The sequence below is a fragment of the Cryptomeria japonica genome, chromosome 10, assembly GCF_030272615.1.
Source record: "Cryptomeria japonica chromosome 10, Sugi_1.0, whole genome shotgun sequence".
NCBI lineage: Eukaryota > Viridiplantae > Streptophyta > Pinopsida > Cupressales > Cupressaceae > Cryptomeria > Cryptomeria japonica.
Window position 1 is genome coordinate 590459544 of NC_081414.1, and position 72089 is coordinate 590531632.

The following is a 72089-nucleotide window of genomic DNA, read 5'->3' on the forward strand; positions in this document are numbered from 1 at the left end:
CACAAACTACTTCGGTTGCTGGATTACCACTTTGAGTTCTACACTTGACCAATTGATATTATCTTCTGATTCTTCTTCAAAGTTTTAAAATCTCTCCGAATCACAAGACAAATCACCTTTTGTCACTTTGCACTTGAAAACTTCTTCGCTCACAAATTGATAAGTGAAAATGACCTGAAAATCCCTTTTAAACGAATTCTCCACCTACCATAATAAATGCTCCACCATTAGGGCATAAACCCTAATTTGCCTTTTACCATTTCTGGTGTTCTGCCAATTGACAGGTATCACATATCGGTTAAGGTCTTTTACTGGTGTAAACCGGGGGTTCGAAACATTTCACCAATTTGTTTCCCCCTAAGATTTTCTATAGCTTAGTTTGTCAGTTCAGGGATTTCCACACTAGGTGTGGAAACCGATTCTTCTTGAGTCACTTCTTCTGGCTTCATTTTCTAGGTTTTCTTCATATCCTCTTGAATAGTTTCAACATCAATCTTTCCTTCTAGAGTGACTAGTATATCATCTGATATATTCTTTCTCATTCTGCAGAATCTTGCTGTGTGACCCGATTTGTTGCAATGATAGCAAACCATTCCAAGTTCTCTCCAAGGTCCATTATTCATGTTTCCATTCTTCCTTCTACATGTTGCAGCAGTGTGACCATTACCATGACAGATCAAACAGGTTGCTCTCCATCTGGTTGCCGCTTGATAGCCACCGCTACCTGACTGATGATTATAGGTATTAAACTGGTTTAGATTTCGGTTCCCAGAGGGTCCAGGAAAAACTCCTTGACTCCTTTGAGGATACCTTCCTATGTTGTGCATGATAGACCTTCATTCAAATGCTCTATGCTCAAACTTGTTGCATGCATAACAATTTCCATTGAATCTATTGGATCTAGGCTTATTGTTTAGAAAGTAACGAAAGTTATTGTAAGCCTTACTTCTACATACATTGGCAGTGTGTCCTTCCTTGAGACAATTAAAGCAAATAGGTTTGAAATTTTGCTTACCTTTATCCTTTGCTGCCGGTTGCTTCTTTGATGCTCCATCTTTTGTTCCAGAGGTCTCACCTTCCTCATAACCAGAAAACCAAGTCTAGTGGTATTCTTTACCGGTTTTGCTGATTCAAGGCTTTGTTCTAGCTTAACAGTGCTCTTATTGAATTTGGCAAGTATTTCCTTTGACCCAGTGAGTTCTTTGGAAATAGCAGTATTGGATTCCTTCAAGGTTGCATTCTCAGAAATAGCCATGTTTAGTTCACCTTGCATTTCTTCTTTTTCCACTTTACTCTCTTGGAGATGAGCGGTAAGTGCACTGATTTCTTGCTTCAGCTTGGAGATCTCATGATCTTTGTCTTTTAACAGATCTTCAGCTTTTATTTGGTTCTCAAGCTCTTGACACATCCTGATATTCAGTCCTTCAAGTTCCCTTCTTAGGTTGGCATTAGACTCATTCAGTTTTTCAACTTCTTCAACTAGGGCTTCCATGTCCGCTTCATCAGAGGAACTGTTTTCAGTTAGTTCCATCAGTTTTTCAGCATGCTCTCTTCTTTTTGCCAGAGAGGCCTTATATTTGACTTTGAGTTCATCATAGGCTTTCTCAGTCTGAGTGAGCCAATGAGTAAGTTCCCTCATGGTGTATTCCCCCATATCTATTTCCAAGTGGTTAAACTTATAGAAAGGTTGGCTTTGATACCAATTGATGAATACTAAGAGGGGGGGTGAATTAGTATACCAATAAATACTAAACTTAAACAGTTTAGCAGTAAACCGGTATAAGAGTTTTACTAACAAACTGGTTAACACAGATGCAAACCAAACAACAAATAAGGCATTCACCCACAGAAGCACAATCACCATAACACAAAAGATTTTGACATGGAAACCCAAATGGGAAAAACCACAGTGAGATGAAACTCACAAGTAACTATCTATAAAATAGTAACCAGATTGGTTAAGGTCATACAATGTTCTTTACTAGAACAGATCCTAATAGGAATCTCAATCTCTGTTAGGAGATAAGTCCAATTAAAGACTACCTTGTGAGAGGATTTCAGATCCACAGTTGTGAACCACCTTGTTAAAGGATTTACAAAGGCTTTTCCAGGCCTACCCGGTTAAGGGTTACAGACTTGTCGAAGACGTGAGTAATCAACAAGTGAGTGATCTAAATACTAGCACATTATGCTTGGTTAGATCCTTGATAGCTCATTGTTAATGCATTTTAGCATTACTTCAGTCTTCAATATCTTCACACTCTGTTTCTTCACACAGACCTAATCTTCTTCTATGATCGCACATGCAAAAACTTCATCAACCACACAAAAACCCTAACACCCTCTAAAACCCTAGACATCATGTCCTTATAAAGGAATCTGATTTTATGTCGGTCCAATAGGATTACATTGCAAGTTCCTAGGTTCAGTGCATCTGGACACATTTGGTAACACGACACAGAATCACCGCCAAAGTGTTGGTGGATGATAACTCATCACAAACATAATACCAGTTGGTAACTCATCACAGAGTAATACCGATTCATACATTTACCTATTACCAGTTCACATATTTTACCGATTACCGGTTTGCCAAAATGAAGACTGGGAAAAATGATAACTACCGCTTTAGTTTCTTCGTACCACTTGAGATCCTCGAACCACTTGAGGTCTTCATACCGCTTGGGATTGGTAGAGACTTTCTGCAAAAACTGATAGCCTAAAGGCTATAATACATAATACCAGTTTGGAACAAATACCAATTGAGCATAACTCATACATACAAAAAGTGATCTCAAAGCAAGTGTGTGTCCATCAATGACAATCACAACAATATCATCAAAATTGGCAACATTAGGTGGAGGTAACAAGGAGTGGGATTGATGATGAGACTTGTCAAAAGCATCTCCTCAAGATTAAGAGATTCAAGGAAGAAGGAGATGTAGCCCTATGATTTGTTGCTTCAACTTGAGAAGCAATTTAACAAATTTTGAACTAGGAAGTGACTGTTGGTTCCCACATTTTTAGAATTTTTGTTCTTTTGAGTTTATGAAAGGAAAAGAAAGATTAGATCTTATATTTTAGGTCAATTTTAATCATGCTAAAAATATTTTGAGGGCTTGTTGCAAAAATAGGAGCATTGAATTCATATTTATTTAAGGTCTGCAATAAGCTTCTCTCTATCATGGTAGTTTTAATGTGTTAGCAGGATTTCCATATTTTCTCCAACTTGATAAGCAGACTTGCATGAAGAAAAGGAGGCTTCAGATTATCAACAATAGCTACCACCTACAGATAATGTAGAAGGATGTTTGATTTTGTCAGCAACTCAAAAAGTTGCTTTTCTTCTAGTGTGTCGGGTAGTTACCTATTGCCACTTATCTTTTGTAAAAGGACAGAAGCTTGTTGCTCCTTAATCATATAAAAAGGAAATTCAAGGCCTTATTTTGGGGATTATGAGTCCTTTTTCTAGAGTGGTCCAAGTAGGCCATATAGGAAGTTTTAGAAGTACATAATTGTTTGCAAATTTGTTGAGGCAAGAATATGAGAAGTCTCTGTTCTAGTTTATATGTTATTTGATCAATATAACTAACATATTAAAACATGTGTGATATTATAGCATATTGAAATCAAAACTCAATGAATTTAAGTCTGTCTCCAATATTTGTGTTCAAAATCTTATGAAATCAATGATTAAGGACCTTTTTGATTTTGTTTCTGCATTGTGTTGCTTATGTGTGCTTGGTTTTTATTTCTTCTAAAGTAGAGAATTAAACATTTGAATCAAACACATAGATTTTATGGAATAATTCTCTTGGATAATAAGAAGAGATTGTAGTTCAAAATCATAGCTTGATTAATATAAGGTATTAATCAAGGAGAAAATGTATGGTTTTGGTTTACATATTAGTATTGTTTCAATTGTTGTGTTTCATTCATGAATCTATCTTCCCTAGGATAGGCACCTATCATATCACTTGTCTTCACAACTTCAACATATTATCAAAAAATAAAAAAAGATATTTCCCTTTTCATGTTGTTTTGTTTTAAGTTTTCTTTTAATTTTGAAGTTTAAGGGTTAAAATTATTAGTTCTCAAGGGTCTCAAGGCTTATGAATCAAGGCAATACTTTATTGAAGAGGAAATGGGATTATAAGGGTATTGATATAGGTACATCCACCTTGGTCTAACAGAGCCTAAAGTGAAGAGAATTGTGGTTAACACCTTATCCCTAACCAACATCCTATTAAGTTGGCCACTGATCCAAGTCGTTGTTGATTGAAATTGGCTACCTCATAGGGGTTACTATTGGTAATCAATTGGGGAACCAACAATTCATTCGACACTTATGAGAATATAATTTTTACAAAAATATTAATTTTTTGTACTTTAGCTTGCATATGCACGCAGTGTCATATGACCGCTAAAGTGGGGGCTAAATGTAGCATCTTAAATTGTACACCTTTAATTAGGGTGTCCAATGTAAGGCCTTCCCCAAACCAAGCTTTGATTAACTTAGTTGACCATGTTTGACCTATTAATAAATGCTTTATAATTCAATAGAATGGACTGTGTTAGACAGATAGATTGGTGAGAAAGGTAATTGAACCAAGTTATAGAGTTATTGCACCTTGTGGTGTACATTTTGATATGTTATGAATTTGAAATCCTAAAAGATCCATTGATTGGATAATCTTGATTTAACGTATGTCAGCTATGTCTGGATGTAGAATGTATATGATTTCATGATTTGATAACATTGATGAATGTTGATGCTTCATTTATATGCTTTATGATAAAGAACTCTATATGATTCTAGAATAGGATAAATTGGAGAGGATGTATGTCATTATTGGATTTGTGGGACTTTAATATGATGATAGAATTAAGATGTATGTTTTATGTGTGGACCAAAATTATGAGAATTGTGATAATTGCTTATGTGGATTTAATTGGATATGAGATATATTGAATTGTTCAAATGTAAATTGTATGAGAAGTGTTTGATGTGTATTCTGATTCATGTGTTTAATATTATACGAGGTTATTAGAAATTATTAGTGTGTATTGGAGTGGCGCAGGAAAAGATATTCATGTGACCATGGAAATATTACGGAGAACCAAACCTAGACCTATGTATGTTCGTAAAACTAGGGTTTGTCTATTTGGAGAGACTACACCCCGTTTGTGTTGTATTTTATTTGTAACAGTAAATGATGCATGTGTGTTAAGTGTTATTTAATTGATTTATGTAAAATCCACAAGAGACACGATTTTATGTATAAATTTGTAAAAGTATTTTCTTTGTGTCACTTGACACGTGTGGATTTATGTTTGAATTTTTAAAATTGTCTCTTGGTGGGAATTGTTTAACTATAGCTTTTTCAATTAATGTGATGTGATTTCCATAAATGCCTTGGGTAAAGAATCTTTGGGATGGTCAACTTATGTTTGACCCGAAAATTAACTTCAGAGGGGTTTAAAAGGGGTTAAATGGACACCTAAGGGTAGTTTAATAGGGTTTCCTAAAGCCCATAAGGTATACCTAAGGGTTAGGGGTAATTTTAGGCAAGTTTCTACTCCCATGTGACCTTTTAGACACCCTAAAATTGAAATTAGAAGGCTTGAGCTAAGTGGTTAACCTTCCTTTTTGAATGAAAGTTCCCTTTTCCCATTTTACTTTCCTTTTTAGTTTTAGAAACTTGAGAGAACTCACACTAGTGTCTTCTTAAGCAAGAAAGAGAGATTTTGGGGGTAATCACCCACTCTCCATTTTTGGAGACAAAAGAATTTTGAAAAGAATAAGCTAGATTGTTGAATAGAGAATTTGGCTAAGGGTAGAAAGAGAAGAACCGTGGAATTGCGCTGCTCATCCTCAACATAACTAACCTACCTTTGGGCAGATTAAGGTTGGTTGTACTCATCATATAATGGATTTCTTATTGCATGTGTTTGTAAGTAATGATTGTGAAAAAGATTTGTTTCCGTGCATGTTCTCTTGGAAATTTAATTGGTACTTTATTTTTATATTTTGTATGTGTGTTTGGGAGTAATCAAGATCTCCTACTCTTGGGAGAGAGGAGGATCTTGTGGGTGGTAGAAGTGACATCCCTTGAGTGAGAGACTCTTGTTATGAGAGCGATCACAAGGGAATTTATGTGACCCTTGCTGCATGGCTTGTTTATGCATTGGGGGTCATAAGGAGGGAAATAAGGTATGAAAGCCTTGGGGGGCATAAGGAATAAGGGGTTGCTTATGTTATACTTGATGTATTTGGTTTGCCATGAGGTGGCTATATGTTTTTGGTTGCCATGAGGTGGCTATGTGTTTTACCATACTTGCAATCTCCTTAGGGTACTTGGTCCACTACCACCCTTGAAAAGACATCACCAATGTGTGGTGCAGTGTAGCCCGGGTTTGGGAGTGTGCTTGAGTTTGTGTGTATTCTGTCTTCTGTGGTTGCATGTTTGTTACCTGTCTAGGGCTTGGTTCTCCGAGCTTGGGGGTGGCTACTAGTTAGCCTAGGCTGGGAGGTGAGCACTCCATGGTCATAGCTTTGATTTAAAATACAGGTTGTCGAAAGAAATAGCAGGACAAGTAGAAGTGACTGGAAACGGTTATTGCAGAAAAATAATTGGATATGTATTTAGTATTTTCCGCTTTTATTTGAAAGGAGAGACCTATTTGTAAAGTGACAAGAGTATCTTGGAGGTAAGATTTAAATACTTGTAATAGTCATTTAAGTTATATTGCAGGAAAGAAAATGATTATTTCTTATTTTAGTTCCTAAAGTTTGAATTAAAAATTTGTGTGGATAGGATGTTCTGAAAAGAAAGAAAATTGTAATTTCCCTTACACATTGAAACAATTTATTTGAAAAGAAATAGAATTGATTTTGCATGCATATGGTAGAATGGTAATAAAACATTTGATTTATACATGGACATGTTAAATTTAGTTTAATTAAATCGGTTATCTAAACTATTTGCAGAAAATAAAATCAAAAAATAGTATATCTATCTCTAAGGTTAAAATTAATTAATAAAACATTTAATTGCTGTTAAGATTATTGAATGCTGTTATTTATATAGATTACAGAAGAATCAAATCTAAAGCTAAATGGACAATCTACTTTAAATAATACCTTATTATATAGTTGCTATACCAATGAATTTATTTCTGCCAGATAAATAATGGAAGAAGGCAAATCTAAAAATGAGTATGAACATTTCTAAGTTATATTTTAATATTTCCTAGTCTAAATATAGTTGTTGTATAAATTAAATTAATTCTGACATTTTACATGTTAGAAGAAATCAACATCTAGATTTAAATGGACCATTCTTTTAAAAAAAAATAAAAATACATGGTAATAAATCAGATTATTATAATCATGCTATAAAAAAAAATAAAAAATTCAAGAGTGAGTATATCTGCAAAATACACACACACACACATATATATATAAGAGAGAAAATAAATTATATTAAAATATATATATATATATATATATATATATATATATATATATATATATATATATATATATATATATATATATATATATATATATATATATATATATATATATATATTGCACGGGGGATGGCGCGGCCCGGGGGTCGCCGCCTCTGTGGTCACCACAGTGAGCGGCGCCCGGAAACACCGACACTGTGGTTTCCATAGTGAGCAGCGCCCGGAAACGCCGACACTATGGTTCCCACAATGAGCGGTGCCCGAGAATGCCACCACTGTGGTTTCCACACTGTGGGAAACCATAGTGGCGCCCCGGGTACGCCCTCTGCCGCCCCATCAAACCCTTCGGCCTCCATGAAACCTGTTCGGCCTCCTTCATTCCTGCACCCAAAAAAAAAATAATAATAAATAAAGGGTTAAGGATTTTTAGGTTAGCTTTAGGGTTATTTTATAAGCATAAAGAATTTAGGGTTTCAATAATATTAATAGTTTAGTTAAGTTATGGGGGTAGGTATATTTTAGAAAATGAATATTTTTGGAAAATTTGGAGTTAAAATGTGATAGTAGATATAGCCTTTAAGGTAAATGTTTATGTTAAACCTTCATATTTTATCAAGGTTAAATAAACATTTTAATTCAATGAATAGGGCAAATTTTAGTTTGAATCTTTTTATAACTTATATATGTTTTTTTTAAAATCAAATGAGCATATTTTAAAAGGATGTGTAAATCCTAATTATTCTTGGAGTTTTAATCTTAAGAGGAATGTTAATGAATTCAGTAAGTTAATCTTGGGTTATCATAAGGTAATTTGGAATTTAAGGGAAAATCTAATGAATTTTTTTTACAACATTATAATTACCATATTTGAGTAAATATATTTTGAAAGTTTAATCGGTTGAATTTAAAGCAAGAGGTAATGTGGTTAATGAATATGAAATACTTAATAGTTGATGTTGGTAAAAAAAAAAAATACATAACAACTTGAATTTAAATTTTATAAATACATTTTAGAGATCTAAATGGTTTTTATAAATAAGTGGAATAATGTAATATAGTTAATTGAATAATTAATTTAAGAGAATATTGATGGAGTGTAAATTATAATCTCTAAAATAAAATTTATGGACTAAGCCATGCGAACCTTATTATCCCGAATGGAGTCTTTCATCAGACAATTTAATTAACTTAATGATGTTTGACGCCTTAATTGAATCTGTTCAATTAGGTAATGTAAATGTAGTGAAATAGTAATAGTGTTGGTATATAGTAAAATAATCGATATCAAACCAAGCATTATATTAGTGTCTATTTAGTAGAAATGGATCTAAATAATTACTAATAGACGCAACCGAAATGATAGGGAATTTTGAGTGGATTTAATATTCCCTTATAAATTTTATTCATTCCATTTGATAATAGCAATGATCGTAGAGGTTATGTTAGTATTTAATATCAATCAATAATTAGTTTCGAACAACATGTTAAGTTGTCACAACTATTTAAGCAATGGTTGCATGTACTTTTAGTGTTAAAAAAAATAAAAATTGTTGTCAGTGTTTTGCCCAAAAAGTTTGGGCATGACATCCAATTCCACGCTATATTAGCACTCGTTTTAGTATGTCTCATTATATTATGCATTATAGGACTCTCATATGCACTTAATTAATAATTAATTCAAATTGAGTCCTTTCTTGATTCTAACCTCATCGCACTCTTATTTGGGTCCATAATTTTAGTTTTGCCCATTATCTTTTAGTCATCCTGATTTATCATAGATCCTACCCTATTTTAAATCTCAAGACATGTTTCCCTTACCTAAACATTATATATTGTTGCACAAACATAAATTCAACATTAGAACCCTATTATCTTGAATCCGTAAAATTTTAGTCTGGAATTGTCAGGACTAGCTGATAAATGCATCTTGGTCTCACACTTTTTGTACCAAAGTTTGAGAGGATGATAAGATGGTCATATCCTATTCAAATCTAGGTTATCTATTCATCAAATTAAACCTATAATCTCATATATGTGTAGCCTCATAAATTGTACGCACTTGCTAGGGTGGTACAATTTCACACCTAGTTTAGCACCCGCCTTGGCGCATTTTGCATTTTGCATTGCATTTCCCCTTTAGCACTTATTTAATTAAATTAATTAGGTCTAAGGTTCTATTTTATCATCTCCCACATCATAAAGTTGGGCCCTTTCATTAAGGTGTGCCATTTTCATTTTATTCCTCCTATACATCATTTAATCAAAAACCCTAATTAGGTCCTATTTCGAACTTGGGGGCTTGATTTCGGGGGTCAAAACATCTCAAAATCACCTGTAACTTCGGGATTCTCTCTAAAATCATCATATCCGACGGCCCTGAAAATTTGGTGAAAAGTTGTCGGGACCATGGCGCTCGGAGTGCAACATGGTCCCGGACATTTTTCCTGAAATTTTAGGAGTGCGATCCAATCATAAAATAAAGCTTAACCCCAAGAAATTGGCAGGAGATTCAATCTCTAGGTCGGCCAAAAGTCGAAATTAAGACCTAGGGTTTCATATATAAGAGCTCTCTTTCTTCATTGGAAAGGATATGAATTTTGGGCTTTCGAGGACCTTCTATGCAGCGAAAGAGCAGATCTTTGAAGACTTCAATAACATTCAACATCCATCCATCAAGCATTCATCAATTTCATTCATTTAGGGCTTGGAAGACATTGAAGAACAATAGGAAATTACCGACTGAAGATTGGCTTGTACTCCTCCCTTGAGGGTTGGGTATGATTTCATGTTGTTTTCATGTCTTTGCATAAGCTTCAATATATCCTTTATTCATGCTTTAGATCACTTTGCATCTTGATTTAGAGCATTTACATTATCATTTACAAGCAATTAGGGTTTACTTTCTAGGTTGCTCTAGTTTGCTTTCTTGCATTTAAGGACCTTGCACACACACTAGGTCTGCACACACAATACATTTTACAATACAACTTGGCTATTCGTGGAGGTGGAAATCACCGAAGCGGGGGTTTGACTAAGGCAAAACCCTATATAGCCGCCCAAACACCTTTTCAGATATAAGTGTAGGTTTTAGAATTCGGACGACACCGCAAGTTGCAGATCTGGAAGAAGCAGACTGAGATCGACCTTCCCACCAAATCTCAGAGAAAAAGACCAGGACAGGGGCGTGGGGCGCCCTGGTCCTGCCAGGACAGGGGCGCTGGGTGCCCTGGTCCCTGGGACAGGGGCACTGGGCGCCCTGGTCCTCCTGACAAATAGCATTTTCAACATTTTTGACAGCTTTCCAGTTTGCAAAACAACAGTTTTCGGAGCAGTTTCAAGTGCAGAATCAGGGCAGTGGCGCCCACGCCCCCGTCCCGAACATTTTCACTCAGATTTTAACTCCGGGTACGCATTTGCATTCTTGTCTTGTCCTTGTGTTTACAGCTTTCCATTGTTTAAGTTCAATTCTGCAATCTCGTTATTAGTTCATACTTGTACTTTGGGGTTAGGGATTGAACTTGCATCATTTCATCTTTCAATTGCAACAAAGGAATATAAATCCTAATAGGTAGCCCGTGGCTCTCTCTTCCACAAGAAGAAGTAGCCAATTGTGTGATACCTCTAGGCTCTTTCGTATTCCACAAGTGTGTGGTTGAAAGTGAGATTAGGGCATGTTTGCTTAGTGTCACTTTTTCTCCCACACATTTTGGTGAACCTGACGTAAATTCCAATCTTCTCTAATTCTGATTTATGTTTTCAAATTTGAGTGTTTATGCTATTTCAAATTCAAATTTGCATTTACAAGTTCTAATTTCTTGCAAGATTCAAAAAATTTAGAGGAAATTTTTGCTAAAACACTAATTTTGTTGAACTTGTGGATAGCTTAATTGGGATCAATAATTTCAAATCTGATTTAGGAACTCATTTGAATCATAAATTTCATTTTCTAAATCTACATTCTAAAGTTCTTGCATTGGTCAAAATTAAACATTTCCTTCTATTTTGCATGTGTTATCATTTGAAAGAGGAAAATGGTTGTCATGATGCATTCATTTCATAGATGTGATAATGGGTTAGCTTCCCTTGTTTCAATTTTTCCTTCTCCTAAAGAACCTCCCCCCATTTATAACAACATTTTAGTGCCTAAAAGAGTTGCTACCAATCCCTTTGAGACTCTCCCATGCTCTAAGGATGAAGACTTTAAGAGTGATCTTGACAATTCTCCTAAAATGTGCCCTTCCTATTTAGCTATCCTAGAGGAAGAGAATGATATCATAAACACCTTTCTTAATGTTACTTCACCTTCCCTACATGATGCCTCTCTAAGTGAAAAGGTATTGATGGACATTGACTTATTTTCTCCTAAAGTTGGTTCTTCCAATGGGGGCATGTTAGTGCAACAAGAGGTTATGAACACTTCTTTCAAAGATCTCCTTCCTAAGCATGAATCTTTGGAGAAATATGTTCATGTTCCTCCCAAAAAACACTCCCTTCATGAGGATCCTTTTGTGCAAGAAGATGACATTATCCCTACATTTCCTAGTGATGGCATTTCCTTTTCCAACAAAGTTCCCACTAGAGATGATGAATTAATGATAAATGCTTACCCTTCTCCTAAAGTTTGTCTTACCCATAAGCATCCCTTAGAGAAAGAAGATGAAATAATAAGCAATTTACTTAATTCTCTCTCCCCTAAAGATCACATTGAACATATTTTGAGGAAAGAGGATGAGTTTAACACATCTATTGATGCTCTCCCTCCTAAGGATGAGGAATTAATAGACAATGTTATCTCCTCTCCCGAAATTAACAATACTTCAAACATTCCTTTCAACAACTTCACTATTTGGGATGAACCATTAGAAGAAGGTGTAGATTATTCTCTCTCCCTTGATAATTTCTCACCTTCCTTGAATCTCAATTATTCTCCCTCTAAAAATAAAGCATCTCCCTCTCCTCAACTTGGTTCTACTCATAAGCATACCCTAGTTCAAAGCAAGATGGTTAACATTTCTTTCAAAGATCTCCCTCTCAAAAGTGAGACTTTAGAGAGTAGTGTTGATCCTCCTCCTAGAGAGTTTATTCCCCATGTAGATCCTGTGATGATAAAGGATGATATGACCTTTCCTAGTGTTACTCTTCCTACTAGAACATCAATGCCTATCCCTTGTCTCCCTCCTAAAATTGATTTGATCCGTGATAAGATTTTAGTGCAAGAGAAGACTATCAATAATTCTTTCAACACTTTTGTTCATTCCTCTAAACCATCCTCAATCAATTTGATACATGTGAATGAGACACCTAACAAACCTCTCTTCACTGTCCAAGGTGCTTGTCCTTCTCAAAATTCTCAACCTTTAAATAAGCCTATCTTAGTGGTTCAAGGTGGTTATGTTAATGATTCTTTTTGCACTCCTAAGAAACCTATTATTACTGTGCAAGGAGGTTATTCTTCTAAGAGCCCTTATGAGTATGCTAAACAACTGACTAGAGAGAGTTATCATGCGGTTGCCCATACCTATAACACAAGAAACAATACACAACCTAATCCTCCTCTAGTTATCCCCACTTCGCTTCCTCCTTCCCAACCTATTCTTCCTCAAGCTCCACGTATTTCACAAGTTCTTGGTAAGGAATATGATCTCATAGAACAACTTAAAGCTACCCCTGCTAAGATATCCCTTTGGGATTTGATCCAAACTTCTTCTGTTCATCATGGAATGTTACAAGATGCCTTGAAAGATTTGAATGTTCCTCCACCTAATACATCTAGTAATATAGTGTCTTTGGTTAACTCTGTGATGAATCCTAAAGCTCAAATTGTGTTTACTCAAGATGAGTTGCCTACTAGTGAAATTCAACATCAATATGATCCCTTGATGATTGTGGTTATCATAAATGACACGGCTATAAGACGAACACTGGTAGATAATGGCTCTGGCCTTAATGTGTGTAGCATTAATCTATTGCATAAGATGAATGTGGATACATCCCTTATTGAGCCTGACTCTTGTCCCATTCGAGGCTTTGATAATGTGGCTAAGTCTTCATTAGGTATTATCACCCTACCCATCACAGTGGGACCTGTTACTTTGCCTACTCCTATCCATGTTATGTCGGGAAATCTAACATACAACTTATTATTAGGGAGACCTTGGATTCACAGTATGCAAGCTATCCCCTCTACATTGCATAGACAAGTTAAATTTATTTATAACAATAAGACATATACCTTGATAGGTGATACTAATATTCAGGCTTGTTTGCAAACATCTACTTCCAAAGGGAGTTCTTCTAAATCTTCCTCTTCTAATGACGACTCTTTAAACAAAATACCTATGGATGAATCATCACCCTCTAATAATCAAAATTCTTTGGATGAGTCTGAAGCTCCTGAAGAAGATCCTTCTCGACTTGAGCCTACACATGAAAAGGATTTTGATCCTGAGAAGGTTCTCGTGGAAGACGATTGGGGATCTCTTGATTTTAATCCCACCTTTGTAGGTGAGTATAGGGTTCCTCCTAGAGAGCTTAAAGTTAAAAAGAAGGAAGAAACTAGAGATCAATCAGTCTTACTTGAACCTATGAGCAATAATTTTGTGGCCACCTCTCAAACTTCTTCTCCTCACACCCCTAATTATGAAGAGTTTGATTCTTTGTCTTATGAAAAACCACCTTCTCTTCCTGAAATGGCTGATCGTTATGGTCGTGGTTTTCGCATTTTTGCTAAGCATGGGTATCATGGAAATGGTTGTGGCGCTCATGAACAAGGGATAAAAGTTCCTCTAGAGACTAATTTTCACAATTATGCCTTTGGACTCGGCTATAATCCCTGCAAATGTACCAAAGCATCTAAAAGACCATCTCTCAATGTGAATGCTATATTTAGTAGTGATGATGATCTCATTTCAACTAAATCATCTTCTACTTCTATCAACTCTCATTCCCCTCATAAGGAAATCTTGGCGATGAACAAATCTCTTTATGACTCCCCTCAAATTTCTAAATCCACTTATGAATCTTTATCTCCTATTCATCATAAAGTCCTTTCCCCCAGGGATAAGGCTCTAATAAATTACACTCATCTTTATTCTAAGATTTCTTGAAACTTTCCTTCTTCAATTTTTATCACTTTATACATGTTTTTGATCTCACTTATAGTTGAGCATTTAGCATGTCATATTCAAATACCTCATTCAATCTATCATATCTTTAAATAACATTAATGGCTATTATGTTGCTCATCATTATGTGACATTGGTAGCTCATTTACTGGGGGCTCATTGTCATTCATGATTGTACAATTTCAAGTGCAATCATATTTTTTGAAGCAACATAATAGCCTAATTTTCTTATTCCTATGGGGACAAGAGTGATTTCATACATCTCTTCTTTTGCTTATGTCCAAATCTCTCCCTAGAAGATTGTGTAAGTCCTTCTCATGGTCCTTATCCTTGGGTGGCAATGATCTTTCCTTATTTTTTCTAAGGATCCACTTTTTCCTATTTCGTGGATGGTGTGAGCTTTATTACTTGATGTTATTCCTTGTATGCATTTGTTGTTGTTTGTTCAAGGATTCTCTCTTACAAGAGGTGTAAGTCCTTGATTACAACCTCTTTTGTACTTGGTAAAATACATCCATAATGAATTCACTCTCCCAACTGGGTTAAAAAGAGCGTCATCCTTCATTAAGAATCACTTTCACCTCGCAAAAGAAGGAAGTATTGCATTCTTATTCTCTTCTTTGTCTTATTCTAGAAGATGTTATATTTGTCTAAGATAACTCCTCTCGGGGATAGGTGTCTTTTGTACAAAGATCTGTTCTCCTCTAAGGATCTCCTTTACACATACTACAAGATATCCCTTTTTCAAATATCTTACCCTTGCTTAAAGAGTGCAAAACTCTCTTGCTTGGATCTATGACATTGTTGCATTTTGGGGCATCTTCTTTTGTGATGAAGGTAGGTATCCTTGTTCTACTTTGCTTATGACATAAACATTGCACTTTTTGAGCAATGGTCATTCTCAGAACCAGAGCACAGACTCTTAGAGCGAGATGTCTCCATTTTTCTTTTATGCAAGGTGATTATTCTCGGAACCAGAGCATAGACTCTTAGAGCGAGATGTCACGCTTTTGTACCATACATATACAGGTTGTAGCATACTCGGGCATAGACTCCTATGAGGTGCTTCTAACCTCCCTTACACACACATGCACGAGGTTGAGTGGAACTAGTGGCATAAGGCTAGACTTTCTCACTCTCCTCCCTTACATGGATCACCTAGACAGACTCTAGGGGCTAGTTTTCCATGTCCTTTTTCCCATGAATCACCTAGACAAGATCTAGGGGTGAGAAGTCCATGTTTTCTCTCTCATTATTCTTCTCATGGATCACCAATGTGTGTATTCATGCTTTTTCCTTTCTTTTCTTCTCTTTGCATTTTGTTTCCATTTACATCCTTCATCTTGTGTTAGAGAACTCTCAAACCCTCACACTCTTTGTTGTGTTGGAATTGAGAATTAGTTCTCTTTCTTACCAAATGATTCTCCATTAGTTTTTGATCTCATATCAAATCTTCTTGTGAGCATTTGTCATCAATATTCTTTAACAATTCGAAGTGGTAAACATGATACCCTGTTTCAACTCACTAAAATTAGCAAGCCGAAACAGGGGGGGGCATATAGCTACCCTCGAATTTTCATCACCTTCCTTAGTAAGCATTAGGTGATTTAGTGATCTAACGTGTGTTTCATAGGGTGCGGTTCCTAACTGTGTACTGCAGATGCCGCTGGGGGCTTCGTCCGACAACTTATGGATATATCCTTTTTCAAATAATGTTTACTTTTCTGTACTTTAGCTTGCATATGCACGTAGTGTTCATATGACTGCTAAAGTGGGGGCTAAATGTAGCGTCATAAATTGTACGCACTTGCTAGGGTGGTACAATTTCACACCTAGTTTAGCACCCGCCTTGGCGCATTTTGCATTTTGCATTGCATTTCCCCTTTAGCACTTAATTAATCAAATTAATTAGGTCTAAGGTTCTATTTTATCATCTCCCACATCATAAAGTTGGGCCCTTTCATTAAGGTGTGCCCTTTTCATTTTATTCCTCCTATACATCATTTAATCAAAAACCCTAATTAGGTCCTATTTCGAACTTGGGGGCTTGATTTTGGGGGTCAAAACATCTCGAAATCACCTGTAACTTTGGGATTCTCTCTAAAATCATCATATCCGACGGCCCTGAAAATTTGGTGAAAAGTTGTCGGGACCATGGCGCCCGAAGTGCAACATGGTCCTAGACATTTTTCCCGAAATTTTAGGAGCGCGATCCAATCATAAAATAAAGCTTAACCCTAAGAAATTGGTGGGAGATTCAATCTCTAGGTCGGCCAAAAGTCGAAATTAAGACCTAGGGTTTCATATATAAGAGCTCTCTTTCTTCATTGGAAAGGATACGAATTTTGGGCTTTCGAGGACCTTCTATGCAGCGAAAGAGCAGATCTTTGAAGACTTCAATAACATTCAACATCCATCCATCAAGCATTCATCAATTTCATTCATTTAGGGCTTGGAAGACATTGAAGAACAATAGGAAATTACCGACTGAAGATTGGCTTGTACTCCTCCCTTGAGGGTTGGGTATGATTTCATGTTGTTTTCATGTCTTTGCATAAGCTTCAATATATCCTTTATTCGTGCTTTAGATCACTTTGCATCTTGATTTAGAGCATTTACATTATCATTTACAAGCAATTAGGGTTTACTTTCTAGGTTACTCTAGTTTTCTTTCTTGCATTTAAGGACCTTGCACACACACTAGGTCTGCACACACAATACATTTTACAATACAACTTGGCTATTCATGGAGGTGGAAATCACCGAAGCGGGGGTTTGACTAAGGCAAAACCCTATATAGCTGCCCAAACACCTTTTCAGATATAAGTGCAAGTTTTAGAATTCGGACGATGCCGCAAGTTGCAGATCCGGAAGAAGCAGACTGAGACCGACCTTCCCACCAAATCTCAGAGCAAAAGACCAGGACAGGGGCGCTGGGCGCCCTGGTCCCTGGGACAGGGGCGCTGGGCGCCCTGGTCCTCCTGACAGACAACATTTTCAGCATTTTTGACAGCTTTCCAGGTTGCAAAACAGCAGTTTCCGGAGCAGTTTCAGGTGCAGAATCAGGGCAGTGGCGCCCACGCCCCCGTCCCAAACATTTTCACTCAGATTTTAACTCCAGGTACGCATTTGCATTCTTGTCTTGTCCTTGTGTTTACAGCTTTCCATTGTTTAAGTTCAATTCTGCAATCTCGTTATTAGTTCATACTTGTACTTTGGGGTTAGGGATTGAACTTGCATCATTTCATCTTTCAATTGCAACAAAGGAATAGAAATCCTAATAGGTAGCCCGTGGCTCTCTCTTCCACAAGAAGAAGTAGCCAATTGTGTGATACCTCTAGGCTCTTTCGTATTCCACAAGTGTGTGGTTGAAAGTGAGATTAGGGCATGTTTGCTTAGTGTCACTTTTTCTCCCACACAATAAGAAATAATTTTTGCATTTGTGATATCAATCTAGCATTATCGATTGAAGGTGGGAATTGGTGATATCCTCATGAAGTGAAAGTGTTGCTTTTGTGAGAATTTTTGGTGCAACCAAGATACGGTGGGACCTCAATGAGAACCTATCAGATCATGCAACAAGAGTAATACAACAGAAGCACCAACAACACATATAAATTATCACAAAACCAGAAATTCACACTATCATATATTCATCACAGAACCTCCGGTAATCAACCGGTTACATGCAGGCTAATATGCCAGGTTACAATCCATCTGGAACCTTAAGAGTTTATCCAAATCTCTAATCATGAATGTAGAACCTCATACTATTTGATGCCCTACAAATCATAAGACCATATATATACCCTCCAGAACACATCCAGGTCGGCCACAAAAGGATTACATTTACCAGGAAAGAAAATGAAACGTGCAAATAGATTGGCCCCAAGAATGAAAGGAAAATCCTCTGGAAAAGAACCACCAAGAAGTGTGGATCAACAGGAAGGTCGGATAAGGACTTAGGAACATCTAGCAAGACCCCAAATAGATCCACACACCACACAATTGCTCTGCACAAGAAGAAATCAACAACTAGTTGGTAAGCTCAAAAAATGCTTCGAGAACCAAGAATAGCCAAACCAGAAGCAATATATCATCGAAAAGATTCCAAATGAACTGAGAATCTGGAATTAAGCACACGAACAAGCCTAGAAACGAAAAATCTAATCTGTAATGAGAAGTAAGCAATTGCCAAAACACACTGACATGAACATAAAAATTTGCACACTGAGATGAACAAGAACTAAACTATAAGGAAATATTTTTGGTTGATGCAATATTTCTCATAGACTAGGGATGCTCCTGCATCAATTTCATAACTACAAATCATTCATCATCAATATTCATCAACCATGGAAGATTCAATAGATATTGGAGGATAATAGGGAATTACTAATTGATGATTGGTTTGTAGCTCTTCCTAAGGGAATTGGTATGATTTCATGTTGTTCTCATATTTATGCCATTAAGCATCAAATCTATATTTTATCATTCAAATTATGTGATTCATATGTCATTACACTCAAATTATATCATTTCGGGTTTTTCTCTAATACATTTGAGTAGACTCTAGTTTACATCTATGCATTTTTCGCTCATAGCAATATTAGACATAATTAAGGTCTAAGAGAACACACATTATTCAATACTGTCTATTTGTGGAGATGGAAATCACCAAAATAGGGGGTTGAGGTTAAGGTAAACCCCAATATATCCACCAGACTACCCTCTTTCTATTTTGTAGGTGAAGTTATAGGTTTTTGTTAGAGACAATGAGAATTGGGGATAATCAATAGAATGACATAGATCTATTTCCAAAAGTAGAGCAAAAAAATCTAGGACTAGGGTGGTCTGAGTGACCTGGTCTAGGACCAAGGCACTTAGGGAATCTTGGTCCATCAAAGTCTGCACTCGATTTGCACAGGGAAAAGTGTACTATCTCAGAAAGCTCTAGTTAACTTTGTGTGAACTAGTTAGAGGACCATAATTCTCTAGAAACCCTGGTCTAGTGAATTCACCCCCAAATTGCAGGCAAAGGTGCACCTATATATATTCTATTCATTCTTGTACCTATTGCTGAGTTTTCATCGGCATATCAGTTTGTTACAACATTATTAGTTTACACTTATATTGTACCTAGATCTTAGTTTGGAATCATTGCAAATTTATACACTTTCCAAAGCATCAAAGGAATAGAATCCCCAAGGCACTATTTGAATCCTTTGATAAGAGAGTGGAATTAAATTACATCTTTGTGGCTTTGTATTCCAATGCTTGTGTGAAAGTGGATCTTGGCCCTAATCCTACCTTTCTATATTTTTACATTAAATACATTCTAAAGCCTCAATCAATATTTTTAAATCAAGGATGCAATATTCTAGGTAACTAATCTTTGAATTAAATGAAATGTGTTACCTTCAAACCCTAATCCCTAATTGAGAACTTAGTTAAAATTAACCTTTTAAAATTACATGGATAAAACTTGAAGTTGATATAAGATAGATTTATTCTTATCCTGGCAATATTTGATAAGTAATATTGATAAATATTTACATGTGTATACCCTTAATAAGACTTATTTATCTTGAAGAGGATATCATGGCATAAGAACATGAAGGGATGAAGTATTAATTCAAAGGTCATGTTCTGGGGATAAACATGTCGATTTAAAGGTGTTCTCGAAGAGGATAAAAATGAAAGCAATAGGAAACCTTGGGCTATAACCTTGTCATAATCAGGATTGGTAGAAGCATCTTCCTTCCCAGTATCCCAAAAATCTCTTGAATTGGTATTAGCTTGTGCGAAACAGTACAACCCTAAGAAAGGATAGATCTTTGTGCCATATGGAAAAATAGTCATGGATATCAGACCAAAAGTGGTTGAAAACATGTTTGGTATACACACATATGAGGAATATGTACATGTACATATAAGGGTGGAATTAAATACTATACAAATTACCTAAATATTGAAAAGTACACCAAGTATGACTTTCTAACCAAACCTAGGAAGGTGGTAACTAGGTTGGCCAAATTCATTCATAGAAGTAAACTTCACCTAAATGCAAAGGATTAGGTCACATTGTTGAGTAAGATAGTTTGAATCCCAAATGCTTAAGACTTTCACCCTTGGATGTTACTATATATTAAAACCATGTTGGCCAATAATGAAAAGATTGATTAGGGATCAATCATTAGGAAAAGATTGATTAGGGATCAATCATTAGTGAATATTTACATGAACATATATTGTTAGTAAAGAAGAACCTTAATTTTAATATGACCTCATATCTATTCTATTTTCTTTCTACCCAAGCCACATTCCTAGTGCTAGATAGAGTAGGTTCTTTGAGGAGCATAAATACCAAGATATACAAATATTATCCTCAAGTAAAATTGGAGAGGAGCCAAAAGGAATAATATTTTGGTGAATGATGGATTCATCTTTTCTATCACTAAGTTTCTAAAGGATGATTTTGTCAAAAGATTATCTATGCATGTCAATGGTGAACTAAGGAAGTGGGGATATTATAACATTTATTTTAAGAAATTCTCATACATCAAGGTTATTTGGTACAACAAGTCTCCTATGAATCTCCCTAGATACCCCAATGATATAATAATCATCTTGGAATCCTAGAGGCAAGTTGGAGAAGTGCATAAATTGATAGTTAACAAAAACAAGTCTTTCTTCATCTTTCCCATTAAGATTGATTATTATTCATGTCTTGAAATGAAAAGTACAAAGGCTACAGAAGTAGAGATGGAGAAATTCACCATGATCTCAGTATTGGTGACAAGGGATAGGTTTGATCCAATTTGGAAGATTATTCAAATTATAGGAGATTTCTACAAGAATGAACCTAAAGTGGAAGATCATTGGGCTAATTGTGTAGATAAATATGAAGTGAGGATAAGAGACTTATATAAAATTGAATTGAATCTAGAAATATTAGCTGTTGGAATAATGATACCAAAAGTATTGAAAGAGGATTGTAAGAGGTTACACCCTTATTAAAATACAATAGGAATCTTAAACATTTATCCTTCAATAAGAGAATTTATGGATATGGATGAACAAGAAAGACATGTGGTTAAATGGACTAAGGAGGGGGTTAGTGCTTCTTATGCAATTCTAGACTCGCTAAAGATAAATAATAAATCACTAGCAAAGGAGGGAGACTCTTCTAAGACTATGAGATCTTCTTCATCCCAAGGACCTACTAAAAGTACAACTAAAAAACCTCAAGGAAAGACATAAGGGACTTATAAAGAAGGGGGATCATCAAAGCATGCTCTTGAAAAGAAGGGAAAACAAGGCCAAACTATAAAGACAAAGAAAAATAAAGAGACAATGTCCACTATGGATAAATGTAAGGGTATTTACGAAAAGCCTAAAACCTACAAAAGGGAGAGATTTGTAAAGAGGATGATTGATCTCTCAAGTTGAAAAGAAGAGGACAAAGAAGAAATTCATCAAAAAGGAACAAGAGGGTAAGGACAAAACAAGAAACTCCTTCCCTTCAACAAGGGTCATATCCTTATCCAAATTAAAAAAAAGTACTCCACATAAGTAACCATCTCCACATAAGTCACCATATCCACCTCAAGCTTCATCTCTACCTCCAAAAGCTCCATATCTACCTCCAAAATATCCATCACTACCACCTAAAGTTCCTACCTCCCTCCTATAACATCCTCACATTCTCTTCCACAAAAGGGATCTAATATCCCTTCATCTTCCTAGGCCAATAAATAAGATGTGATTTCTGATAAAGGCACTCCTTGCATGATTAATGTGAAAGATGAGACATGAGAAGAAGGAGAATATAGAGAAGAAGAAGTTCCACAATTAGAACAACAAGAAGAAAACCTTCCAGAGAAAAATACACAAAGAAGAAAAAATAGAAGATAGATAAAAGGACAAGTATGAAAATCATGAAAACGATGAGGTTGAAAGGCAACAAATAGATGATAAGGAAATAAATTAATAAGGGCGGCAAGGAGATAATCACCAAGAACAAGAAGAGGAAATATTATATAATGATAAATATGATCAATCTCTTAAAGATCAAGGTACTTGTCTTACATCAGATGCTTGACAACTCCAAATGTGATTAAATCAAATTGTTTATAAGAGGCAGAGGAAGTATAAGGAGTTGCAAGAAGATTGATATATCTATGGTAGATAATATTGAAGAGGAGATGCAACCACAAGATCATCAAATCCAAGATGTGGATTTGGGAGTTTAGAATAGGGTTGAGGATAAGAAATCCTTGTAGTAGGTTGAAACCATCCTTTAGCATATGTAGAAGGATGAGAATACCAATGAATAGTTAAAATAATATATTGTGAAACTCAAAATATATGTTAGCCATCTTGTAGGGCTTGTAGATTCAAAAAATCCTTCATTGACCTTGTGAGAAACCTTAACTAAGGAAAATAAACTCCAAAATCCTAATGGGTTCCTTACTTTAGCTATGGAATGGAGAGAAGATTTAAAAAATTTATGAGATGAGGCACTAATAAAGAAAAAAACTAAGGTTTATCGCTCTTTGAATGATGAAGTGAGAATGACATATTATTCGCAAATAGGAGTTGATAAGAGTATAATGATGTGGGAGGATTATCTCCTTGTTTTGTAAAGGATGAAGTCTACAAATCAAGAAGAAATGCTCAAAGCAATAATTGTAGATAGTGAAAATCAAGATCAACCAAAGGAATGACTTAAGGCCACAAATATGACTATCTCAGTCTTAAATAAATGCAAAGAAAAGTTAAATAAAAATAAGGATTTTTCTAAACAAGTTTTGTCACCTATGATAGAAGAGTTTATTGGAGATTTATCTTGATCATTTTGGGAAACTAAATTGTATAGGTAAAGGCACCTTCAATGATATCTTAGGAGTTTAAAGACAACTCACAATGACAAGTTACAAAGGATTCCTTTGATGACATGATGCAACAAAAGTCCAAGCTATTGAAAATGAAAAAACAAATTGTAGGTTTTAGAGAGTTGAAGAAAATATTAGAGAAGTTGATTTACTCTAAGATTATCAAAATTAAGTATATCAAGACTCTAGATCCTTAGGATCTCAATGATATAGTTAATGTTTTTTTCATTATATTTTGAGAGACATAGAGTAGATAAAAGGATTAAATTTTATTTCAGCCAGACACCTAGCGAGTTGGTTTAGTTTTGAGTTTATGAGAAAATTCAAAGATGCATCGTTCCCTATCCACTTCATGTGGCCCACATTGGATTTAAGTTTGAACTAAAGCTTGAAGATGCCATTTACCCTTTTGAGAATTGAAGTCAAGTTATACTTTTGAGAATTCGCCTACCAACTTTTGTAGCCTCGTGAAGACTTGATTGTTGATTTAGGGCCTCAACACATTTCATTTTGTATTCATAATAATCATGTGCTCTTTTTAAGAGCCTATCCATGGGTTTTATTTCAGTTAGGGTATAGTTTCACATAAGAATAACTAGTCGTTAGTATTAGTTAAGGATTTGTACACCTAGGTTAATTACACCCAAGTCCATAATTTTGGGACATTGATAAATTTTGTAAAACTATTTATTTTGATCAAGGTGTCAGAATTAGGGGTTAGAAAATTCATTTTATTATCATACAAACAAGTGTTATACACAATTCAATGCAAAATATTTGCTAAATGTTGTGATGTTTTTGAGAAATTTAATCAAGCAATCAAATATTTGCTTGTTGGAAGTGATTTTATTCACATGGAATTGATATTATATGGATTTCTTCATTTATGAAGTGGATAAAATTTTTAACGCGATTGGTGACTAGTGACACCGACATGACATACTCTCTAATATCATGTGAAATTATTTTGACCTAGAGCTATAAACCGGTGAGGCCACAAATGGGGGACCTCATCCCCATTTAACAAAACTGAAGCTCAAACCCGTGAGCAATTCTAATTTTTAAAAAGTTTTAGGTAAATTTTTTAATCCAATGAGGTCACAAATGGGGGACCCTAGTGGGGTCAACACCACCATCACCAGTTAACCAACACATTATGGGAAGAACCCCAATACAAAGTTCCAATTTGATGAAATCTAGAAATATTTAATTTGTGTTTTGTTTGATTATTGCATCAACATTTATCTAATTGGGATAATCTACGATTAGTATGATGTTGGTTTAATGTTTCAATCTAATTTTATGGAGTAAATAATAAATTCTGCAATCATTTTTCATTCATTTATAATTTTTCATTTCTATTCTCTCTCGTTGCCCTACTTCTTTTGAATTTATTTAAGCACTTGTTGGAATAGATTTGTTTCCAAGAAGCATCTGAACTTTATATTTGCTTATTAGTATATGTATTTTTTAAAATCTTGATATCATAAATATTACATGTTAATGTTAATGATTTGTTTCCAAGACCCCTTTTTAAACATCCACACAGCCATTGAGTCATTTCCATGTGATCAAGACCTAAATATATAGGAACCTTGGAATAATTTTATTACTTTTCAAGAGGAGTGATCTTTATCTACATCAATCAATTTTGATTGTGATAATACCAACATCAATAGCTACTATTATTCATCATCATCATCTTGCCACTCTCTTCACATCCTCTTCTCCCTCTTTGCACACAATTTTCTTGAAATCATGTTAAACAACAAGGTTCATCCTCATGGTTGGGATGGTTATTTCTAGCCCTTTCAATAGGGAGAATCTCCATTGGGTTTTAAAATTCAACTACTATTGTGTGGAATATCCCATTAATTATGTGGTAAAATTTGATTCTTTTTGCCTATTCATTGGTCAAGATTTAGTTGTTACATTCCTATGTAATGTCATAGACATCATAAACTACTTTACAATTGTGCATCAAATTTGTATGAAGTATATTTTGCATGATGTTTATAATGATGATCAACTTTTTCAGTCATTGGAACTCTATCTCTTTTAAGGGTATTAATCCCCTAGGAGGGTTTTTTCTCACTTGCACATTTCAATGCCTCTAGTGAATTGGGACGTGTTTGTGCAGAATTTGGCAGCTTTGGTAAATAACAATAAACTAGACTTTCTTTATTCTTTGGATTCTCATCTCTACATCTTGGATTCAGGCAAAAAAGGAAACAAAATCAATGTTGAACACTTGTTGATTGTTGATAATGTTGAACATACCACATGATAGAGAGGGAGAGTGAATCGGTATGAACCTTCTAGTTCTTAAACACTAATATTCAAACTTTAAATCAGAAGCATATAATTTGAACAATAACAAATATTGAAAGTATGAAGCACAACATGCACATGAACACCATATTTAAGTGGAAGATCCAATCAGGGAAAATTCATGTAAGAATCAGACCCATAATATAAATATAATTTGCTACAATTATGCCTTAAAAACACCCTGGTCCTAAGAGGACTTGCAAAACTAAGACACACAACCTTATGACGAGATATAAGTGATTTGCAATATTGAAACTCACTGTTTCAGGGAAAAATATAAAAAGTTTCCATGAGACTCATTCTCTTCTGACATAGAACAAATAACTAAATTGGAATGGATAAGATCTCCTGATCATGAAATTGATCTTGAGCTACTGTGTCAAGTGAGCAATATCATGAAAAACTCTTTTCATTCAAGAACACAATCTCTGATCTCTGTCATGATGAGAATATCATCATCAAAGCTCTTCACAATAGTCTTTCACGCATCTCAAAATTTAAATCTACTTTTAGATCTTTCACACCTTTGGCAAATCACTTTACATCCATTCTACACACTCACTAATACATCTGTGCTCCTTTATATATAAGGTTAGTCATCAAAACCCTTAACTAGGTCGACCATAGATAGAATATATAATATTACATAAATTTGGCCACTTGGAGCTAAAATATCAAATTTGGTCCACTCCAAGAGATAGAGAGCACTAAAAAAAAATACAAATGATTCCAATGAACCACACCCACTAGCACATCCTCCAAAGGTTGACATCAAATGAAACATGTAGATGGACATTGAAGTACACCAACTAGTCAACCTAAAATAATTCTTCAATGCATGAAACTCAATGCAAATTTACACACGCCATGGTAAGACCCAAAAAAATAGCCATACACATCATCCAAAGAAACCCAAACCAAAAGAATATTATCCAAGTAGAATACAACATCACAGTTATCCAAATACCATAATAGTTAATACTTGGAACTTAGAACATCATAAATTCACTTGTCAATCAAGTTACCACTTTACAACTGAACTAGAACACTAAATAGATCACATAAACAAATCGTCTAAACCGCAACATATGAATTTACCTATCTAGAACCCATCAAACCTTTTTTAGACATGTTCTAATAGACAACCTTACTATTAGAAACAACAATAATCAACTCAACCAATCGAGCCATAGAACATCTGCAAACTTGATAGAGTAACACACATAGAAAATAAACACTATATCCAAAACCATAACACATAGTTTTCACAAATTGAAGGAATGCAAGACATTCTTCCAGTGAAACATTAAAAACCCTATTGGTTCCCCAAAGGGTTTACACTACAAAAGGCAGAAACCAAGTTGATTATTCAAATATCTATGGAGAAGCCAACTCCAACTATCAATATCCTCTAGAACTTGGACCAACTAACAAGGATTCAACAGATCCTTCTACACTTTGGGCTCTGCATGACCCATGAGGGTGGCCCCTTAGTGAATTTATAATCTTTGCTCCATATTCACAAATTGCACTAAAACAAAGCAGATAATCTCATATACAAGCTCAACAAAGAGGGAGAATGCTCAAGAATGGAAAATCCTTCAGTGATCCTCAACCTATTGGAGCATGAGATGGAGAAAACATATAATAACAGACATGAAATAAAATATATTCTAAAAATCAACAATTTATAGAAAATATAGATGAATAGAGCAAAAAACTAACTTTAAATACTAAGACAAGCTATAACCAATGTCTTATTCCATTGGGGAGTCAAATCCATGAAATGTAAGATGACTTGCAACAAATTTTATATGATAGCATGTTGAACTAAGAATATATTGCACTACAATATATCTCAACTATGACCCAAACCCGAACTACTTATCAAAATCCCTACACAAGCCCTACCACTCTACAATTTTGTTCAAGCATTTAATTGATCCCTTAGATCAAAGCATAAAAACAAATCACATACATCACAACAATGCAATGACTGAAAGAAACCCTTGATTATATTTCATTCAAAAGATAGTAGAATCATACAATGGAGAGAAATAGGGTTGGAGTCTATTTCATTAACTCAAATGTTATATCTATCATAAGACAATATACAATTCAATCCTTCAAAACCTGCACAAAATATGACATAAGACTCATTCTATTTTTTCTTTGCAAAAAAGACTTTACACTTTGCTCATTTGCACGTAAAGCTTGCTAATGTGACCTATGACTCCAAATTAAAAAACTTTTTATAGAGTTGGAACAAGAACTTCGTCTCTTGGCCTTGAATTCCATTTTATAAAAAATAAGGGAGCAAACAAGCTTTGGGCCAGAGGAGACACTTGTCATAAAAATGATTGGACATACATGATTCTTGTTACAAAATATTCCTTTGGAGGAATGTCACAACCAACACCAAATATCTAAAATTTCTTCATCATAACACTTCTCTAGGTGTGTTGCTTATGGAACCAATATGGATATGGGTGTGGAGTGGCAAGGAGAGTGGTGAGAGAGAATCCCAAATTTCAAATCTGGGAATGGCGGATTCCTTGGGGAAGGCAGTCTTTCTGGGAGTGGAACTGGCAATTAGGCAGGCTTCCAAGCATCCCAAGGTACAAAAGAGGACAAGGAAACAGTCAAATCGGTGGAAGACAAAGATTCCAAAACCAGGGACCCACACGATAGAGGTAAGGAAAAAAAATGGTCTTCGCTTTTTGGAGTGAAGCCGTTGGTAAAAACAGGGCTACCAGAAGTTAAAAATATTTCCGATCTAGTTACAGGGGTGGTTGCTATTTCTGTTCCGGATAAGCTGGTAGATATTACTATCTCTGGTTTATCTATGACATTAGTCAGATGATTCGCTGGTTTTAGGCCTAACATTGATGTTGTTATGAATTTTATAAGGAGGAAATGGGTTCTCAAGGGTCAAGTGGATGTGGCAGTGTTGCCTAGGGGTTTTTTTTCCTTTGCTTTTAACTCTAAAGAAGATATGAATAAGGCTCTATGTGAAGGTCCATGGATGTTTGACAAGTCAACTTTGGCTCTACAGAAATGGGCTCCAAACCTTTCTCTTGACGAATCATTTTTTGTGTTGGTGCTTGTGTGGACACGCCTCCCGGGCCTTTCGCTGGAATTCTGGAATGAGGAAGTCTTTAAGGGGATAGCGAGTTCTTTTGGAGAACTTCTCTCGATCGACCCAATGACTATAGCTAAATCAAGGTTAGTTTTTTCTTGGATCTATTTAAATGTTAATCAAATGATGGACATGCCCCAATCTATTAAGATTATATCTAAATTAGGGAAATGGACCCAAGCAATTGAATATGAATGGCTCCCGTTTGCTTTCTTTCATTGCAAACAATCGAGCCAATGGGCAAAATCTTGTCCTCTTAAGAAGGGTAAGAACAACAAGAATGATAGCAGTGTGAAGCAGAAATGGCAAATGAAAGAGAAAAAAGGAGACCCATCAGTAGTGTTTGATCTAGATAAGGAAGCGATTGAGCTAGAAAAGGAGGTGAAGAAGGATGTGAATAGTAATAATGAAAAACCTGCTTGTGTCTGTTCTAATAATAAAAAAGAAAGTACTAAAGAAGATGAGAAAAGAATAGAGGTAAATAATTAAAATGATCCAGAGGACAAGGAGCAAGGGCCAGTCAGTCAAGAGAAAGTAGAGGAAAGTCCCAATGACGATGTGTCTGCATCATCTCATACAAAAGCAATTGAGGAAGACTTCAATGAAGCGCAGGATTTTAACCTTTCTGATCTTGAGCCTCTATTTCTATTAACCAATGGATTCCCAAAGCCGTTTCAATGCAAAACCCCATCACATAGTGCAGAAATGGAAGTCCTGGAAGGAAATCTTAGGATTCTTGGTATGAAAGAGGGAAAATCGAATAAGGAGGGACCCAATGTAGGTATCACAACTAGAAGAAAGAATAAGAAAAAGGCAGATGTTGGAAGCCAAAACAAAAAGCAGGGGAGACCTTCTCTAAAACATTAGAGGGAACAAGAAAGTTGGAAGAACCGTGCTGATGGAATACAGAGTTCCATCGAGTCAGACCTATCCCTGGTTAAAGTATGAAGATAATTTCCTGGAATATAAGAGGGTTGAATGCCCCTCATAAGTAGGATGTGTTACGCAATATTATAAGAGATCATAAACTGGATTTGGTCCTTGTTCAGGATACTAAGATGTGCAAGGATAAAGTGGAAAGGATTAGAATATTTAAAAATAATGGAGTTATAGGATCTAGTTTGGAGGGAGCCTCTGGAGGAACAAAAATTTTTTGGAACCAAAAAACTATTAAAGGTAAGGAAATTATTTCTGAATTTAAAAGGAACTCTGTGCAGCTTGAGCATATCAAGGATAACTTTGTCTAGGTTTTAACCAATGTCTATGCGCCTAATACCAAAACTGGGAGACCTAAATATTGGATAAGCCTTGCTAAAGACAGACTTAATTTTGTTGATAAAAGTTGGATAATAATGGGAGATTTTAATACTCCGCTAAAAGAGGAAGAGAAGATGGAAGGCCTTCCCTTGCAGCTTGATGGTAAACAAGATCTTATGGATTTCATTAATGATCAAGCTCTTATGGATGTGGATCTCCAAGGGATTAACTATACCTAGACTAATAGAAGAACTGGAGTTGATCTTATTCAAGTTAAGTTAGACAGAACCTTAATTACTCCTGAGTGGTTATCAAAGTATAGTTGTTCTTTGGCGTCTATTATCAAGATTGGTTCTGATCATTACCCTATTTCTTTCACTGCCAATTCTTTTTCTGCTAAGAGAAATTTCCCTTTTAGATTTGAAAAAGTGTTGTTATCCCATCCTTCTCTGGGAGCTTGTGTTGCAGATTGGTGGAGTTCTGAGGTTGAGGGAACGACTCTATTTAGAATAGCTAAAAAGCTCAATATTATAAAAGCTAAAATCAAAATTTGGAACAAAGAGATTTTTGGGGATATCTTCAAGAGTAAAATTCAAATTAAAATTGAAATAAAAGAAGTTCAAGATAAAATCCAAGAGGATGGGCTTTCTGAAGAGTTGAGGTGTGTGGAAAATGGTCTGTTGTCTAAATACCACACCATTATTTCTAATGAAGAGACTTTTTGGAGACAAAGATCAAGAGCCTTGTACTTGAAGGAATGTGATAAAAATACTCAGTTTTTTCACTTAACTGCTCTTAAGCACAGGGCGGTTAACAGGATATCCAGGTTATCCTGTAATAGAGGGATTTTAATGGAGGATAATGATATAAGAAAGGAAGCTCTGGACTATTTTAGCACCCTTTTGGGAGAAGTGGATAACCAAGATGCCAGTAACCAAAACCTCCTGTTGCAAGCTATTCCTTCTATCTTGATTGAGGAAGACAATAAACATTTGTCCTGAATTCCTTCTAGTTAGGAAATCAAGAAGGCAGTGTTCTCTTTTCAGGGAGATACGTCTCCTGGACTGGATGGTTTTCCTATGTTCTTTTTCCAATCTTTTTGGCATATTGTGGAGACTGATATCTGTAAAGGGGTTAAAGAATTCTTTAGTTCTAGAAGAGTTCTAAAAGAACTGAATGCGACCTTCATTGTCCTAATTCCAAAGATCTCTTGAGCTGATTCTCTTAATAAGTTTAGACCTATTAGTCTCTGCAACTCTATTTACAAGATTTTGTCTAAGGTTCTTACCTCTAGACTACTCGATATTCTTCCCAGAATTATCTCTGCCTAGCAAAATGGTTTTGTTTCCAGTAGACAGATTCTAGATTCCATTATTTCAGCTCACAAAAATATTCATTCTCTAACAACGGCTAATAATCAGGGTTTTTTTCTTAAGTTGGATATGGCTAAAGCTTATGATAGAGTGAATTGGTAGTTTCTCTTAAGGATTATGAAAGCCTTTGGATTTGGAGAAAAAGTTATTCAGCTTTGCTCTCAATTGATGGAAACTTTCTCATCTGCTGTTATCGTCAATGGATCCCCATCAAGTTTCTTCAAAAGCACTAGAGGTCTTAGACAGGGGGATCCCATCTCCCCAATCTTGTTTACTATTTTAGTTGAAAGTTTGGGTAGATTTATTTTTAAAAATGTGGAAGAAGGCAATCTCAAAGGACTGAAACCTTCTTCCTCCAATTTTACTTGTACTCATGAACAGTTTGTTGATGACTCAATCACTATGGGGGAAGCTACAATTAGGGAAGCTAAAAATATGAAGAATGTTATGAATATTTATGAATCTTCTTTTGGTCAAAAAATTAATTGGGATAAGAGCTCTTTGTTCTTCATCAATACGCCTATTCAAAGACAATTAAGGATTGAAAGAATTCTTGGTTGTAAAATAGCTGAGCTTCCCTCTACTTATTTGGGGCTTCCCCTTTGTATTAAGCTTGTAGATAATTTTTGGATTAAGTTGGTTGATAGATTCAACTCCAAATTGGCAGGTTGGAAAGGGGCAGTCCTTAGTCAAGCAGACAAGGTTACCCTTCTCAAAGCCCGACCAAAGAAACTTTTTTGGGATTTTTTCAATTGCTTCTGTAAACTTGCTTGTTAATGCCCTCAGTTTGTTTAAAATCCCTAGAAAGTTTGCGGAAGCAATTGAAAAAATCCCAAAAAAGTTTCTTTGGTCGGGAGTGGAAGTCAAGAATAGAATTCCCCTTATTGCTTGGAATAAAATCAGCTCTCCTAAGGCCTCTGGGGGGTTGGGTTTAAGGAATATAAGCTCTATGAATAAAGCCTTATTAGCTAAACAAATTTGGAGAATGAAAGGGGAGGAAAGAGAGTGGAATTTAATCTGGAGAAATAAATATCTTCACATGCAACCTTCTGAGGAAGAATTTTTAGATAAATCTTTTATTGTTGAAGGTTCCGCAATATGGAATTCAGTTCAATCGGCTAAAAGTTGGGCTACAGCTGGAAGAATGTAGAATATGGGGAATGGTACAAGTGTAAGATTTTGGGAAGACAGATGGATTATGGATAAACCTGTGGAGGAAATTCCAATCTTTTATGATTGGAAAGATTGGTTCAAAAGAAGGTATGGGGGTTTGGTCAGAGATTACTGGAGAAATGGGAAATGGATTGATTTTAGCTAGTAGTGTCTGGGGTTAAAGTTTCTTGAGATTGTGCTTTCTTCTAAAATTGTGAGAGACAACAAAGAGGATATTTTGATATGGAGGGAAACCCTGGATGGGAAGTATTCTGTGTCCTCGGCTATGGCTATCCAAAATAAAGTTGTGGAAGAAATTCCTATTTGGGCTAAAGTTTGGAATAAGAAGTTAGTTCCTAGAGTTAATATCTTTTTTTGGATCTTTATCCAAAACAAGGTATTAACTCTGGACAACTTTCAAAAGCGAGGATTTGTTTTTCCTAATAGGTGTTCTCTTTGTTGTAGGGAAGAAGAGTCTGCTTGCCATATTCTCCATCAGTGTACTTTCATCCAGGAAATTTGGAATTTTTTTTTTAATAGGTGGAAGCTAAGTTGGGTTTTTCCGAACTCTCTAGGGGAATCCTGGCAGCAATGGCACTACCTTAATTCCAACCCAAAGATTGTGGAGCTTTGGAAACTTACCTTCCCTAATGTTATCTGGAATATCTGGAAAGAGCGCAACAATAGGATTTTTAGAGATAAAAGTGCCAACCCTGAAGTGGTGGTGGATAAAATTTATAGGAGTATCTTTGAATGCATCAATGGTATTTATTAGAATATTTAATCTTTACTTGGCTTAGGTTTATTTGTATTTAGTTTAGGATATTCCTTTGAAATTCCTACATGTAATTTGTCCTCTAGTACATGTGTGAGGACAAGTCATTTCTTTTATTTTCCTTTATTAAGGAATATTAGATTTCTTCCATAAGAGGATGTGGACACATGACACACACATTTTATGAATGGTGGCATTCATAGATTTGGGAGTTACTTTGTAACTCCTCTCCTCATCTCTATTTAAGAGATGTCTCCTCTCTCATTTCTTCTTAATGAAATTATTGTAAAGAGCTTCTCTCTCTCTCTCTCTCTCTCTCTCTCTCTCTCTCTCTCTCTCTCTCTCTCATTTTAGGCATTGCCTCATTCATAATATCACAAGGGGTTTTTCTTTGCTTTTCCCCTTTCAAAAGTTCTTGTGCCTCCTTCTTCACATTTGGGTGATTGCTCCAAGGTTTTTTGCATTTCTCTTGGTAACATTTACTTTATCAATAAACTTACTTGGATTTTATTATTCTTTCCTTGCTCTTGTATTTCCTTTCATGGTATCAGAGCAGGTTTCTAATCCTTGTTTTAAGTTGACATTGATGAAAGTTACCATTCCGTGGAGTTCACCTTCTTGGAGGCATTCTTGAGAGGAGAAGAAGTTCTTTCTCTAATATTTTCTACTGTGCAGGTTTTTTATTTCAGATTTTTAATTTTTTTTCTAACTTGTTAACAAGTTTGCCTGCAGGTTTAATCTTCTATTCTAGTTTTTTTTTCTTAAAAAAATAAAAGCTTTGGAAGGCTTGCCACCAAAGTTTCTTCTTTTTGGTTTAAAGTTGTGGCTTTGGAAGGCTTGCCGCCAAAGTTTCTGGTTTTTTTTTTATTGTGAATAGTTTGGAAGGTTTACCGCCAAACTCAACCTCCTTAATCTGTTTGGTTGGCTTGCCACCAAAACTGATTTATTATCCACCAATACATTCTTTGTTTATTTGCAGGTTCTAACATTCCTCTTCTTGCAGGGTTTTGATAAGAAAAAAAATTCATATTGTTTACTTCATTTAATCTCTGTGTAACATCTCCTTTATATTTACGTTAAATTTCAATATCTGATTTATCTCTATAATATATACGCATCATTCTCTGTAATATCAATATTTGTGTTTTATCTCTGTTTTCTAAATGATATTTGGTTGAGACTAAGTATTTGATCTCCCTTCCATCAGCATGAAACCAAATCCATAGTCCAGTTCATCCATACCCCATACAGATCCATGTAACCAAACTTTCAATCATAGTTTCATTCTCTCATTGCAAATCAACATGATTCTCCCTCAAAGATTTCACATTTGCACTTGCAATTTTTTTTTCATACCCTTTCTTGCTTCGATAATCCTCTGTCTCAGTTATTTGTCACAAAAGCTGTGCATGCATCATTATCAGCCAACCTCTTTGCATTTATTGATAATTAGTGGGAATTTAGCTAGTTCGAGATTATTATCACCTCTAATCCTTCTCATTGTAACGTCTCTGCTCTGAATTTTAACATCTCTGTCTTTCTACATATTCTTTTTTGTTATAAACGTTTATTTTATTCTAACTTTTATCTGCCTAATTGTAACATGTTTCATTCAATTTACCTTCGTTGAATAAAATTTATATTCTTCTTTGATATTATCATCCTTTAACCTTCACGGATCTTTAAAAGTTTGAAACTTTTATAAAGTTTTTTTAACATATAAAACGTTTCAAAACTTACATTGTAAAGTTTATAAAATTTCTAATTTTTTTTTTCCATATTCAACGAGTTTTAAGTTTATTCAAAAGTTTATAAAACTTTTAATATATACAAAGTTTTAAAAGTTTATGATTTTTTTTTAAAATAAAGTTTTTAATATAAATAGTTTTATTTTGTTATTATGCAGATTTAAAGTTTTTTTAATACAAAGTTTTCTCAAATAATTTTTTTTAAATTCAATTTTGTTATTAAAGATTTGAAAATAACACTTTTTGTTAAATAATTTTTAAATTGTTATTTAAAAAAAAAAGTTATTATTGAAATTTAGTTCAATTTTAATCAAAGAGGTTAATTTTTTTTTTCATTTTAATCCAAGAGGGCATTTTTTTTACTAATCATAATTTGTCCTTTATTTTGCAATCATGTCTACTTTAATTCCAGAAATCAAACTAAATAGTTCTAATTATCATTCATGGAAAACACATATTTCTTTTATTTTTCGTTTCAAGCATCTTTTGGATGTTGCAACTGATAAAACCTTTGCGCCTGCTACAACTGCTCCTCAAGCCGACCAAGATAGATGGAAGGCTCAAAATGAGGAAGCACTTGGTTTAATTGGTATTTCAATGGTTCCTGATTTGTATGTTTTAATTGGAAATTGTACAAAAGCATATGAAGCTTGGGAAATTTAAAAAACAACTTATGATAGCTCAAATGAATCCTGAAAAATTCAACTTCAAGATGAACTCGAAGATCTCAGGTATACGGATTTTAAAACTATGGATGAATTCTTATTAAAATTTGATTCTGTTAATAGTCAATTAACTGGTTTAGGAGTTACTCTAGCTAATTTACGTTTAATTCATCTTATTCTAAAAAAATGTCTTCCTCATCAATTTCAACAATTTATTATGAATATTCATGCTCAACTTGCTATTCCTAGCTTAGCTACTCAATTAACTTATGATATTTTTCATAATTTATTACGTCAAGAGGAAGCTAAATTAATTCAATTTGGTACTCTTAAAAATAGTGAACATGTTTTTATGTCTAAAAACCAAAATCATAATAATAATTTTAGATCCAATAATAATAATAATAATCATAATAATAATCACAAATCTTCTAATTATCAATCTCATTCTAAATCCTATCATAACAATTCTCATAATAATAATCATAATAATGCGTACAATAATCAAAGGAATAATTCTCAAACAAGACCCCATTGCACATATTGTGGGAAAGATGGACATATTACTAATAATTGTTTTAAGAAGCAAAATGGTAAAAAGCCCATGAACCAAAATAATCAAAATAATCAAAATAATCAACAACATAAACCTCCTTATAAGAAAGGTAATAATAATGGTAATTCATCTCGTCATGCATTTACATGTACTTATAATGTTTCTCAACCACTTGAGTGGATTATTGATTTTGGTGCATCTCAACATGTTACCTCTCATAAAGAATGTTTTGAATCTTTGCATCCTAATACTTCTAATATTCCTGTTCAATTAGCTAATAATCATAGTTGCAAAGTTGAAGCTATTGGTGATGTGAATGTTCCTAATGGGAAATTACATGATGTTCTTTATGTTCCTGAATTAAATTCAAATTTGATTTTAGTTCCTAAACTTTGTCAAGATTATAAGATTAACTTTTATAGGGGCATATGTTATATCATTGATCCAAAAACTAATCATGTTATTGCTACTGCTAAAATGGATAGTGATAACTTATTCAAGTTCTATGAATTTTCTCCTCCAAAGTATTCTTTGCTTACTATTGTTGATTTTACTATATGGCATGAAAGACTTGGCCATCTCAATTCTGATTATATTTCATTGATGCAAAAATAAAATATGGTTGATGGATTGCCTAGTATTGTTCCTTCTCAAATTGTTTGCAATGGTTGCATGAGTCGTAAGATGCATAGGGAACCCTTTCCTCATGGTCAATCTTGGAGGGCATATACTAAATTGCATCTAGTTCATAGTGATATCTTGGGTCCCATGGCGAATCCCTCCATCCAAGGTTCAAGGTATGCTCTTACCTTTGTTGATGATTTTTCAAGGAAAACATGGATATATTTCCTTCATAGTAAGGATCAAGTGCTTGATATGTTTATTGAATTTCATATGTTTGTAGAAAGGCAATCTGGTTCTAAAATTAAGATTCTTCTTACTGAAAATGGAAGAGAATATGTCAATAATTCATTTAACTCTTATTTGAAATCTTTTGGAATTAAACACGAGCTTACCATTCCTTATACACCACAACAAAATGGTGTGGCAGAATGGAAGCATAGGACAATTGTTGAAATGGCTAGATGTTTATTGCATGCAAAAAATATGGATTACAAGTTTTGGGCTGAAGCTATGGCTTGTGAAAATTATTTAATTAATAGAACACCTACCAAATCCTTAAAGGATAAAACTCCTAAAGAAGCTTGGTCTGGTAGAAAGCCTAATTTGTAGAATTTAAGAATTTTTGGTTCCATAGCTTATGTTCACAAACCTAAGGAGAAAATAAAAAAATTAGATGCTAAATCTTCTCCTTTTATTTTTGTTGGTTATGATGAAAATACTAAAGGTTATAGAGTTTACAATCCTATTACTAGCAAGGTAAAAGTTGCAAGAGATGTTTGTATTGCTGAAAAAGGCATTCATGATTGTTCTAAAGTGGAGGATGATGAACTTGCTCAAAGCAAAGTTGTGCTTGTGGAGGACCAACCTCCTTCTCTTAGCCCTACTCCTAATGCATCTCTTTCTATTCCTTCTAGTGATAGTGATGAGGATAATAATAACTCTACTCCTCATGACTCTTCTTCTAGTGATGAATCCATTACTTCTAAAAGACGACCCAAATGGTTTAAATCTTTAATTCAAGATAGTGATGAATACTTAGCTAGGATGGATAGAATTCAAGCTAGAAGAGTTAATTATTGTAATTATGCTTTAATGACTACTATTATGAATTCTAATGATCCTAAAACATTTGATCAAGCTAAAAATCAACCACATTGGCAAAAAGCAATGAAGGAAGAATATGATACTTTAATTTCTAACCAAACTTGGGATTTAGTTCCCTTTCCTCATGGTAAAATTCTTGTTTCTTGCAAGTGGCTTTAAAAAACCAAATTGAATGCTAATAATCAAGTTAGTAAATTTAAAGCTAGATTAGTTGCTAGAGGTTTTTCTCAAATTGAAGGCTTAGATTATACTGAAACTTTTGCTCCTGTTGCTAAAATACCTACAATTAAACTTGTGCTTTCTTTGGCTTCTAGAATGAATTGGCCTATTCACCAAATGGATGTTAAAAGTGTTTTTCTTAATGGTGATTTACATGAAGAAATTTATATGTCTCAACCTCCTAGTTTTATTAAAGAAGGTAATGCACACTTAGTTTGTAAATTAAAGAAATCAATTTATGGATTAAAGCAATCTCCTAGGGAGTGGTATTCAAAGATTAATGCATTCTTTCTTTCTCAAGGCTTTATTAGAAGTAAAAATGATCCTAACTTGTATATTAAACATAGTGAAGATGATAGTATCATTATTATCTTGTATGTAGATGATTTGATTCTTACTTCAAGTTCCAATACTTTGATTTCTGATATTAAGTTTCAACTTAATCAAAAATTTCAAATGACTGATTTAGGTGTTTTACATTATTTCTTAGGAATACAAATTTGGCAAACCTCTAAAGGAATTTTCTTATCTCAAAGTAAATATTCTCAAGATCTCATAGATAAGTTTAACATGAATGATGCTCACCATGTTTCAATTCCTATTGAATTAGGCACTAAGTTAATGCTTGATATGCAAACTCCTCTTGTTGATCCTACTTTGTATAGACAATTAATTGGAGGTTTGAATTATTTAACTCTTACTAGGCCATATATTGCTTATAGTGTTGGTTTGGTTTCAAGATTCATGTCTAAACCTCAACAAACACACTTTAAAGTTTCTAAGAGAATTTTAAGATATATTAAAGGAACTATTAATGTAGGTTTGTTTTATGATGCAAATTCTGATTTTACTTTAAAAGGTTTTACTGATTCCGATCTAGGTGGAGATCCCAATGATGGGAAATCTACTTGTGGTTATTGTTTTTTTGTTGGTTCAGGAGCAATTTCTTAGAATAGTAAAAAGCAACAATCTACCTCTCTTGGATCCACTGAAGCTGAGTACAAAGGTTGCACTAATGCTTCCAAAGAAGCCTTGTGGCTTAGAAGACTACTTGAATATTTGGGTCTACCTCAACATGAACCAACTCAATTGTATTGTGACAACCAAAGTGCCATTGCCTTGGCTAAAAATCTAGTTTTCCATGCAAGGACAAAACACATTTCTCTCCAACACCACTTTATTAGAGAACAAATTGAAGACAAGCAAGTTTCACTCCTCTATTGCAAGGGGGAAGACCAAGTTGTAGATATTTTGACCAAGCCACTTTGTAAAGAAAAGTTCCAATTTCATTGTAAAAATCTTGGATTGCAACCCATTGAAGGGTTTGATGTAAACTCCCCAAGTAAAGCTTAAGGGGGGGTGTTAGAATATTTAATCATTACTTGGCTTAGGTTTATTTGTATTTAGTTTAGGATATTCCTTTGGAATTCCTACATGTAATTTGTCCTCTAGTAAATGGGTGAGGACAAGTCATTTCTTTTGTTTTCCTTTATTAAGGAATATTAGATTTCCTCCATAAGAGGATGTGGACACATGACACACACATTTTATGAATGGTGGCATTCATAGATTTGAGAGTTACTTTGAAACTCCTCTTCTCATCTCTATTTAAGAGATGTCTCCTCTCTCATTTCTTCTTAATTAAATTATTGTAAAGAGCTTCTTCTCTCTCTCTCTCTCTCTCTCTCTCTCTCTCTCTCTCTCTCTCTCTCTCTCTCTCTCTCATTTTAGGCATTGCCTCATTCATAATATCACAAGGGGTTTTTCTTTGCTTTTCCCCTTTCAAAAGTTCTTATGCCTCCTTCTTCACATTTGGGTGATTGCTCCAAGGTTTTTTGCATTTCTCTTGGTAACATTTACTTTATCAATAAACTTACTTGGATTTTATTATTCTTTCCTTGCTCTTGTATTTCCTTTCAGTATTGATGATGGACCAGTTGCAAAAAAAGACTTCAATGACAAGTGGAACCTTTCCACTACCAAATCTAGTAAGGAGAAGGGCAGAGAAGGTCTTACTTGGTGTTTTCCACCTGAGGGATGGATAAAGGCCAACTTTGATGGGACTTCTAAGGGGAATCCACGTAAAGCTGGTTATTGGGGCATTGTCAGGAATTTTGCTGGAAGTTTCCTAGTGGCAGTTGTTGGTCCTTTGAGGAGTCAAACCAGTCATTTTGCTGAAGCCTCAGCTACGTTGAATACTCTAATTATTGCTAAGAACCTTAATCATGATAAATTATGGCTTGAGGGAGACTCACTTAATATTATTAAGTGTTTGAAGGGGGAAACCGAGCCATCATGGTCCATTGAAAACATTATTTTAAAAGCCAGGGAAATTATTGCTAGTTTTAAAGTAATAATAATAGAACATGTCTTTAGAGAGAAAAATATGGTGGTGGACTGTCTGGCGAACCTAGGTGTTAACTCCAAATCTCAAATAATTTGGCATGGGGAAGACATTAATATGAGTATTAAAGAGCTCCTCAGAAAGGATAGATTTACGGGGAAAGAAGGACCGCATAATCATGATAGTTGATATGAGTAATTTATGCATTGATAGAAAGGTAATAATTACTTGGAAAAGTGGTAGAATCCCAATCAAATATAATATCACTCCGTACACTTTGTGGGTCATCTTTTTCAAAATTTTGAGAGACAACGGGAAGAAAGTTTTGAGTTTGCAGAAGAACAGAGGTGAAAGTCTAAAATTGAATATGGGAGGTGATTTAAGGAGGGAGGAACCAGACAACATGTCCAGATGGAAGGATATGCCAAAAGTTTGGGCAAAGTTGGAAAAAGGATCCCTAACAAGTTTCATAGAGAAGCTAGTTGATTACGACAAGGTAGGGTTAATCTCGCAGTCTCCAAAATTTCTGAAAATTGGAGTAATGGGTCCTTTAAAATCTATGGTGTGAGCTTCAAATTGGATGCAGACCTCATCGCGACTGTGATAGGTATGCCCCACTTAGGTTTGAATTTTTTTAGAGATCTTAAATTTTCCAATAATGCGGTAAGTCTTTTCCTGCGTAAGGAAAAGGAGAGGGCTAAAATTGGAAAAGCCATAGGGGGTTATTATGAAGCCTCCAATATCAAGAAAATCTAGGGCTGGGTTTTGAATGCCATCATGGAATACATAACTATTGAGGGCCACTTTTCCAAGGCCCACACTTATCACTTTGTGTTATTAAACCACTTCAAGCATGAGAAAAGGGTCTCCCTACCCTACTATCTCTTCAAGTCTCTGTCTAGGTCTCTCAATAAACACATCAAGAATCCCTCGAATCTGGTGCTCCATTGTGGGCTCCTGTTGCTCATTTATGAGCACTGTAAAACCCTTGCCATGCAAGAAAATAAGAGGTTATCTACTTCTCCAGGGAAAGGCAAGAGAAAGCTGGAGGAAGGTGAACCTAGCAAGGAGGAGGCTAGTTCTAGAAAAAAAGCAAGACTGCCACTGGGATGAAAGCCCATGATGAAAAGAATGACACAAAAGAAACTGGAAAAGAGGGAAGTGAAATGGAAACGGATGAGTCAGAGGGTGAGGACAGTTGGAAAGATGAGGATGTGGGTGCAGAGGATGAAGAAGGTGAGAACGAGTCTGACAATGATAGCCCAATTCACAGTGCTAGCTTAGGCAACGACAACAGCCAACCTATGGTGGATTTGGATGATAAGGATAATGAAGAAAAAGATTTGAATTTTGAGAGGGAGAATAACAAGGAACCTGAGAAGGATACGGCTAAGGATAGTTTGAGTGAGGATAAGGAAAGCACTGGAGAAGGGTTATTCCTGGATAACCTTAAAAAACTCACTGAGGCTAGATTGGGTTATGACAGATGGACATATGAACTATTGAAGATCCTAGAAAAAAATGGGAAATAGATGGATGAGAAAAGGAAGGAAGATGACAGGAATCAGAAGCAACAAAAGCAAGACATGGAGGAAAAATTTAAAAAAATGGCAGCTCAGATTGACTATCTGGAAGAAGGGAAAGTGGCGATGAAAAACCTGCTGGGTATTATCTCGAATATCTTATCTGCTATTACAAAGAACCTAGAGGATATTTCAAAGGTCCTTGATAACTCTAGCTCTCCCAAATCGGTGGTGGACCTTGACATGCATGAAGATGCAATCGAGATTAGAAGTGGGGAAGCTACACCTGGTGGAGCAGCAAAGAGAACTAGCGTGAGTGTTAAGAAAGTTGTTGCTGCTTCTGCTAAGGATATCCCTAATCTTAGGGATAATATCAAAGACCTGTATGGGATTAGCAGTAACTTGGCTAATGCCCTAAAAAATATAAATTAGTTCCTTTTGTTGGGTCTGGCTGGTTTTTTGGGGCTTTTAGCTGGTTTTTTCTAGTTATTTTGCTAGTTTTCCTAATGTTTGTTCCTCCTGGTTTCTTAATGCTTTTATCTTGTAAGGTCCTTTTGTAAAGGGTTTCAGGGCCCCTTCAAAACTTGCTTTTACTTTAATAAAAAACACTTCATGCACTATGTCTTCCTTGTTATTTCTGAAAAAGATCCTAATACGGGCCCACCTTGCTATTGCTCATGTTCAAAAAGGTAATCGCTACAAGAAGACAAAACCATTTACCAAATTGTCACATCAATAAGTTGGCTAGCTAATTGTTTGTAGTCTTTATTCCTCGTTTAAATATATCTTGCTCCATTCATTGTATTCTTCATCAGATGGCCACTTAAAACTCATGACCTCATTAACTTTTTCCCTATATGGAGTATACTTTACATCAACTTGATTTTCTTCTCTTTCAAAAAACTCAAAGAATGTCCCTGTGCATACAATTTTATCCATGCTATTCTCTAGCAAATCAGTATCCAAATCCTCACAAATTAGTTCCACTTGAGTGTTAATGATTCTCTTTGCCTCTTCCTTCCATAACTACAAAAGCTTGACAACTCCATTCTCATCCAAAATCTTTGGCAGAAGTGTATCATTTAACTCATTGAAACTCCTCATCAACTCTCTTATTTTTCTCTCAATACTTTCTGGTTGGATTTGAGCTTCTTACATTGAATTCACCAACAAATAGGTTGGTTGAAGTGTAAGTGGCCTCTCAACATGATATTTAGAAGCTATTGACATTAGTCTAAGATCATTTTCCCTTTGTAACCATTTGGTAAATAAAGGTATTTCCACCTCTTTATCCTGATCAAAACCTTGAATATTAACCAAAAAAGAATATAAAGAATGAATACTATTCAATCTGATGTCAACCTTTTCATTTAAATGAGTTAATACAGAGCTAACTATTTCTCTTTGCTCGAAGGCAGACTGGTCCTTTGATTCCTTTGGTTTATTCTCCAATTTTGTGATCTTATCCAACAATTGAGCCTTTGTTGGATCAGTTGACCTGGTTGGTTCTTCAACAAATGGCTCCGATGAAGAACACTGAGTGGATGCATCAACAAGGGTAATAGGAGGAGACCTTGATATTGAAGGTGTTGAAGTAGTTATAGGGGCAACAGGGGATGCTTCCAATTGTTTCTATTCCAGAAGTTGAACCTTATATTGCAACTCAATATATCTCTATTACACCTTGTTATATTTTGCAAATACTTGTTCATATTTTCTTTGGTATTCTTCTCTATCTACCTTTTCCCTCTTAGTTGTCTCATGGGCCAATTTAGCCACATCCATAGTTGAATTTGAAGCTTCCACATTTGAAGTATCTACAACTCTCCTAATTATTAGGCTTCCCATCAAATTAGGGTTGATATCATCAATATCAGGTCTTCTAGGCCCTTGTTTTAATGACCAAATGGCTAGTGTGGCATAATATTGCATAGATTCAGATCCTTTTAATGCCAACCTAGCTTCTTCTTTAGAGTTGAAAGGTTTCTATTTTTATTTTTTGATGGCATCAAAGGCCATTATGTTAGCAATATCCCACTCAGATAGAATTAGGAACCCTGCTTGGCTGATGATTCTTCTACCTTCTTCAGCAGTGATTCTTCTAAATTCTTCCATCATCTCACCCTTTACTTCATCCTGATTCTCCTGGTCAATTTTATCTGGCTTTTGAGATTTCCTTTCTTCACACCTCCTTTTGTTTTGATCAATCTTCATCTTCCATACTAGCTGCAAGAAAGCTTGGCTTTGTACAAAAGCCTCATCTTCAATAAATTTATCAGATGCCTCTTTTCTTGCATCTCTGAAAGCTCTTCCTTGTATATCTAGTGGAGCAAGGTCCAAATATAATGACCCTGGTGGAGATGGGATTCCAACATGCAACTCTTCATCAGTAAGTGTGAGATTTTTCTAAGATCAAGGACTCAATGAAAAATACAATAGAGAGACAAAATATTGATAGGAATAAATTGTATTCTATCAAGAGAAAATACTGATCAACTGGATCATCAATTGTCACATACAATGAATATTGATAACTAAATAATGAACAGTGCGTACCAAATCGGTACTGAGAGGGGGGGGGTTAATCAGTATAGGCACAAAAACTTCTCCTGAACTGGTTTGACTGCAAACAGTGAACTTGACTGGCAATCACTAACACCGGTCAGAACCAGATTACTACCGGTTAAGCACAATGAGGCTGTGAAAGATATAAACCGGAAACACTTATCTTTCCACACAACATACACCCTCATTTCCACATTATCCTTGTGCATAAACAAGTAATCTATCATTTAAAATGTAATAACTTGCTAGATCGACATGATTCACCACTTGACATAAAACAACAAAACACCACATGAAAAGGACATCACATATGACACACATATTTTTCACGTGGAAACCCAACTGAGAAAAACCACGGTGGGGATGAATACCCACAAGTTGTTTTTGAACTCTTTAGAAGTCTGCTCTATTAGGAGCCTAGTCCGGTTAAAGACTGTTACAATAGGTTCTGTTAGGAACCGATCCTGTTAGGGATCACCTGGTTGAGGGATGGCTAGAATACCTGGTTAAGAGTTAAACCCTGTTAGGGGTTACCTTGTTAGAGGATTTTATGAACTCAATGGCTTTGAGTCACCCTGTTAAAGGATTTGCAGCAAGCTAGTTAAAGCTACCCTGTTAAGGGATTTTCCAATTGTTGAAGTGATTAGAGATCAACAGGTATTACAATGATCTAGTAATAACACTCAATGCCAATGCAGACCTAGTTTCATTCCTTCCTTCTGCACACACTTTGCAGGTATCAATTCTCTTATTTGGTCTGGCAAGAATCAAGTATCTCTGCACTTAGATACACACCCAACATTTTCCAACAACCTCAACATCAAACACAACATCGACCTTATAGGAAATAGATAGGTCAGTAGCATAAACCCTAAACCCTAAACATTTACATTGAGCAATTCAGTCGGTTCAATCCTGGCCATTGAACACTTTGCATTTGAATACAACGGTCTTGAACAGATCTCAAGATATTCTCCATCATTCGTTCTTCATCACTTCTTGAAGGTGATAACCCATCACACGTTCTTCATTGTTTGTAGGGACTTCACACATTCCCAAGGTAGATAGGATCAATCCCCTTCATGCAAGATCCTTTACGTGCATGAGCCTGGTGTGGCAACACGATCTGATCTCCATTACAATGCTAACTCATCACACAATGCCATTAGTTGAATCACATAGGCTCGAAACACTTCAGCCAGAAACCCTGAGGCTGGAACTACCAACCGGTAGTCATACCATATTAAACCTTGAAAGAGAACATTCCATCACTTGGAAAAACGTACCGGTTCACAACATTATACTGGTTCACTTTTCCAGTTGCTTAACTTTAATAAACCAGTTCACTCTTCAACATATTACCGATTCACTCTTCAGCATATTACCAATTCTTTCTGTTATCACTATTTAAAAATGGGTATACTTCTTCCATAATTGGCTAAAAGTCTACAAAAAAAAAATTGAGTCTGGTATGGTCTTGTTGCCTCTGATTGTCTTAGGTCAGAAGAGGGTTTAAGGTTTGAGTTCTAACCCTTCCAGTTTTTGAGAATCATGTTCTAAATCTGCGTTACTTTTTCCACTTAGGGAAGGCTCCATTTTTCATGAGAAGTGTCCCCCCTTCTTATTTCTCCCTAGGTGGGTCTAGCAGTGCTTTATTTTCTCTAAGCCTTTCCTAAAGTTCTTAAATTTTAATCGAGCTTCCTAACCATCATGTAGGTTCTTTTTAATCTAACGACGTGCATGAATTCACAGTTCAAGGACACCCATGAGTTACCATTCACGAAATGGTGAAAGGCGGAAGTGGGTCCGGCATCCAGGTTTTAACTAAGGTAAAGATCAATCATGTTCCTTTTGATCGAATGGTTGGCACTATTTCGCAACCCTAAGGTGACCAAGAGTTAACCTTCATGAAATATCGAAGTGACATGGCAACCACTTGGTCGGTGTCATGGCAGAACAGATGGATCAGACTGCTAACGAAAAAGCGACTTGTCAGATGCACGTGGAAGTTTTTTGACAAATAAATGATTGACACGTCAGTTTCCTTTACTAGTCGATGACCAAGTTGGATAGTGCTGAGTCAAAGAGCCCACTTTCACCAGGTTAGGTTTGTTAAAAGGTGGTTATCTCAAGGAGGATCTGATGGTGGGGGCCATTTCGCAGGCCGAAGATGCAGGGTAATTACTATTCACGAAACAGCGAAAACCGCTAGCCTTAAATGCTTGGTGCGCAGTTAGTGGGGTAAACCGCCAGTCACTGGACAAGATAAAGATCGATCAAGTTCTTTTTGATCGGATGACTCACGTGGTTTTGCTGGATAAACATGCACGATGTTTAGCTTTCGCGAAATAGCGAAAGAGATCTGAGCCCATTGCCAAATGAAGAGCAATCAACAAAGTAAAGGGTGTGAAAGTTCCGCTTGATCTGATGGTCGGTGTGTTTTTGCTCAATGAAGATGTGTGGATTTTAGGCTTCACGAAATGGCGAAACAACAAAGTGATAGAAACACTCAGACATTTTATGATCCGTTGGAGCCAAAATTTTGAATTTATTTGTGAATTCAATTCTGAGGTGATGGCTGAAGCATGTGGTGTTAATGTCGCAGTTAAGAGCCTGATTGCTGTATATACGCTCACATCAATTGAATGTAGGTATCATTTCAAAGAGTTGTTGCAGAAAAGCTGGTGCAGAGCAGAGTTCTTCAGGCCAAAAATAGGTTTTCTTGTGTTTTGCTTACCAGTTACTTGAAAAATTGATGAACTGTGGTTTTATTCTGTTAAAGAATTGCTTTGATTAGTAATTGAAATACTTGCATATCATTGAGATGGCACCTAGAAGGGATTTCATAGGGAAGGTTAATTACCAGGAGAGGGCAATTTGTGACGACTTCTTGGAACAATTGTCTATGTCCACAAATGTAGCAGATAAAGTTAAGGAATTAGTGCCCAAGGCTCCTCGTTTGAGAATAGGAGAAGGATTATATGACAAGGGCAATTGGTTGAGAGATCCATAGATAGGGTTGTCTGGTTTAGGTCTATTCAAGGTTGGTTTTGGTATGCGACACTTCCCTGCCCCAATGAGCAGTATTTGGGAGTTGGATGTAGGTAAATTGGTGGTCCTTGGAGTTTTCATGGATGTGGATTTCCTAACTTAGATTGCACACAATTATGACCTTCTCACCAAAAGTGTTAGGGATGTAAATGGAAAAACCCTCATTGAAGTCAACGATGATGAATTCAGAAACGTATTTGGGCTCAGTGAGGTGTCCAATTATTTGGAGCCCATTAATTTTGAATCATTTGCTCAAGTCTACAGTGCACAGAGGAATCATCTTAGAAATGGTCCTCTTAAAGAATTTTTTGTCAAAATAGGAGGATTGATTGTTGTAGGACCTAATACCATGGAGCCTTTCTCCCTAAATTGGTTCACTCTTAGAGCCAAAGGATTATACTAGTCACTCTACCAGATTTTTGGAGAAGATACTGAAGTGAACATGCCAACCCATTACATTTTAAAGATAGCACAAATTTTAAGTCCCTCTCTGGTAGTAACATTTGATTATGCCCCCTACATCATTGATGCAATCCATGAAGGCTTGATAGAGATAAAGTATGGCAAGGTGGATAGGCCTTTTGGATGGTACTCCCTTCTCATGCATCTTTTTCTATTCAAGGGTGGTGACTACTTTGCCAATGAAATGGATCTAGTGAGGGAAAAGGATGGGGAGAAAATGCCAGTTCAACTATGGAGCACAGTGTTGTCATGGGACAGGGAGGATGCTAGCTACCTAAAGTTTGATAAATGATTTGCATCTAAAATTAGAATTCTCTCATGCTCAGAGAATCCAAGGGCCCCTAAAGCTCTTTTGGAGTTCCTTAGGCCTAAGGAGTTCGCTGAAGAAATCAAAATTGTCCACAATTGGGGTGACATATACTTGTACCCTGTTTTCACAGTGTATGGTTTCAGAGGCACTCCATTTTTGTTACCTTATCAGGTCCCATTGAAAATAGGAATTGCAGCGGTCCTTAGGCAGATTGGGGGTGTACAAGAGGCGGAGCTATCTAATAGAGGAAAAGGGACCATTTTCCCAACAGTAACAATAGCATATCAATTTGTAATTACTAAGGGTGGGTGGAAGTGCTTTGAGGAGTTCTTTCAACAATACTAGTTGTCCACTACAGTGTCAAGGTTTTCTGACCCTGAAGATTTCTTTAATGGTATGTTTAGGAAAAGGGCAGTATGCAAAGGCAAACCTCACCAATTCCAGTTCCTTGAAGACCTCATCAGAAATGAGTTTGATTTGGATGAGCAGGAGCCGAGGAAAGAGAAATGGGTGGCCTACAAGAAGGCTCTTGATTTTGTACACCAATTCGACAATAGCTATGACCCTTTATCTAGTTTTCACCCCTTTGAGGAAAAGGCAAAATTCCTAATTCTTTTCTTTGAGGATGTAATGCAAACATTAAAGGAGAAGAGGGAAGTAGTGATTAAAAATAACCCTAAGAAGGCAAGATTAGTTCTAGCTAGGTCTACATCTGCTAAATAAATCCCTCCTGGAGATTATGTACTACATAGAAAATCCAAGTACAGTGTGTTGGTTCTAGCAACAGGGGAGCCTTCTACTTCAAGAGGGAAGAGGAAAATACAAGATGTCATTGACATTCAGGATTCCCCAAAGAAGCAAAGGGTGGGAAAGGAAGTGTAAACTAATGAGCCCCTGCATTCCCCATCTCAATCCCCCATTCATATAGGAGATGAGCAGGCAGTAGTTGAACAATTGTTGCAGTTAGGGAGTCTCGGGGAGATCACCTATACATATGATGAAATAGAAGATGGAATGCAAAAGGAGCTAGAAGATGCTGAGATGAACATAACCACCAATGAGTTCAAAGGCCAGGAATTAGATCCTACTATTGAACAGGCCAGTAAGGAATTCTTGGCTGATAGCAACTTTGTTACCTCAGGAGCTTTTATGCAATTTGTGTGGAAGCAGAATATTGATAAGTTCAATGCCAGATCTGAGAAGAGGAAGAATGAGCAGCCCCACAAGGATGTAGCTATGGTGGAGGAAGAAATAAAACAAGAAATGGTTATTGAATTTAAGACCATCACTCCTGAGAAAGGAAGGGAAATGGTAGCAAAGGCTGCTATCCTTATCCTCCCTGAATGGGATATAGCAGATGCCTTGGTTTTAGAGGTAGTCAGAAAAGAGACCAAGCCTATGGAAGGAGTAACCTTCAGCAAGGATAATGTTGCCCTGGTCATGTGGTCTCTAAAAAGAGATGAAAATAAAAGGAGAAAGGATACCCCAGAGTCTAGCTACCTTGGAGGTATGATAGTAAAGAGGGTACAAAATACTGGAGTGGTGGAGGCTGCTAGCACAATCTTGGAAACTACAAAATTTAGTGTTGCGGTGGTAGAGAAAGAAGCAAAGGAAAGGGAAGATCTCCAATCTAAGTTAGAGACAGTCTTAAAAGCTTACAATGATGCCAAAGAAGAGATAGTAAGCCGAGATAGCATTCTTCTCCTACACAGCCTCCACCTACTATCCCTATCATTGAATTCCCACCTTCTCCTACACCTTTTGGTTCCCAATCAGCTGAGATCACTCAATAGGAGTTGGAAAAGCTAAAACAGGCTCAAACCCTATTTGCAAATAAGTATGAAGAGAGAGTGAGGGCCACAATTTTGAGTTTTGCTGACACTATAGGATCCTCATTAGTGTATAACAACATGAATAAATTTTTGGATATGTGGAATGAACTCAATGGAGACAGGGCTATTCTAATACCCATTTTGGACAAGTGGATGCCTAGGGAGGTGGACCTAGGACTTATATGTGTATCCTATGATGAGGCAGGGGCTGAACCCATTATCAAATCCACTTGTGAAATGACAAAGGATCTGACAAAACTAGCAGAAGGAAGAGATAATGCAAAAAGGGAGATCAATTTGTATAAAAAAGAATACACTGAGCAGAAATTTGAATTATTTCTCGGGGGTTTTGCCAGTCCAGCTCAATTGAAGGACAAACAAGTATGGATTAATGAATTAGGAGCCAACCTATCATTAAGGGTAAAGGGAATCATTAACACAGATGATACTTCCCTACTTGTTAGAACAATTGAGGAGATAGAGAAAATAAAGTCACACTATGGCTTTCTAAACTCAGAAGTCAATAAAATAAGAAACTCTTGGAAGAGATTGGCCAAGATAAGAGGGAAAGTTATTAACTTCTCATGGCCTGCTGATGACATGTATGAAGAGTGGACAAGAAAGTATGTGGTGCCAGATGTAGAGGTTCAAGAAGAAGCTGCAGAGTGACAACTGATGAAAGGGGCCGTTAGAAAATGAAAAGGACTTGTAATTTCTTGTTGAAACAAGAAGATTGTTGTAACAAACTATTTTGGAAAAGGTCTGAAGCTTGTATGCATCCATACTATTATAAATGGATACCAAGACTAGTTAGAGGGTGATCACAAGAATTTTGTAAAGAAACTCTGTAGAAATATATCTGGGTTTTTCTAGTTATTACAGAGAATATTTTGAGTTTTGTAAGACTTTTAAAAAATGAATATCAATATACAGATCATAAACTTTCGAGCCTAAAATTTGTGTTTTCTTCTGGTGTGCTTTCAATAATTTACTGGTTTCATTTGAGTAATCTAGGGTTATTCAGTTGAACATGGATTGTAATGCAATCTTTATGGATATGTTTCTTAGCTTTTCTCTTTAGGAGAGGAATTAAATATGCATGAAATATCTCTGTCAGTAGGTTATTTTGTTGGAAACTTTGAATTTGATAAACATTGTTTAGTTTAACAAGGAAGGACTCTTATATATGTCAAGCATGTATGGGGTTAATAGAAGCCGAAGTGATGAGATGCATGGGGATGTTTAATTGTGAAATCCTTGCTTAATTTAGATGACTTTGTAACTTGGATAAGGCACTAGTATCAGTTGTAGTTTTCTTTATATATCTCTTGAGGATCAATACTGAAAATGAGCATAAGTTTTCCTTCATTATTTCAGTTTATGTTGAGGCGATAAAATCCACTAGTTTTTGGACACTGGTTTACTATGGATCTCGTTTAAAGTGTGAATTTATTCACAAAAGGTATACTCACCTGGACTTTGGATAAGTTCAAAGTGTAGAAGGTTCTTGAAACCTTGTCATATGTTACTCTAAGATCCTTTTTTCCTTGATCTCTTCATTTGCAGACAGAGTTATTCATTTTCTTACAGGGGATAAGAGGGAATTCGAATTTGAGACTAACACTTTCTTCAACATATTGACATCAATGACAATACAATATCATCATGTCAACATACTTTGCACATATGCCAACAATCTCCCCCTTTGGCATTGATGGCAATATACAAAGATATCTCTCTTTCTGTACATTTTCTCTGCTTCACATCTTCTCCCCCTTTAACAACAATGCCAAAGTGGAGGTACGAGCCTCCCTGTTCCACTATGCTGCTCCCCCTGAGGAGTAGTATCCTTCAACACATCAATCTTAAAAAAGATATACTAGTTCTCATCATTATACCAGTTCACTTTGCTAGTTGCTTAACTTCAATAAACCCGTTCACTCTTCATCATGTTACCGGTTCACTCTTCAGCATAATACAGTTCTCTTTCAGCATATTACCGGTTCTCTCCTGACTATATTACCAGTTCATTCTTTTAGCATATTGACATCAATGACAACACAATATCATCATGTCAACATATTCTGCACATATGCCAACAATCTCCCCCTTTGGCATTGATGGCAATATACAAAGATATCTCTCTTTCTGCATCACATCTTCTCTTTAATTCTACAGATATCTTTTCCACTTCACATCTTCTCCCCCTTTGACAACAATGCCAAAGTGGAGGCACAAGTTTCCCTATTCCACTATGCTGCTCCCCCTAAGGAGTAGCATCCTTCAACACATCAATCTTGAAAAGATATAGCAAAGTAAGATTTGACTGATGTGGAGCACAAACCTTTAGATTACCTCTTGAAGGGGCAGCACCCCTAATTCACCTCTCAAATAGGTAAAAGTAGCCTTCGGTAGAGGCTTGGTGAATATATCTACTAACTGCTCCTTACTGGAAACATGTTCCAATATCACCTCTTTGTTCTAAACCTTTTCTCTCAAGAAATGATACTTGAGTTCAAAGTGCTTGGTTCTAGCATGTAAAAATGGATTCTTGGAAATGTTAATTGCACTTGTATTATCACAAAATATACTTACCGGTTCAGATACAAGAACTTGGAAGCCATTCAATACATGCTTCATCCAAATAGTCTGGGTGCAGTTCATAAAAGCTGCAACATACTCCGCTTCTGCTGTAGACTGAGATATACAACTCTTCTTTTTACTCATCCATGAGACCAGTCTACCACCGAGAAAGAATGTACCATCGATTGTGCTCTTCCAGTCATCCACAATACCAACCCAATCAGCATTTGTGAACACTTTCGGGTTGAAATCATCATTGTATGGATACCATAATCCATAGTCAATAGTTCCCTTCAGATATCTAAGAATCCACTTGATTTCTACCAAGTGGGATTCTCTTGGGATTTTCTGAAACTGAGCAGTAATACCCACTGTATGTGCAATGTCCAGTTTGCTATGCACTACACAATGCAACTTACCAATCATTGATCTGTATTCCTTCTCATTTACCAATGCTAAGCCATCCTCTTTTGATAGTTTACAACCAGTCACCATTGGTGTACCAATAGGTTTGTTGTCTTCCATGCCAAAGGTCTTCAACACCTCTTTGACATACTTGGACTGATTAATAAAGATTCCATCTTTCATTTGCTGAATCTATAGTCCAATGAAGAACTTAATCTCCCCTATGAGTGACATCTCAAATTCCTTCTTCATCTCATCTACAAAGTCATGACTCATCTTGTCATCTCCACCAGAGATTATGTCATCAACAAATACTTCACAAATCAAAATCTGATCTCCTTCTGATTTCAAGTAGATATTGCTATCTTCACTTGTTCTTTCAAATCCAATCTTCACAAGATGGGAGTGCAAGCATTCATACCATGCTCTAGGTGCCTGCTTCAATCCATACACACCATGTCACTGTCTTCTGATAGGGAAAACCCATCTGGTTGCTCTATATGCACCTCCTCTTCAAGTATTCCATTTAGAAATGCATATTTTACATCCATTTGGTATACCTTGAATCGTTTAAAAGCTGCATATGCAAGAAGCATATGAACTCCTTCCAATCTTGCTACTGGAGCAAAAGTTTCTCCATAGTCTTCTCCTTCTTCTTGGGCATATCCTTTGCATACTAGTCTGGCTTTGTTCCTTACCACTGTGCCATCCTCATTTAGTTTATTTCAAAAGACCTATTTGGTTCCAATGAAAATTTTATGCTCCGGTCTGGGTACCAAAGAACATGTACCATTCTTTTCTATCTGGTTAAGTTCCTCTTCCATTGCCTTAATCCAATCTTCATCTTTATGTGTCTCTCTGAATGATTTAGGCTCAAATTTAGAGATCATAAATGAGTTTTCTCTGACCTTTCTTCTTGTAAGAATTCCTGCATCTTTGTCTCATATGATCTGCTTTAGATCATGATTGAGTTTTACATATCTAGGTATATTATTAACAGATTCCTCATGCTTTTCTTTTTCAACCTCATCTTCATCAGCATCAACATCCACCAGTGTAGGAGCACAATTACTGGTACTGGGCTGATTTGCAATCGGTTCCCAGAAGGTTACTACTGGCTCATCTCCTACATCCTCACTGTCAGTTTCCTCAGGTTTCTCAGAGTTTTCATCAATCCTAACATTGATGCTTTCAATGATTCTCTGAGTCCTATTATTGAAACATTTGAGAGCTTTACTCTTGGTGGAATATCCTAGGAATATTCCCTCATCATATTTTGCATCGAACTTGCTCTGATGTTCACTTCTCTTGATATAACATTTGCTACCAAATACTCTAAAGTAGCTTACCACTGGTGTCTTATTGGTCCAGTACTCATAAGGAGTCTCATCCTTTCCTTTCTTGATGAGTACCCAGTTCATTGTGTAGACTGCAGTGCTCACCACTTCTCTCCAAAAGGTGTGAGCAACCTTTCCTTGGATCAACATAGTTCTAGTTGCTTCTACCATAGTCCGGTTATTTCTTTCTACTAGGCCATTCTGATGTGGAGTCCGGGGGGCAGACAGTTGCCTCTTGATGCTATTCTCTTCACAATATTTGTTGAATTCACCGGAAGTGAATTCCCCTCCTTGATCAGTTCTAAGCCATTTGATTCTTCTACCACTTTCATTTTCTACTAGTGCTCTAAAAGCTTTGAACTTTCAAAAGGCTTCAGACTTGTCCTTCAAGAATGTGACCCAAATCATTCTTGAGCAATCATCTATAAGAATCATAAAATACCTATCTCCCTGCATGCTCCTAGTTTTCATAGGACCACACAAATCAGTATGCACAAGCTCAAGTAAATTGTCTGCAGTGAAAGATTTACCTTTGAAAGTTGAGGAAGACATTTTCCCCAGTTGACACTCTCTGCACAAAGGATTTTCTGGTTTGCTCAGCACCGACAATCCTCTAACTACCTTGATCTTACTGGCCTTCACAATATTGTCAAAGTTTACATGGTAGAGTCACCTATGCCATATCTGGCTCTCTTCAAACTTAGCCATCAGACATGTACTGACATTAGCATTTAGCTGAAATAGGTTACCTTTGGTCTGCATACTGGTAGCCATCAGTTCACCACTCTTTCCTTTGATTTTGCACACTCCATTTTTGAATTCCAGAGTGAGTCCACTATCTTTCAGTTGAGAAACACTCAAAAGGTTGTGCCTTAGACCTTCTACCCAATACACATTGTCGGCACTGCTTCTTCCATTTAGAGAGATGGACCCTCTACCTTTTACCATACATGGTGCATCATTACCAAAACAAACCACACCACCATCATACTCTTTCAGAGAAAGAAACCTACTTCGGTCACCAGTCATATGGTGAGAACAACCACTGTCAATAATCCACTCATTGTAATTATCAAAGCGGGAGACAAGAGCTTTCTTGTCTGACACATCTTCCTTGACTGCTACAAACATAATATCCTCATTTTCTTCATCTTCTGATTCCTCATCAGTGACACCTTCATCAACTGCTACAAAACAGTTTCTCCAGTTTCCTCCTTTGAACTTCTTGAACTTTTCTGGTTTGTCCTTGCTATCACCATTTGGATAGTTTACAGCAATGTGTCCTATTTGGTTACAAGAAAAGCATTTCAAAGGGAGCTTACCTCTGTATTTACCGGTTCCCTTAGGACGTCTCTTGGCAAGAAGAGCTTCAAATTCCATCAGGATCTCCTCATCATCCATTTCTCTACTCTATCTTGGTTCACCACTGGTACTAGCTTCTTTGCCTTTTCTAGATGGAGTAGTAGATACTCTAAAGGCTGATTCAGTCTTCTGAACACTACCATCAAAATTATTTAGCTCATAGGTTGTCAACTTTGCAATGATGGAGTCTAGGGATACCTTAGTTTTGTCTATTGACCTCAACTCCTGAATAGCAGCAACCCTTATTGCATAGACCGGTAATAAGGATCTCAACACTTTGCTAACAACAATGGAATCTTCCATTTTACCACCTGGACTCTTTCTTCAACAACAGTTTTGATTCTTATTCCATATTGTTGAATGGTCTCTCCTTCAACCATCTGCATGTCTTCAAACTTTCCTCTAAGGATTTCTTCTTTAGCTTGTTTCACATGCTCATCACCAGCATAGATGTTCTCAAGAGTATCCCGTACTTCTTTGGGATTTTCTTTATCCTGGACATCAATAAAATCAATGTTAGATAAACTACTAATTAGGGCTTCCATGACATGCCCATTCTCCTAAATCTCTCTTTTGGTCATCGGTAAGAGTACCGGTAGGGATAACATAAGCATTCTCAACATAGCTCCAATGTTGAGCACCCATGCTTTTGATGTATATCTTCATTTTGTCCTTCCATATTTTAAAATTATCTCTGTTGAGCTTTGGACCTTCCCTCTTCATCATTACAATAGGATCTTCCCCTCAAGCGGTTAAGCTTACAACACAGAAGACCTGGAGGACTCTCTGATGCCAATTGATAACTCAATGATGAACAATGAGTACCAAACCGGTACTGAGAGGGAGGGGGTGAATCAGTACAGGCACAAAAAATTCTCCCGAACCGGTTTGACTGCAAACAGTGAACTTGACTGGCAATCACTAACACCGGTCAGAACCAAATTACTACCGGTTAAGCACAATGAGGCTGTGAAAGATATAAACCAGAAACACTTATCTTTCCACACAACCTACACCCTCATTTCCACATTATCCTTGTGCATAAACAAGTAATCTATCATTAAAAATGTAATAAATTGCTAGGTCAACATGATTCACCGCTTGAAAGAAAACAACAAAACATCACATGAAAAGGACATCACATATGAGACACATATTTTTCACGTGGAAACCCGACTGGGAAAAACCATGGTGGGGATGAATACCCACAAGCTATTTTTGAACTCTTTAGAAGTCTGCTCTGTTAGGATCCTAGTTTGGTTAAAGACTGTTACAACAGGTTCTGTTAGGAACCGATCCTATTAGGGATCACCCGATTAATGGATGGCTAGAATACCCGGTTAAGAGTTAAACCCTGTTAGGGGTTACCTTGTTAGAGGATTTTAAGAACTCAATGGCTTTGAGTCACCTTGTTAAAGGATTTGCAGCAAGCTGCTTAAAGCTACCCTGTTAAGGGATTTTTCAATTGTTGAAGTGATTAGAGATCAACAAGTATTACAATGATCTGGTAATAGCACTCAATGCCAATGTAGACCCAATTTTGTTCCTTCCTTTTGCACACACACTTTGCAGGTATCAATTCTCTTATTTGGTTTGGCAAGAATCACGTATCTCTGCACTTAAATACACACCCAACATTTTCCAACAACCTCAACATCAAACACAACATCGATCTTATAGGAAACATATAGGTCGGTAGCATAAGCCCTAAACCCTAAACATTTAGGTTGAGCAATTCAGTCGGTTCAATCCTGGCCATTGAACACTTTGCATTCGAATACAATGGTCTTGAACAGATCTCAAGATATTCTCCATCGTTCGTTCTTTACCGCTTCTTGAAGGCGATAACCCATAACACGTTCCTCACTTTTGCAGGGACTTTGCACATTCCCAAGGTAGATAGGATCAATCCCCTTCGTGCAAGATCCTTCTTGCGCACAAGACTGACGTGGCAACATGATTTGATCTCCATTACAATGCTAACTCATCACACAATGCCATCGGTTGAATCACACAGGCTCAAAACACTTCAACCGGAAACCCTGAGGTTGGAACTACCAATCGGTAGTCATACCATATTAAACCTTGATAGAGAACATTCCATATACCGGTTCACTTGGACAAATGTACCGCTTCACCTTTTGCACATATATCGGTTCACAACCTTATACTGGTTCACTTTGCCAGTTGCTTAACTTCAATAAACCGGTTCACTCTTCAACATATTATCGGTTCACTCTTCAACATATTACTGGTTCTTTCTTCAGCATATTGACATTAATGACAACACAATATCATCATGTCAACATACTCTGCACATATGCCAACAAATATGAGCCTACTTATATAGAAAAGGCTATATGGATATGTAAGCACATAAATATGAAATGTGGCTCAATAAGAAACAAGGGTAGGTAGGAAATAGATGTGGGTAGGTAGGAGAAACAATATAATATTTCACATGAGGTAGATCAGCCACTGAATGTGGAATGTAACAACAAGATATGTCCACAAAAGGTGCAAATTCTCCTACACACACTATCCCAATGTGGTACAAACACCCAAGTGTCTCATACCCAAACTACTATGAAATTCATTTCCTAAGTAAACTTAAGTAAGGTGTAATAATATCCATTATGAATATTTATTTACACCAACACCCCCCCTTAAGTGCAACTTAGGGGAATGCAATTAAGTCTACAATGCAACTAAGCAATTCAAGATGGGTCCCCGCTATGAGGCCATGTTAGGTACCCATGTACAAATGCAAATGCATGCAAACCAATGCATTGAAATCTCTCACAAAGTAGGGAAAGAGAGAAAAACCCAATGGGAAAAAACTCTCCCTCAAAAGAGAGATGAAAACTAGATACAAAGAACTCTCATAGAAGTATGTGAGGAACAAAACCCCATGTGAGGAAAAAGTCCCCCCCATATGTGAGAAGAAGAGAGACTAGGAAGCCCCCCCTCAATGTGGAATCTGCACCAATGATAGAAGCTTGATGATGAATGAAGAAACTGCTCCATGAACGTCGAACCATGTTCCTCCCCTTAGGAAGAAACAAAACCAAAGGTTTATCCATAAAGTCTCCCCAATCATGAAGAGAAGATGTAGGAAAAATACTCATGATGAATGTGTTATCACTGATTAAAATTGGGTTTTTATTTTCCCATGATTGGCTATGGTATGTTCAATTTTTTCGAATAGGGTGTATTTCCAAATGCTTCAGCTTTGTTCTAGACTTTAAGGGTTTAAGGGTTTTTGATTTTAGATCCTATCGTATTTGTTTTAAACCCTCTAGTTTCTAATCTGTCGTTACTTTATTCACTTAAGTAATGGGTCATGGGGTCGTAGGAAGTGTTCCCCCTTGTTGTTTGCCTAGGCGGTTATGTTAATTAATCAAAAAATTTATGCCTTGTATATTTTTCTTCTAAAGTTGTCAGGCCCAGTAACTAGTGCGCATCTCATAGATGGATCGACGGCTCGCGCTATTTTGCTAGGCAAAGTTGCGCATAGTTTAAAACCAGCGAAGTTGTGAAAACCACATGGCATGCCACATAGATGGTCCAGCTGGTTGTTGACAATGAGTAAAATGGCGGCACATGGCACGGGTCACAACAGTCAGAGGGTCAGGATTAAAAGTTGAAAGGCGGGCCCCGAACGTGAGTCAGGTCACAGATGGAGATGACCTGGCAGGTACAGCTGTTAACAATTTATTGAAGCTCTATGTTTTCCTATTGACAAATGACATGGTGACAAATCAGCGCTGAAAGTGACAGGGCACCAGGTGTTTACGATGAGTCAGCGGACCCACCCCTCCTGAGAGGCCTTTCAGAGGATTAAATGTCGATCAACTTCAGAGATGATCCGACGGCCCGTGCTATTTCGCAAGGGTAAAGTGCTCACTCTTTATGCCCGCGAAATAGCGAGAATGAATGAGAACCGTCCACGTGTCATGATGATGACCTGGAGGATAGAGCTGTTGAGACGAAAGTGGGGCCCCGTGGTTTTCTTTTGGCAAATGACAGAGCGACAAATCAGCGCTGAAAGTGACAGGGCGCCAGGTGTTCATGACGAGTCAGCGGGCCCACCCCTCCTGAGAGCCTTTTCAGAGGATTAAATGCCGATCAACTTCAGAGATGATCTGACGGCCCGCGCTATTTCGCAAGGGTAAAGTGCTCACTCTTTATGCCCGCGAAATAGCGAGAATGAACGAGAACCATCCACGTGTCATGATGATGACCTGGAGGATAGAGCTGTTGAGACGAAATTGGGGCCCCGTGGTTTTTTTTTTTTGGCAAATGAAAGAGCGACAAATCAGCGTCGAAAGTGACAGGGCAGCAGGTGTTCACGACGAGTCAGCGGGCCCACCCCTCCTGAGAGCCTTTTCAGAGGATTAAATGCCGATCAACTTCAGAGATGATCCGATGGCCTACACTATTTCGCAAGGGTAAAGTGCTCACTCTTTATGCTTGCGAAATAGTGAGAATGAACGAGAACCGTCCACGTGTCATGATGACATGTGGTCTAAGAAGAAAAAGAGGCCCTCCAAATTAAGTTGGAAATAGTTTTAAAGGCCTATAACAGTGCCAAGGAGGAGGTAAGAGGTAAAGATAGCATCATTACTAAATTGCAGAGCCAGTTGATGGGACAATACCAACAAGGTGAGTCTTCAACACTGATGATTTCCTCTTCTCCTGCAAGACCTCCACCTACTAGTCCTATCATTGAACTTCCACCATCTCCAGCACCCTCCAGTTCTAAAATGATTGAGATTACTCCCTAGGAACTAGAAAACCTGAAACAGGCTCAGGCCTTATATGCAGGGAAATATGAGGAGAAAGTAAGGACCACAATCTCCAGTTTTGCAGATACAATAAATGCCTCATTGCTTTACAACAATGTGGGAAAAATTATGGAGATATGGAATGAGCTGAGGAGAGATAAGGCCATTTTGACACCCATTTTTCACAGATGGAGGCCTAGGGAGCAAGATCTAGAGTTCATGTGTGTATCCTGTGATGAAGCAAGAGCCAATCCCATCATCAAATCCACTTCTGATGTTGCAAAAGTCTTAATGCAATTGGCGGTAGAAGTGGACAATGTGGATAGGAAGGTTAATTTGTGTAAGAAGGAATACACTGATCAAGTTTTTGAGTTGCTCCTAGGAATGTTTGCTAATCAGGATTAGTTAAAAGACAAGCAGATATGGCTTAAGGAGATAGAGGCTAAATTGTTAGTAAGAGTTAAAGGAATCATTGATCTTGATGATACTTCTTTCTTTGTTGTGACAATACAAGAGATAGAAAAAATTAAGTTACATTATGGTTTCCTTAATTCAGATGTCAACAAACTGAGAAATTCTTGGAAAAGGTTGACTAAAATTAAAGATGATGTGATTAATTTTTCATGGCTGACAGAAGAGATATATAGTGAGTGGGCAACTAAATATGCTACCCAGGATCCAGAACAGTTGGAGAGTGCCCCTGAAAAGACAGAAGAGGTTGCAACAGAACAACAGGTTGAAGTAACAGCAGAGGCTGAAAAGAGCTTGTAACTGCTTTTGCGAAAAGCTTGTAACCTCTTTATTTTGAGAGAAATGATTGTAACAAACTCTCCTCGAAAGGTCCGAAGCTTTGTGCATCCATGTTGTTATAAATGGATACCAGGACTAGAGGAAAAAGGATCACAAAATTTTGTAAGAAAACGCTGCAGAAATTTATCTGAGCTTTTTTAAGTCTAATGGAGAATCAGAATTTATTGTAATATTTCTTGAACTGAATATCAATATACAGGCCACCGGTTTTGAGTAAAGCTTTGTGTTGTCTTCAAGTTCGTTCACAAATTTATTTACTGTTTTCATTTTGAATAATCCAGGGTTGTTCTGTTTGAATGTAATTGCAAAGCAATTTTAGTATAAGTGTTTGTTAGCTTTTCTCTTTAGGAGAGAAATTAAATACGCGGGATCACTCATACCAGTAAATTCTTTGGGAGGAATTTTGAATTTTGAGGACCATAGCTTAGTTTGGAATGCTTGAATTCTTGTATGTGTCAGGCATATATAAGAATTAATGGAAACGAAGCCGACAGGAAGCATAAAGATGTATTGTTTGAGGAGTTTTATTTAAGTTTAGATGACTCTGTGACCTTGGATAAGGCACTGGTATTAATTGAAGTTGTTTATTGTATGCTTTGTTGATCGAAATGCTGAATTTAAGTATAATTTCCATCCTTTGTTTTCAGTTGATTTCAAGGTGAATAAATCCATTGGTTTTCTGGACTGGTTTGCTGTGGGTTTTTTGTTTGAAAGTGTGAATTTAATTCACAAAGGTATACCCACCTGGGCTCCGAGGAAGCCCGAAGTGTAGAAGGTCTATCCAAACCTTGTCATATGTTGTCTTGAGAATTTATTTATCTTCGATGTCTCTTCTGCACCAAGCTTGAATCATATTATTCTAAGGATATTTAAAGGGAATTAGATTTTGAAGACAACAAAAGTGGCGACTCTGCTGGGGGGAGTTATAACAAAGATATAAACATATATCTGTGTTGAGGCTTGTAAAGAAAATTATTGTGTCTTTGTTGGTAAGATTGCTTGTTTTCATTATTCCCATAGTTTTGTTGGTGGTGACTCTGTTATTATAGAACCAGTCCTTGTGAGATATGAATTTTCTAAAAGGAAGACAAGCGAGATGCAAGAAAACAAGAACACAAGATCATTCATGAAGAAACATCCTCGTGAAACTTTGCAAGAAGGTCTGCTAGAACAGTCACGAAGAGGCCAGAAGAGATCTGTGTTGCATGAGCCATCAAATGCTGCGTGGGTGCAGAAAAATAATAATATTGGTAAGATGCCTGATCGACCTGTATATGCAAAGTCTAATTCATCTTCTAGAGATTCAGAGCATGATATTTTAGGTTTCCATTCAGGATTATTTGGAAATATTGATGATGCACCTATTTTAAATCAAGATCTATCGCATTTTAGTGTTTCTGCAAAAGATAGAACCAGTTCAAATGCAATTAGGCACTCTGTTCCTAGAACAATAGATGGGAACATTAGTCTAATTGACATAGATCAAATTAATGCATTAGACTCTGAGGAAAATTTCCCTAATGAGGATAAGATGTCTCAAGAGATTGAAGATTTAAATAAAAGGGTCCATCATTTAATCTCCTTAAGAGCCCAAAAGGAGGAAAATAAGGAGAAGGAAGTTAAAGCCAAATTAATGGAAAGAGATAGGCTTCTTAGACAGATAGCTGATCTTGAAATGCTTGCTAAGGAAAAAGAAAAAAGCGATGAGGAAGGCCCTGTGATTAGGGAAATCCTAATCCCTAAAACTAGACAAGCTTGTAAGTCAGTAGCCCAGCCAATTAGGGAAGTATTTAATGACTCCTAGCTTCCTAAAGCTAATTTAGACAAAGGAAAACAAAAATGGGTAGATGATGGAGTAGAATCTAAAACTGCAGAAGGGATTTCTCATAGGATTCTAGCACATGAGAGAGAGATGGAAAGGATGAGGAAGGAAAAGGAAGATCTCCAAATGGAACTAGAAAAGGCTGAGTTAGAAGCAGCAAATCAGGAAGTAAAAAGAAAGATTAATTACTTGAAGGCTCCCCCTATTACGTTCCCATTGGAAGATCTTAGCAAGCCTAATCCCCAACATATTTCTTTTCCTTAGGTCAATACTCAACCTGCAGTTCATGCTAACACTGCCTCAGTAAGACAAATACCTGTGAATAAGCAATACATCCAAGCACCTCAATCTCCAATCCCAAAAGCTAAAATGACCATGGGAAATAATAGTGCTATTACCCCTTTTCAAAGAAGGCCAATCAATCTAGAACAATATAGGCAATTGTTTTTTGATGGGATCCCAGGATATCCAAATCATGTTCCTACTGAGCTAAGAGACAGACTCCATAAGTTTGCTGGGAACAATGCAATTAGTGCTGAGGAACATCTGAAATCTTTTGCGGATTTAATAAATGATTATGAGATAGAAGATGAAGATGTTATTATGAAGCTGTTTGTTCAATCCCTGGTTGATGATGCAAGAGATTGGTACAGAGGTCTTCCAGTAAATAGCATAGGTTCATGGGATGATTTTAAAAATTGCTTTCAAGAATAGTATGGTGACAAGACTAATGTGAGTTTCATGCTGAATGAGTTCAATAATATTAGAAAATCTGAAAATGAAATAGTCACTGATTTCAATGCCAGATTCCAGAAAGCTATGCACAGATTGTATCAAGTGATGAGGCTAGGTGATAACATGTGTCTTAATACATATTACAATGCATTTGATTCCAAAATGGCCTATATCTTGAGAGATAAAAATCCTCATAACCTGAGGGATGCTTTTAGAATTGCCATAAATGTAGAAAGTAACAGAAAAGCATCTGGAAAATTAGGAAGAAGGACAGATGGTAGATTATGGCATGAAACCAAACAACAACCTAACAAAGTTGCTAAAGAGGATGATAAAATGGAGAAACTGGTTACTGCTATGAAAGATTTGACTGCCAAGGTTAACAAAAATGATAAGCCCCATTATAACTGGCAAGATAGACCTCCTAGATGACATGATATGCCATATAATATAAATTGGAAGGATGGTAAACCCCAAATTGAGAAGCCCAAAACTACCCAAAGTCAAGACACACCTGATCCTTTGAAAGGGAAAACTGTTCACAATATAGAAAATACTCCTTGGTGTATTGCTTGCGATGGACCACATTCTCCTCATCAGTGTGCAGTGGCCCAAGCTCTGGAAGAATCTATGAGACCAGAAGCAGAGCCTGACATTAATATGTTTGAAACCATCATAGAAAGTGATGAGGAATCTGTGCAAAGTGAATACAGTGATGTGCTGGGTAGTGAAAGGCTAGTGTAGGGACAGTTAGCCTTAGGTTGGCATCCTACAATGAATGTGGTAACAATTGAAGATGAAGAAGTTCATCTTAGGAGGCCTAGTGAGGAAGAAGTTAGAAATCTCACTAAGGCTGCAATTGCCAAAGCGAAACACAACTTAATTTGAGAAGCACCAAGAGAGATACTGATCAGGGTGATCTAGGGTCTATGTTTGTAAAAGAAGTCACAAAAAGGGGGGCATCAAGCAGTGCTACTACTATTCCCAAGGTCAGTCAAGGAAAAGAGGAACTAGTTAAAGATTTACCTAAAGGCATAGATGACAAAAATGTTGGTGATGTACAAAGAGCAGAGACAGTGAAAAAGGCAAGCCAATTCAAAACAGAAAAGGTTAAGGTTAATACTGAAAAATGTAATAATTCTACATTTGATATGGCCCAAGCTTTAACTCAAATGAAAGTCACTGTTCCATTAATAGAATTGCTAAAGATTAAAGAACATAAGGATGCAACTTTGTCTTTATTCTCTGGTATATCTGATTGCGACACAGTATTACCCACTGGTTTAACTAAAGTTGGAAAGGATCAAGAGTTCCAAACCCCAGAGGTCTATGTCGGAACCACTATCACTCAGGAGCCTTCTCAGGTAGATCCCTTCTATGTTACTTTGTTAGTCAATAATCGGTTGATTAAAAACTGCATGATAGACTCAGGAGCTGCTGCTAATGTAATGCCCTATGGCGTTATGAAAGAATTAGGGTTATCAGTAACCACTGTGTATGGGAAATGCTATGCCATGAATAACAGAGAAGTGCCTGTGATAGGTACAATGAGAGATGTAGAAGTAAAAATAGCAGCATTTCTTGAAGCCACTTACAAAATGGATGTTATTGTTACTAATACTAAACCCCACTATGGTATGTTACTTTCCATGCAGTGGGCAGCAGTAGTAGGGGGGAATGTTCAACTGGACTTGTCTTATGCTAATATTCCTATTGGTGGTAATCAGGTCAAACTATACAGAGAGCCACGAGCTCCAAAGGTAATTGAAAATGTGGACCCTAGTATGCTTAATTGTATGATTGATGTAGATTTGGATAACTTCAGACTTCAACCAATTTCACCTCAATTGAAGAATACTGATCCAATTGTAGTCGAGCTACAAGCACAATAGTATGGGTTATGGTAGATGTATTTTGATGGAGCTTGCTCCAAAGAAGGATCTGGAGCAGGGGTTCTTTTTGTGTCCCCATCAGGTATAACTTTTAAATACTCATTCTTATTGGCATTCCAGTGCACAAATAATACTGCAGAGTATGAAGCCCTGTTACTAGGACTTGAGGTTGCAAAAAGGCATGGAATTCAACTGTTGAAAGTAATGGGGGATTCAGAATTGGTTGTCTCTCAGGTGAGATCCAAATATGCATCCAAGAATGATAGATTGAATTAGTACAAGCATGCTGTTTGGGATGTTATTGAGCATTTTGATGCATTTTCTATTAATTGGATAGAGCAAGCAAAAAATATTATGGCAGATTTCCTAGCTAATGTTGCTTTGAAAAATGATGATGTAAAGCTAACCGGTATTTCCACTGTGGAAATAAAATCTAGGCCTGCTATCCCTGATAATGTGTACAATTGGCAAGTTTTTGCTGATGATGAAGACATTCTTAGGTTTATCCAATGTGTTGATGATTATGATGGACAAAAGATTGATTGTAATGCATTGGTAGAATTGGTAGATAATAGAGAGACGGTGTTTGGAAATGATGTTGTCCAGTTGGAAACCAATGAGATACCTAAAGGGTTGGTGGAGCTGGAGAGCATGTTTAGTTATAATGATAGTCATTTACACTAGCAATCTACCACCAAGTTAGAAGAGTTAGAGGAGGTAAACCTGGGGACATAATCATCCCCTAAGTTGGTATATATTGGAAAGAAATTACCCCCTCATGTTAAGACTAACCTTATCAATTTATTGAAAAGGTATAAGCATGTCTTTGCTTGGTCTTATGAAGACCTAAAGGCGTATAGAAAAGATCTTTTTCAGCATGAAGTTCCTTTACTTCCAGATGCTAAGCCTTTTAGACAGAAACAAAGACCTATCAACCCCTTATTAGAAACTAAAATGCAACAAGAGTTGACCAAATTGAGAGAAGGGGGGATTATCAAACCAATAAGGCATTCTTCATGGGTCTCTAATCTGGTCCGAGTAAGGAAGAGGAATGGAGACATCAGATTGTGTGTAGATTTTAGGAATCTGATTGTTGCTTCCCTAAAAGATAATTACTCATCCCCAAATATGGAAGCAATGCTACAAAGAGTGACAGGTTGTGATTTTTTATCCATGATGGATGGTTTCTCTGGATACAATCAAGTGTTGGTGAAGGAGTCTGAACAATTCAAAACAACTTTCACTACTCCATGGGGAACCTATGTATATGTGAGGATGCCATTCGGTTTAAAAAATGCAGGAGCTACATTTCAGAGAGCTATGGATGTGGCTTTTAAAGAATTCATAAATATCATCATGGTAGTTTATCAAGATGATCTAACTTGTTTCTCAAAGAAAGCTGATGATCATTGTGGACATCTAGAGAAGGTGTTCGATAAAGCCCTAGAATTTGGTGTTTCACCGAATCCCAAGAAATGTCATTTTGGGGTCACTAAAGGAAAGTTATTGGGACACGTAGTTTCCAAGGAAGGGGTAAGAATAGACCTTCAGAGAATTGAAGCAATCAATAGGGTGTCTGAACCTAAAAATGTGAAAGGTATCCAATCCTTTTTAGGTAAAGTAAATTTTGTCAGGAGATTTATTGCAAACTTCACAGAGATAGTGAAGCCTATTGTCAAATTGCTTAAGAAGGACACAAAGTTTCATTGGGATCAAGAAGCTTCGAAAGCTTTTGATGAGATTAAGAAGGCAATCCAGGAGGCACCAGTGTTGAAATCCCCTGATTATAGTAAGCGTTTTTCTCTGTTTTCTTTTGCTTCATATCACACGGTGGCTGCAGTACTATTACAAAAGGACAATGAAGGATAGGAACATCCCATAGCCTTCTACAATAAATCTTTGCAAGCGGCAGAACTAAAATATGAAACCATGGAGAAACAAGCTTATGCCCTAGTTAAAGCTGTTAAGGCTTTTAGGCCATATATGGTGAATGCAAACATCATTGCCTTTGTTCCACATGTTGCAGTTAAAGATATTTTGTCTCAGTCTGAGGTTACTGGGAAGAGATGTAGATGGATCAATAGAATTCAGTAGTTCAACTTGGAGATAAAGATCACCAAATTGGTGATTAGGTTTGGCTAAGCTCATGACTGAGTCAAATCTCATGAATGTAGAAGTACACAATGTTGAGGTTAGAGATGCTTTGGTCACTAGTATTGAGAGGCAACCCTGGTACACAGAGATAATCCAAGTGTTGAGAGGTGATATACTCCCAGAAGAAATGACATACAATCAGAGAAGAACTCTGAAACTCAAGTCCCAAAAATATGTGCTCATTCAGGGTGATCTTTTCTGGAGAAAAAGAGATGGAGAGTTACTAATGTGTTTGGATGAATTTCAAGCTAAACAGGTGTTGACTGAAATGCATGATGGAGTATGTGGAGGTCATTATTCTGCTAAGACTACTGCTGGCAAGATAATACGGGCCGGGTACTATTGGCCCACCTTATTTAAAGATACCCATGCATATTTTCAGAGATGTGATCCATGTCAAAGATTCTCCTCCAAGCTCAAGTATGAAGGAGCCTTACCCCTAAATCCAGTCTCTGTAGAAGCTCCTTTTGTCCAGTGGGGCATTGATTTTATTGGAGAAATTGTTGAGAAGTCAGGGAGAGGTCATGGATGGATCATAGTGGCCACTGATTATTTCACCAAATGGATAGAAGCCATTCCTACAAGAAGAGCTACTAGTAAAATTGCCATTGATTTCCTGATGGATAGTATTGTGACTAGATTTGGAACACCTGCAAAATTGGTAATGGATAATGCTATGTGTTTCAGATCAGAAGAATTTGTAGGCTTTTGCACTAGTCATGGTATACTCATGTCATACTCATCACCTTATCACCCTCAGGGGAATGGACAAGCAGAATCTAGCAATAAAAGCCTATTGAATATCATCAAGAAAATCCTAGAGGAAAATAAAAGATCTTGGGATCAAAAGTTGAAGTTAGCTCCGTGGGCGGATAGAATAACAGTTAAAAAATCCATTGGAATGTCACCTTTTGAGTTGGTTTATGGTACCCAAGCCAGACTGCCGGTAAATAACCTACTTCTAGTGTATAAGTTTTTGCAGAATGAGGACATGGAGGTATCTGAACCAATGGAATACCGAATGATCCAAATTGTAGAAATGGAGGACCTTAGGACTTCTGCCCATAAGAAAAATCAGAAGATCCAGTTGCAGTCAAAGTATCTTTTTGATAAAAGGACATCACTAAGGAAGTTTCAAATTGATGACATGGTTCTTCAGTGGAATGCAAAAGGACAGGATAAAGGAAAGCATAAAAAATTTGAATCACTATGGATTGGCCCTTTTGTGGTTTGTGACTTAAATGGTAAGGATTCATATTTCTTGAAAAATATGGATGATGAAATGCAGGAATTTCCAGTGCATGGACAATTCCTGAAGCTTTATTTCTCTTAAATGTCCATGCACGGTAGGTCCTTTGTTTGTACATATTTTGTTTTCTTTCCTGCTTTTCTGGTTTTGGTCTGTGTTTCGGTCTATTTCTCCAAAGTTTCTGAGTTTTCTTGTGTTGATCTCGCAATCAACCATCCCCAGTCAGAGCCGCTGTTATCACTAATTAAAATTGGGTTTTTCTTTTCCCATGATTGGCTATGGTATGTTCAATTTTTTTGAATAGGGTGTATTTCTAAATGCTTCGGCTTTGTTCTAGACTTTAAGGGTTTAAGGGTTTTTGATTTTAGATCCTATCGTATTTGTTTTAAACCCTCTGGTTTCTAATCTGTCGTTACTTTATTCACTTAAGTAATGGGTCATGGGGTCGTAGGAAGTGTTCCCCCTTGTTGTTTGCCTAGGCAGTTATGTTAATTAATCGAAAAATTTATGCCTTGTATATTTTTCTTCTAAAGTTGTCAGGCCCAGTAACTAGTGCGCATCTCACGGATGGATCGATAGCTCGCACTATTTTGCTAGGCGAAGTTGCGTGTAGTTTAAAACCAGTGAAGTTGCGAAAACCACATGGCATGCCACATAGATGGTCCAGCTGGTTGTTGACAATGAGTAAAATGGCGGCACATGGCACGAGTCACAACAGTCAGAGGGTCAGGATTAAAAGCTGAAAGGCGGGCCCTGGAGGTGAGTCAGGTCGCAGATGGAGATGACCTGGCAGGTACAGCTGTTAACAATTTATTGAAGCCCTGTGTTTTCCTATTGACAAATGACATGGTGACAAATTAGTGCCAAAAGTGATAGGGCACCAAGTGTTCATGACGAGTCAGTGGGCCCACCCCTCCTGAGAGCCTTTTCAGAGGATTAAATGCCGATCAACTTCAGAGATGATCCGACGGCCCATGCTATTTCGCAAGGGTAAAGTGCTCACTCTTTATGCCCACGAAATAGCGAGAATGAACGAGAACCGTCCACGTGTCATGATGATGACCTTGAGGATAGAGTTGTTGAGACGAAAGTGGGGCCTCGTGGTTTTCTTTTGGCAAATGACAGAGCGACAAATCAGTGCCGAAAGTGATAGGGCACCAGGTGTTCACGATGAGTTAGCGGGCCCACCCCTCCTCAGAGCCTTTTCAGAGGATTAAATGCCGATCAACTTCAGAGATGATCCGATGGCCCACGCTATTTTGCAAGGGTAAAGTGCTCACTCTTTATGCCCGCAAAATAGCGAGAATGAACGAGAACCGTCCATGTGTCATGATGATGACCTGGAGGATAGAGCTGTTGAGACGAAAGTGGGGCCCCGTGGTTTTTTTTTTTTTGGCAAATGACAAAGCGACAAATCAGCGCTGAAAGTGATAGGGTGCCAGGTGTTCACGATGAGTTAGCGGGCTCACCCCTCCTGAGAGCCTTTTCAGAGGATTAAATGCCGATCAACTTCAGAGATGATCCGATGGCCTACACTATTTCGCAAGGGTAAAGTGCTCACTCTTTATGCTTGCGAAATAGTGAGAATGAACGAGAACCGTCCACGTGTCATGATGACATGTGGTCTAAGAAGAAAAAGAGGCCCTCCAAATTAAGTTGGAAATAGTTTTAAAGGCCTATAACAGTGCCAAGGAGGAGGTAAGAGGTAAAGATAGCATCATTACTAAATTGCAGAGCCAGTTGATGGGACAATACCAACAAGGTGAGTCTTCAACACTGATGATTTCCTCTTCTCCTGCAAGACCTCCACCTACTAGTCCTATCATTGAACTTCCACCATCTCCAGCACCCTCCAGTTCTAAAATGATTGAGATTACTCCCTAGGAACTAGAAAACCTGAAACAGGCTCAGGCCTTATATGCAGGGAAATATGAGGAGAAAGTAAGGACCACAATCTCCAGTTTTGCAGATACAATAAATGCCTCATTGCTTTACAACAATGTGGGAAAAATTATGGAGATATGGAATGAGCTGAGGAGAGATAAGGCCATTTTGACACCCATTTTTCACAGATGGAGGCCTAGGGAGCAAGATCTAGAGTTCATGTGTGTATCCTGTGATGAAGCAAGAGCCAATCCCATCATCAAATCCACTTCTGATGTTGCAAAAGTCTTAATGTAATTGGCGGCAGAAGTGGACAATGTGGATAGGAAGGTTAATTTGTGTAAGAAGAAATACATTGATCAAGTTTTTGAGTTGCTCCCAGGAATTTTTGCTAATCAGGATCAGTTAAAAGACAAGCAGATATGGCCTAAGGAGATAGAGGCTAAATTGTCAGTAAGAGTTAAAGGAATCATTGATCTTGATGATACTTCTTTCTTTGTTGTGACAATACAAGAGATAGAAAAAATTAAGTCACATTATGG